The 71,802-nt window shown below is 42.5% G+C and overlaps 3 protein-coding genes across 3 annotated transcripts; all 3 read right to left on the bottom strand.

Moving 5' to 3' along the window:
- Positions 1-19,517: 19,517 nt before the first annotated feature.
- LOC139418959 (uncharacterized) lies at positions 19,518-30,743 on the bottom strand. Its single transcript, XM_071168753.1, has 3 exons — positions 30,323-30,743; positions 21,288-21,406; positions 19,518-21,102 (listed from the first exon to the last, which is right to left on the bottom strand). The coding sequence occupies exons 1-3, from the start codon at positions 30,570-30,572 to the stop codon at positions 20,014-20,016; spliced, it is 1,458 nt and encodes a 485-aa protein (XP_071024854.1). The 5' UTR covers positions 30,573-30,743; the 3' UTR covers positions 19,518-20,013.
- Positions 30,744-32,027: 1,284 nt separating this feature from the next.
- On the bottom strand, positions 32,028-44,111 carry LOC139418958 (uncharacterized). The gene is made up of 6 exons (XM_071168752.1): positions 43,658-44,111; positions 42,766-42,896; positions 42,391-42,558; positions 35,016-35,180; positions 34,301-34,412; positions 32,028-34,114 (listed from the first exon to the last, which is right to left on the bottom strand). The coding sequence occupies exons 1-6, from the start codon at positions 43,938-43,940 to the stop codon at positions 33,144-33,146; spliced, it is 1,830 nt and encodes a 609-aa protein (XP_071024853.1). The 5' UTR covers positions 43,941-44,111; the 3' UTR covers positions 32,028-33,143.
- A 7,318-nt stretch (positions 44,112-51,429) lies between these two features.
- Positions 51,430-63,856, bottom strand: LOC139419706 (uncharacterized). Its single transcript, XM_071169692.1, has 7 exons — positions 63,398-63,856; positions 63,050-63,180; positions 62,696-62,863; positions 59,215-59,373; positions 57,079-57,175; positions 56,755-56,876; positions 51,430-52,649 (listed from the first exon to the last, which is right to left on the bottom strand). The coding sequence occupies exons 1-7, from the start codon at positions 63,678-63,680 to the stop codon at positions 51,711-51,713; spliced, it is 1,899 nt and encodes a 632-aa protein (XP_071025793.1). The 5' UTR covers positions 63,681-63,856; the 3' UTR covers positions 51,430-51,710.
- Positions 63,857-71,802: the final 7,946 nt, after the last annotated feature.

The following is a 71,802-nucleotide window of genomic DNA, read 5'->3' as shown; positions in this document are numbered from 1 at the left end:
GTTGACACACTGTGCTTTCTCTATCATAGTCACTAAATTATGTAGACAACACCACGCACATTTACATATTCCTTATCTGTCACAAATTAAATAAAATTATATTTAAACTTACTCTGCCGGTTGACCACAGGAAAGTATTATTAAACCAACTTCAAAAAGTGGGTCTGTGTGTGGAAATCAATATGTTTTGCTTATGACCGAAGGCAGGTATACAAGATGGTACACACACGCGAACCATGCATACTAATAGAAGTCTTGCAGGTGTTTACATAGTTTTGCGCAGGTAATAAAAATGTCTACTTCAGTACTGGTTCTCTAACAAGTCAGGTAAACAATACTTTCCTGTGGATATTTTATCTTGAAGGACCAAAACTACGGGAAAATTGGCAGAGTAAGTTCAAAAATAATTTGAATCAACATTCCAGCTTGTAGAGGACCATTTCCAGAATCTAACACTGTCATGTTCCAGATGGTGTATTTTTTTATTCTGGTCCCCAAACATTCTCTTTCCCAACTTTTTTTATTTAATTTTTGTGGAATACAGACAACAGTGTGTGACTTGTGAGTCAATTATTGAGTGGCAATGTTTGCTAAAGCCATGGGAGATTTGTAACTATACACATAATCAGATATATTAAGAACAACTCCTACCAACTACCCAGTTTTTTATTATATTTGATTTATTTCACCTTTATTTAACCAGGTAGACCAGTTGAGAACAAGTTCTCATTTACAACTGCGACCTGGCCAAGATAAAGCAAAGCAGTGCGACAAAAACAACAACACAGAGTTACACATGGGATAAACAAACATACAGTCAATAACACAATATAAAAATCTATGTACAGTGTGTGCAAATGTAGAAGAGTAGGGTGGTAAGGCAATAAATAGGCCATAGAGGCAAAATAATTACAATTTAGCATTAACACTGGAGTGATAGATGTGCAGATGATGTACAAGTAGAGATACTGGGGTGCAAAAAGATAAATAACAATATGGGGAGGAGGTAGTTGAGTGTGCTATTTACAGATTGGCTGTGTACAGGTACAGTGATCGGTAAGCTGCTCTGACAGCTGATGCTTAAAATTATAGAGGGAGATATAAGTCTCCAGTCGTCCACAGTAGTGATGTTAGTCGGCCAGGCGGGTTTTACTAGCATTTAAAAGTAGTTGGAGGCCACGAAATTAGTCTTGTATTGCATTGAAGCTCGTTTGGAGGTTTGTTAACACAATGTCCGAAGAAGGGCCAGATGTATACAGAATTGTGTCGTATGTGTACAGGTGGATCAGAGAATCACCAGCAGCAAGAGCGGCATCATTGATATATACTGAGAAAAGAGTCGGCCCGAGAATTGAGCCCTGTGGCACCCCCATAGACTGCCAGAGGTTCGGATAACAGAGTGGGATGACCGCAGCAGCTTTCCAATCTTTGGGGATCTTAGACGATACGAAAGAGAGGTTGAACAGGCTAGTAATAGGGGTTGCAACAGTGCCATGGGAGTGCTATAGGGGAAAGGGCCACAGTAAAGAGTTGTTTTTCTTCCCCAATGAAAGCATGACCTCAGTGTCATCTCAGCAGAATTAGTTTGTTATAAAGTGTTACAAAAAAAGAGGGTGTATTTTATGAATATAACATAAGACAAAACAAATTCAGAGGGTATAGATTAGGTTTATATAGAGGTCTTCAAGTATCCACATGTACCCAAATACTCGAGACCTGATCAGGTATCAGAATGATTTTTTATTTTTTACCCCCTATTTTCTCCCCAATTTCGTGGTATCCAATTGGTAGTAGTTACAGTCTTATCTCATCGCTGCAACTCCCGTATGGACTCGGGAGAGGAAGGTCGAGAGCCATGCGTCCTCCGAAACACAACCCAACCAAGCCGCACTGCTTCTTGACACAATGCACATCCAACCCGGAAGCCAGCCGCACCAATGTGTCGGAGGAAACGCTGTACACCTGGCGACCTGGTCAGCGTGCACTGCGCCTGGGCCCGCCACAGGAGTCGCTAGTGCGCGATGAGACAAGGATATCCCTGAGCCAAACCCGGATGACGCTGGGCCAATTGTACGCCGCCGGCTGCTACAGAGCCTGGGCTCGAACCCAGAATCTCTGGTGGCACAGATACCACTGCGCCACCTGGGAAGCCCCAGGTATCCAGAATTCTAAATAATGTAAGGGGTCTGGCATGGATCTGATATGAACTTAAGGGGTCTGGGCATTCTGCACAAGTGGAACTCTCAGAAAGCTCTTGATAGCATGAGTGAGTGGGGGAAATATAATATACTGTTTATTACTTGTATGTGGTGATAGTATGATTATTTAGTGATGTAATTGTGATGTTATGCTAGTAACTTTACAACGCCAATTAACATGAGTGCCATGCCATTGTTCGCCACCAGGTGGGAAAAGAGCTATTAAATGAGGGCGTTTCTTGTTACTTTTCTGTGTCGATTCAGTGTCGACAGGTGCTACTACTACTGAACTTATTTTGAGTGCATTATGTTTAACCTGATTTTATAAAAGTATTCATATTGATTTTTATTTACTTTTATTTACAATCACAAAAAAAAGTTGGAGAATAGCTATTTCTCCACTTACCAGGTCAACTCCACAGGCATGTGGAAGACATGATTTAGAACTACCTCAACTCAGTGCATTTGAGCCAGTTTCACCTAGTCCTAGGAATGGGGATGTGTCTATGGATTTATTGCGGGCATTGTTAAGCAGATAGGTCACTCCATAGGTGAAAATATTGCCTCTTGTTTGGAATCAAATGCTATGGGAGATGGGGTGGGACTTCAGAAGGATGATCATGTTGGTGGTACCAAGGTTGGGGACAGCTTTAGTCTAAATGTACAGTCCTGGCCAAAAGTTTTGAGAATGACACAAATATGAATTTTCACGAAGTCTGCTGCCTCAGTGTCTTTAGATATTTTTGTCAGATGTTACTATGGAACACTGAAGTATAATTACACACATTTCAAGTGTAAAAGGCTTTTATTGACAATTACATGAAGTTGATGCAAAGAGTCAATATTTGCAGTGTTGACCCTTCTTTTTCAAGACCTTTGCAATCCGCCCTGGCATGCTGTCAATTAACTTCTGGGCCACATCCTGACTGATGGCAGCCCATTCTTGCATATTCAATGCTTGGAGTTTGTGTCAGAATTTGTGGGTTTTTGTTTGTCCACCCGCTTCTTGACAATTGAACCGCTCTCCTTGAAGTTTTTGATGATCCGATAAATGGTTGATTTAGGTGCAATCTTACTGGCAGCAACATCCTTGCCTGTGAAGCCCTTTTTGTGCAAAGCAATGATGACGCCATGTGTTTCCTTGCAGGTAACCATATTGACAGAGGATGAACAATGATTTCAAGCACCACCCTCCTTTTGAAGCTTCCAGTCTGTTATTCGAACTCAAGCAGCATGACAGAGTGATCTCCAGCCTTGTCCTCGTCAACACTCACACCTGTGTTAACAAAAGAATCACTGACATGATGTCAGCTGGTCCTTTTGTGGCAGGGCTGAAATGCAGTGGAAATGTTTTTGGGGGATTCTGTTCATTTGCATGGCAAAAAGGGACTTTGCAATTAATTGCAATTCACCTGATCACTCTTCATAACATTCCGGAGTATATGCAAATTGCCATCATACAAACTGAGGCAGCACACTTTGTGAAAATTTAATATTTGTGTTGTTACGGATACAGTTATCCTGTGTGTGTGTATCCTGTGTGTGTTTCTTTTCTCTCCTTCTCCCTTCACAGGTGAAAATCATCACTCCCCAATCAGTCAACAATCAACCCATCAATCAGAAGACACACCTCCTCCTGTTTCCTACCCTATCACAGTTCCTTCCCCATGGTTTAAAAACCCCATCATTTGTTTGCTCTAGAGCTCAATCTCTTTGTAATGCCATGTTGGTAGATCTCTGTTCTTCATAGATTTCAGTAGCTCAATCTCTTTGTAAATGCCATGTATGTAGATCTCGGTGTTTCACTCTCTCGTTGTGTCTTAAACCTCTCTTTTGTTTGAGCACCTCCAAATCACTTTGTCATCTCCTGTGAGTATTGTTTTTGCTTATGGTGTTTGCTGGTGGGAAAAGGGGAAACCAAGACAAGTCGCCCATGGGCATACACTACCCGTAGGTAAACTTTGTTAAAAACACTAGTTAGAACTGGGCGGACCACCCACTGTATTTTTGGTTAGTTAGTTAGCTGTTGTTAAAATAGGCTAGTCTAGCTTAGGGGTGTTTTTGCATATTTGTTTCTTTCCTTGGGTCCAGCTCAGCCCCTTTTCCTGCTCCCTCCATTACCGTGTGTTTATCAAATAAACCTTGAGTTTGACGGTAGATTTCAGTTGTCCTGGTTATTACGTTCACACTTTTACTTTGTCACAATTATAATTTGCATGAGTTATGTTACGCGTCTCATTACCATCCCCCCTAGACTGTCGGGCCAAAAGGGATTCGTAACAGTGTCATTCTCAAAACTTTTGGCCACGACTGTAGTGGTGAAAAATGTCAGGGAACCAGTGTGTTTCACGTGGGATGGTTCAGAGGAATGCACAGTGCATGAGTGTGAGGAGATCATGTTAGTGTACATGCAGAAGAAGGGCTATTGTGGGCAGGAGAGGTCAGATGAAGTTTTGGGCAAGCTGACGGGGCGGGCACGGGACGTGGTAAGGGTAAGCCTGCGCAATAACCCAGTTGACTTAAGCCAGGGCCCAAGACCGTTTTTTGACATTCTGAAGCGACAATCAACTCTGACATGCCCCTAGCTGATGTTTATTCTATGTTGCCAATGGAAGGGGAGACTCCATTTGACTACTGGATTAGACTGAACAGGGCCATAGAGGGGGGAGAGGACTGTTAGAAGATGCAGAACAAGGAGCTAGACAATCCAATCACGTGTTCTGACCCCATATTCATCAAGCACTGTCCAAACCCAGAGCTGTCATTGATATTCATGCGCAAACCATATTCATGGAGGTCCATGGCAGGCTGGAGGAGTACCAGAGGAAGTGCAAGGCTCCACGTACCTTGCGGCTACCCCCACTGGTCACCACACTGACGCAGGAAGTAAGTAGGCCAGTGTCGGCTGTTGCAAACTGCCCGGACCCCTTGCCGCAGCTCACAAATGGCTCATCCGAGGCATTGGATCGTGTGATTGCCATGCTTGAACGGGTCTTGGAGCAGAGGCCACAATAACCTGTAGGCGGCTATGATAACCGTTTCCAGAGGAGGCCCAGGAGAAGGGAGAACCCATCTTTGCAATGCAAAGTGTGTGGAGACGCAAATCACAGCACAATAGATAATTGTTATTCACACCACCTCTGCTTCCTCTGTTATGCAGCTGGGCACACACGTCAAGAATGTCCTCACGCTTCATCGGTAACTCCCGTCGCTCCATCAAACAGCAACACGGCACAGTGGCAGGAAGATTCACCCCCCTTGGCATTTTTCCTATTTTGTTGCATTACAACCTGTAATTTAAATGGATTTTTATTTGGATTTCATGTAATGGACATACACAAAATAGTCCAAATTGGTGAAGTGAAAAAAATGACTATATGTCATGACTACCCCCTTTGCTATGAAGCCCCTAAATAAGATCTGGTGCAACCAATTACCTTCAGAAGTCACATAATTAGTTAAATAGATTGCGCACAGGTGGACTAAGTGTCACATGATCTCAGTAATTATACACCTGTTCTGAAAGGCCCCAGTCTGCAACACTACTAAGCAAGGGGCACCACCAAGACCAAAGAGCTCTCCAAACAGGTCAGGGACAAAGTTGTGGAGAAGTACAGATAATGGTTGGGTTATAAAAAAATATCAGAAACTTTGAACATCCCACAGAGCACCATTAAATCCATTATTAAAACATGGAAAGAATATGGCACCACAACAAACCTGTCAAGAGAGGGCCACCCACCAAAACTCACAGACCAACTCACAAAGAGACCAAAGATAACCTTGAGGGAGCTGCAAAGCTCCACAGCGGAGATTGGAGTATCTGTCCATAGGACCACTTTAAGCCGTACACTCCACAGAGCTGGGCTTTACATAAGTGGACAGAAAAAAAGCCATTGCTTCAAGAAAAAAATAAGCAACCCCATTTGGTGTTCGCCAAAAGGCATGTGGGAGACTCCCCAAACATATGGAAGAAGGTACTCTGGTTAGATAAGATTACAATTTAGCTTTTTGGCCATCAAGGAAAACGCTATGTCTGGTGCAAACCCAACACCTCTCATCACCCTGAAAATACCATCCATGTTTTTCATCGGCAGGGACTGGGAAACTGGTCAGAATTGAATGAATGATGGATGGCAGTAAATACAAGGAAATTCTTGATGGAAACCTGTTTCAGTCTTCCATGAGATTTGAGACTGGGACGGAGGTTCACCTTCCAGCAGGACAATAACATAAGCATAATGCTAAAGCAACACTCAAGTGGTTTAAGGGGAAACATTTAAATGTCTTGGAATGGCCTTGTCAAAGCCCAGCCCTGAATCCAATTGAGAATCTGTGGTATGACTTGAAGATTTCTGTACACCAGCAGAACCCATCCTACTTGAAGGAGCTGGAGCAGTTTTACCTTGAAGAATGGGAAAAAATCCCAGTGGCTAGATGTGCCAAGCTTATAGAGACATATCTCAAGAGACTTGCAGCTGTAATTGCTGCAAAAGATGGCTCTACAAAGTATTGACTTTTTTTTTGGGGGGGGGGGCGTGAATAGTTATGCACGCTCAAGCTTTCTGCCAAGGGGGGTGAATACTTTCACAAGCCACGGTAGCTGGCCCGCACGGGGGGGAAGTGCTGGGCCGTGTGGGGTGCCCCAATCAGGTAGTGGAGTAGGTTTAGAGTCAATATATTCAAGTGTTTGTGATTAAATTAAGTCAAACGAAAAAGTCATTATGCAAAATACACAGAGTGCTCCACAACAATGAACTTCTCTATACTAGTGTGTTACTGGGGGGTGTTATTGAGGTGAGCACTATGATTGACAGCAGTTCTATGGCAGTCACATTGAGCTCAACGGTGGTGCCACACCTTGAGAAAGCAGGTGTGCTCAAGAGTGGCTCCCTCCGTCTGACCGAAGTGGTGTTGGTTGGCTGCGGGGGGTTGAAGACCAACACTGTAGGTGTGTGCGAATTGAATCGGTCTGTGTATGGCAGCAGCGTCTCTGTCCCTGTTCTAGTAGTGGATGACCAACGTGATGAGCTCATCCTAGGCAGCAACGTGATAAAACACCTCATCAGGGAGCTGAAGACAACCGGTGACTTCTGGGAGAAGATATCATCTTAACACTAGAGATGACAAACTGTTCCGTCTGCTGGCTAATGTAGAGAGATGGAAAGGAACCGAAGTGCCAGAAAGAGTGGCACGGTAAGGCTGAAGCTGGCAGTCATTGGAGCCTAGCAGGAGCATTTAGTCTGGGGTCGGCTGTGTATGCCTCAAAATGTATCCGCGGGCAGTGCTGTTGTTATTGAGCCTACGAGGGTACGCTCAAGACCAAAAAACATTCTAGTGGGGAGAACAGTAACGACATTGTGAAGCGATGGCTGGGTCTCAGTCAAAGTTATCAATCCCTCACCAAAGCCAGTAACAATGAGAAACAATTTGATTTTTTTAGCTTTATTTAACTAGGCAAGTCAGTTAAGAACAAATTCTTATTTTCAATGACAGCCTAGGAACAGTGGGTTAACTGCCTTGTTCAGGGGCAGAACGATAGATTTGTGCCTTGTCTGCTCGGGTATTCGATCTTGCAACCGTTCGGTTACTCTAACCACTAGGCTACACTGTCACCTCCAATCAATGCCAAGATAGCGTATGTTTTTCCTTGCATGGCATTAGAGGACTTTGACACTGACTATATAGATGGGCCCACTGTCCCACCAATGCCCCTGGTGCAGCAGGTACACAAAATGGATGACAATCCATACTTTGACAATGGTAGTGCAGATAGCTTGACCATTGACAGTGCCGTCAAACCGCACAGAGTGACAAGTGAGGTGTTGCACGAGTTAGGGCTAGGTGACATTGACATTGAGTCCACTCAGTTGTTGCAATAGTGTAAGGCCAAGCTAGTTCATCTTATCTTCTCCCGGCACAAACTAGATTGCAGAAAGGCTACTGGTTATGTCCATTGCATCAGACTCAGTGACACTAAGCCTTTTAGGCTACCTTACCGTAGGCTCTCCTCTAACCATTATGACAAGCTCAGGCAGGCCTTGGATGAGATGGAAGTGCAAGAGATAATCAGGAAATCCAGCAGTGAGTATGCCTCCCGCTTCTGCTGGTCTGGAAGAAGTCTGGTGATCTGAGACTGTGTACAGACTTCCGATGGCTCAATGCTCGCACCGTAAAGGACCCTCTACCTCACCAAGCTGATGCTCTGGCGGCCCTGGGTGTCAACGCCTTCTTCTCTACGATGGATTTGACCTCAGGCTACTACTATCTGGAGGTGCATGAAGACGACAAGACGTTTACAGCCTTCACTTCTCCTTTTGGTTCATATGAATATAACCGTCTTCCACAGGGACTTTGCAATAGTCCAGCTACATTCATGAGGATGATGTTGAGCATTTTTGGGGACACATTTTTTTCTAGCTTTCTCTGTTACATGGACGATGTGCTGGTTTTTGCTCCGACTGAAGAACTTGGATTGCAACACTTGGAGTCAGTTTTTGAGCGTCTCAAAGCCCATAATCTGAAATTGGCTCCAAAGAAATGCCATTTCATGAAAAGGTCAGTGCTTTTCTTGGGGCACGTCGTCAGTGAAGGAGGTGTGGCCACAGACCCAGAAAAAGTGAAGGCTATTGCAAGGATGACCGAGAAGGATCTCATGGAGGATAACACAGACGTGCTCTCCCAGGGGAAGATTTGGTCCTTCCTCGGAATGAAAGTCTATTACCAGCAGTTCCTTGAGGGGTGCTCCACCATCGCTAAGCCGCTGCATGGACTGACAGCTGGGATGAAGGCACCACGCCATGGAAAAGGCCACAAGAAAAGACGAATACATAGGAAACTCGCAGCAGACTGGACTGGTGAGTGCAAACAGGCCTTCAGTCAGTTGAAATAAGCTCTCCTCGATCAGGTCATGCAAGCCCACCCTGATTTTAGTAGACCTTTCTTGCTCTCTGTAGATGCATCAAGTAATAGCTTAGGTGCTGTCCTCCAGATGCCAGAGGATGAGTCTGCAGCCAGACCCATAGCATGTGCTAGAAAATCACTTACTTATGCACTTACTTATACTTTTTGCTTTACGCTGGGCCGTCTGTGAGACATTTAGTTATTGGCTAAGGGGCAAGCCTTTTACTGTATGGACAGACAACAACCCATTAATGTACATCCTGTCCAAGCCCAAATTGGATGCCTGTGAACAGAGATGGGTTGCTTAGCTCGCTCCATTCGAGTTTGACATCAAGTACATCCCCGGTCCCAAGAATATCATTGCTGATGCACTCAGTAGACAGCCATTTGTGCAGCCGAGCGCTCTCCACCGCATCACAAGGGTTTTATACAAGGCCTTGCTGGAAGAAGCTGCGGGAGTACATGCTGAGAAGGTGCAAGATGTGTTCCACTGGTCAAACCACTCATTTGACCTCGAGAGCTGCCTCAACTCACTCAGTTACTGGTGCCATCTGAGATGTCAGACGTGAGAGTGCTATCCCGTGACGACCTGATATCAAAGCAGCCACAGGATGACACACTGTCCAGAGTTGTCTTCTACGTGGACAGGGGCCGGAGACCTTCTGGGAGGGAACGTGGCCATGAACCACTCGAGGCCCTTCGGATTTTGAAGACCTGGGAGAAGCTCACTCTGAAAATGCGTGTACTATATCGCGTAACCAAAAGTTTGTTGTCAAAGAACAAGACGTACCAGTATGTAGTACCCACCTCCATGAGGGCGACAGTCTTGAAGGGTGTCCACGATGAAGTCGGTCATCAGGGGTGTTGGGGTTCGTTCTTTGTTCCTTGTCAATCATTGGATCATTGGTGAAATTAGCATTCAGACAATATCTTTAAGGAAATCAATCATTCATTTATTAATGCAATTGCAGACAGAAGTTCACAACAGGAACATAGCACGCATGTTTCCGAGTAAGTTCTGCAAAAGAGTAAAGGGTCCAAGTTATTTTATTAAGCCTGAAGTCCAGCCTTAGTGATGTCACTGCCTACCAAGCCCATGCATACACAACTATACAAACAATAGTTTCAGTGTTATCTAAAGGCTCAGCAGTAAATGTCCACTCCCAAAGTTGATTTATAGTGGAATGTCTGACTAGTCTCTTCTCTTTCACTCCCCTGCAGGGTTCTTTCTCACAGACATCCTGTTTTGACTGCCATAACTCACACATCTCTCGAACCGTTTCTTTACAAGAGGCAGAGACTAGAAAATAACTGTGGAACAATATTAAACTTTATAATGGATATATATTGTTAATCTGTAGTCTAGGACCCTATAAATGTAAAGAGGTAGAGGTATTATAACCCTTCCCTTTCTATTAATACAACATAAGCATAGTCAATTATTATAATATATCAAACATTTGGTACCGCCCCTATCATGAACCCAACAGGGGCAACAGCGGACGTTGTACTTGGCGAGACAGAGGTTCTTCTGGCATGGTCTGGAGTCTGATGTGAGAGAGTACGTCAAGACCTACAAGAGGTGTGTGTTCAGTAGACCCCCGAGCCAGAGGCCAGCGCTCCATTGGAGTACATCATCACGACTGAGCCCCTCGAGTGTGTCTGTGTGGACTTCAAGTCCTTGGGTGTTCTGGTCGTCACTGACCATTTTACTAAGATGGCCCATGCCTTCTTGTGTCCGAACCAATCAGCTAAAGCAGTGGCCCATTAGCTGTGGAACAACATCTTATGTGTGTATGGTTTTCCTCGTCGTAACTACTCCGACCAAAGGGCCAACTTTGAAAGTAAATTGATTGCTGAGTTGTTGAGTGCTGCAGCACTCCAGAAGTCGCACACGACTCCCTACTAGCCGATGGGGAACGGGGGAGTCGAAAGGTTCAACAGAAAGCTGGGAAACATGATCAGGACCTTACCTACGAGAGCGAAGCATAGGTGGCCCCAGAAGCTGAAGTTGTTGACCTTCGCCTAAAACTGTACAGTCCATGAAACCACAGGCCACGCCCCTTTCCAGTTGATGTTTGGGAGAACCCCACGTCTGCCTGTCGACATGATGTTTGGTACCGTGCTGCAAGACTCAGAGGTTGTAGACTATGACGAGTACATCAAGACCCTGATGAGAGAGCGAGAGCTGAGGGAGGCCATGGAGACGGTACAGGTGTCGGCAACCAAACAGCTGAAGAGGAAGATCAGAGGAGCTCTAGTGGAGGTCGGTGATCGGGTGCTGCTGGCGAATAAGGGTGAACGTGGAAAGAGGAAGCTGGCTGATCGTTGGGAGAACAACCTTTTATATTGTTACATCCACATCTTCAAGATACATAACATGTCAACTAGCCAGGAGAAAACAGTCCACCGTAATCTGATAATGCCTGTAAACTTCTTGCCTCTCCCTGACACTGCCTTGGAGACACCTAATACGGGAGACAGTGAGGAGATGGAGGTCTCATCCATGAACGATATACCAGAAATTGACATTGGTGAGAGGACTAGTGTGCGGATATCAGAACAGACCTGAGAGTAAACACAGTCAGAGCCCTCAGATGTGCTGGAAGATGGGCCACTGGCGAGGGACCCTCAGAACTCACCACATTCTGAGGGTGCCACAAGCGTGTCAGAGATAACCTTTGGAGAATAAATGTATTCTGAAGATGCTGCTGGTAGCAGAAGCTCCAGCAACAGTCACAGAACCCTTGACCTTGACTATCAAGGTGTACAGTGTACACCCACCAATGGTGGTTGTAGTTGAACAGGTTAACCATAATGATAAGGCCTGTCAGGTCAGGGGCTGGTCGGGTTAGGAAACGCCCAGTGAGACTCAGACTATGCAGACACAGAGGGGTTTTCATATAGAGTTCATTAGAATGCCTGTGTGGGTGTAGGATTAGAATCCAAGTTGGCCTGTAGATTTCCAGGTCTTTATTTATTTTACTTTCAAGTGGCCCCATGGAGGTAATGGGTCAGAGGCCCAGATTTTTCTGTCTGAGGTTCTTATTGTCACTGAGTGTACTGAACATGTAACAGGCATGTTTTCCTACAGGGTCTTTAAATTCCTCTAATTCTCTTGAGAGAATAGTCTTTGCACTGGAATATTTGGTGACATATACAGTGCCTTGCGAAAGTATTCAGCCCCCTTGAACTTTGTGACCTTTTGCCACATTTCAGGCTTCAAACATAAAGATATAAAACTGTATTTTTTTGTGAAGAATCAACAACAAGTGGGACACAATCATGAAGTGGAACGACATTTATTGGATATTTCAAACTTTTTTAACAAATCAAAAACTGAAAAATTGGGCGTGCAAAATTATTCAGCCCCCTTAAGTTAATACTTTTTAGCGCCACCTTTTGCTGCGATTACAGCTGTAAGTCGCTTGGGGTATGTCTCTATCAGTTTTGCACATCGAGAGACTGACATTTTTTCCCATTCCTCCTTGCAAAACAGCTCGAGCTCAGTGAGGTTGGATGGAGAGCATTTGTGAACAGCAGTTTTCGTTCTTTCCACAGATTCTCGATTGGATTCAGGTCTGGACTTTGACTTGGCCATTCTAACACCTGGATATGTTTATTTTTGAACCATTCCATTGTAGATTTTGCTCTATGTTTTGGATCATTGTCTTGTTGGAAGACAAATCTCCGTCCCAGTCTCAGGTCTTTTGCAGACTCCATCAGGTTTTCTTCCAGAATGGTCCTGTATTTGGCTCCATCCATCTTCCCATCAATTTTAACCATCTTCCCTGTCCCTGCTGAAGAAAAGCAGGCCCAAACCATGATGCTGCCACCACCATGTTTGACAGTGGGGATGGTGTGTTCAGCTGTGTTGCTTTTACGCCAAACATAACGTTTTGCATTGTTGCCAAAAAGTTCCATTTTGGTTTCATCTGACCAGAGCACCTTCTTTCACATGTTTGGTGTGTCTCCCAGGTGGCTTGTGGCAAACTTTAAACGGCACTTTTTATGGATATCTTTAAGAAATGGCTTTCTTCTTGCCACTCTTCCATAAAGGCCAGATTTGTGCAATATACGACTGATTGTTGTCCTATGGACAGAGTCTCCCACCTCAGCTGTAGATCTCTGCAGTTCATCCAGAGTGATCATGGGCCTCTTGGCTGCATCTCTGATCAGTCTTCTCCTTGTATGAGCTGAAAGTTTAGAGGGACGGCCAGGTCTTGGTAGATTTGCAGTGGTCTGATACTCCTTCCATTTCAATATGATCGCTTGCACAGTGCTCCTTGGGATGTTTAAAGCTTGGGAAATCTTTTTGTATCCAAATCCGGCTTTAAACTTCTTCACAACAGTATCTCGGACCTGCCTGGTGTGTTCCTTGTTCTTCATGATGCTCTCTGCGCTTTTAACGGACCTCTGAGACTATCACAGTGCAGGTGCATTTATACGGAGACTTGATTACACACAGGTGGATTGTATTTATCATCATTAGTCATTTAGGTCAACATTGGATCATTCAGAGATCCTCACTGAACTTCTGGAGAGAGTTTGCTGCACTGAAAGTAAAGGGGCTGAATAATTTTGCACGCCCAATTTTTCAGTTTTTGATTTGTTAAAAAAGTTTGAAATATCCAATAAATGTTGTTCCACTTCATGATTGTGTCCCACTTGTTGTTGATTCTTCACAAAAAAATACAGTTTTATATCTTTATGTTTGAAGCTTGAAATGTGGCAAAAGGGCTCAAAGTTCAAGGGGGCCGAATACTTTCGCAAGGCACTGTATATTGCAAATTATTGTATACCTTGGTTTGTTTCTTTAGAGTATACAAGTGTAATGCAGCAGGGGAGATTGTAACAGGGTTGGTTATGTTTCCACTTGGCTCTAAAGAAATGTGTATTTAATGTTCAAGCATTCTTATTGGTTGGTTCAATTCCGATGACAATAAGGCGTGTTGTTATTGGCCCCGCTTGCAGATAGGGGGAGATCGCGAACGTCAGGTCCCCCCAGGATGAAAATGTGATGCAAGGGGTAGGTCACGTTCTGAATACTGTTTTCTATTTTACAATGTGTACAAGTTTGCTGTCCATTGCTGATTTAAACGTGTGTGGGTATAGGGATTGAGGGGCTTTCTGGGCTGTGTTTTGGTATATGATTGCGGTATATAAGTGTTAGCCAGCAGCATACCACTGCTGGCTTGCTTCTAAAGCTAAGCAGAGTTGGTCCTGGTCAGGCCCTGGATGGGAGACCAGATGCTGCTGGAAGTGGTGTTGGAGGGCCAGTAGGAGGCACTCTTTCCTCTGGTTTAAAAAATATCCCAATGCCCCAGGGCTGTGATTGGGGACACTGCCCTGTGTAGGGTGTCGTCTTTCGGATGGGATGTTAAATGGGTGTCCTGACTCTCTGAGGTCATTTAAAGATCCCATGGCACTTATCCTAAGAGTAGGGGTGTTAACCCCGGTGTCCTGGCTAAATTCCCAAGCTGGCCCTCAAACCATCAAGGTCACCTAATAATCCCCAGTTTACAACTAGCTCATTCATCCCCCTCCTCTCCCCTGTAACTATTCCCCAGGTCGTTGCTGTAAATGAGAAGGTGTTCTCAGTCAACTTACCTGTTAAAATAATGGATAAATAAAATAATAAAAAATGCACTGATGTTATGGTCACATTAACACAGCTGTTTTCATGCTACAGATTTTACCATCAACATCATTAAGCCCTACACAACTAACATGCTGTTTGAGGTAATCATTAAGTAACTGAGGAAGGCCCTTCTATGAACCCAGTCACTACGCTTTAGACAAGACCCTAAACGAGAAGACATACTTGCTGATAGACTACCAACAGGAAGGTCTCTCACCACTCCCTCTGAAGGTTGAAGCCCAGGGTGACCTGCTCTGTTCACAATGGATACTGTGGTGTTTGTATCATAGGAACAGGAGGGTCTATCTCTATCAGCCCCAGGTCCTGCTCCATCACTGCACTGAGACTGTGAAGAGAAGGGTCTGGGCTGCAGACTGGATCCCTGACTGGAGCCTCTGTCTCTCTGATGACCACCAGGACTGAGGTTGTTCAGTCCACCTGTCCACTGGTTGTGTTCTGTGTGGTGGTGGAGTCTCTGTCCCTCGTGGTTGGGTCCTGGTTCTGACTCGGGAAGGAAGAGCGAAGGCTTCTCATCCAGGGTCCTGATCCGGAGCCAGGATTTGTGACCAGCCAACTCAGAGGTCCTGTCTCTCCCACCAGTAACACTGGATACCAGCAGGTCTTCATGGACTGCAGACAACAAGACACATTGTACAGAGGAGCATAAAAGGTTTATATAAGAAACAATACATTATGAAATGTAAACCACAGTCAAGCCCATCTAATACTGTGATTCAAGTACAATATAGAGCCATTGGAGTTCATTATAAAACAAGTCCATATGTGTTGATTCAAGAATTCGGTATAATGTTTCGACTGAGATAAGGGAAACTTAGTCCCTGCAGTGATACAAAAATAACCAAGTCAATCAGCAGAGTAAATGTTCTATTTAATTTCAACAAAATAGTCATACACTCACATAACTTTGAAGTACGGTACTTTTATTGCAAAAAAACTATATAGTAGAATAACTACTCACTATGGTAACGCTACCTTTTCTGTAAATTTGGTAACCTCGCTTTGATCAAATTAATTTGAGAATACTTTGGAAAAGGTTCAAGATTACATACATCTTCATGTCATGTAAACATGCATTAAGGCACTATCCTTAACTCACTATAAAACATCAATATCAACCTAAAGGGACTAAGTTTGTCACTCTTCATCAGTGAAGCATTTGTACAGACACCATCACACCAACCATCACCATATCATCTACTCTGCCTCATCATACTCATTCTTTCCTCAGTTCACCTCATCCAGTTCCCTACTACATCCCAAACCAACAGAATGAACTACAAACTAACTAGTACTACATTACATGTCACTGTACTCTATACATGGGCCGTGTGCATTTTCTGCTGGTGTGTCCTGAGGTAGCTCCTCTCTGAAAACCTCTTCCCGCAGTGCATACAGGTGAACAGCCTCTCTCCCGTGTGGACCTTCAGGTGCATCTTCAGCTGGTAATGGTGGGAGAAACTATTCTCACACTGGGGCAACGTCAGGATTTGTCCCCTGTGTGGACTCTACAGGCTGAAACAGTGTGCATCCCCTGGTGGAGCTCCACCTGTTTGGCGAAACTGAAGACTTTCCCACAGAATGAACACGGGAAACGCTTCTCTTTGCCACCAGATCTACTGATAACGTCACTTACTACTGTCATTTGTCAATGGACTTGTGTTGCCATTTAGTGTTGAGGCACTGGCATTGACTGAGGTCTGGTTGCACATTAGGAGAGTGTGAGGAGGATGAAGGCCAGGGAGTGTCTGTGTTGTCGCAGGATCCATGTTCCAGTTGATAGATCCAATAGAAGGCAGACTGAAGGCAGCACCTGTTAGGGGGTTAACCTGAGGCGCCATCAGTCTCTCTGAATCACAACTATAGCAGCAGAACGGAGCACCGCTAGTCGAGTCTGTGTCTGTTCTCTTCAGCCGCATACAGACACCTCCCTGCCCCCGCAGACCAAATCTACGCCTCGCTCTGGTCTCAGCCAGTCTGTTGTCATGGAGACTAAATTCAGTTGTTGTTTTGTGTTCTACTGTCTTTCTGGTTGTGGTTTAAAGTGTTGTTCCCCAACCCAGAGTTGTGGATGATGTCCCATCTATTGACCTCCACTGGTCCTGGCCTGCTCGGTCGTCCCCGGGCTCTTGGGTCTGGGAATCCAAGATGGCAGCTCAGTCTCCTCTGTTAGCCTCCAGCCAACCACCGTTACAAAATAGGCTTTACAGGCATTGTAGAGGGAATAAGTTTTAAATCAGTTACCTGGTCAAGTTCATACATTATAATGTGTGTTTTTATATTTTAACATATTGATATAATTTTATGAAGTTAGAAAAAAAACAAAAAAAACAACCAAGTGCATCACTATTGCCATTGAAGATCTATTACTGTATGTAGGCTATATGTATTTCTCCCTTACCTTGCTCCCCCATCTTTGGTCCATCTTCTATTGTCTCCTCTTTGACCAGAAGCATATCAGGCTTCCCATCCTCCATGTCTACTGACTGTAAGAGAGAATGTTGGATCGATCAAGAAATCTGATATGAGCACCCTGCTATGGAGCATCTTCTGATTGGGCAATGAGGGAGTGCTTTGAGTATTATGCAAACATGCTAGTTATTTTTCTCTCTGCATTGTTTGGAAGGACCCGTAAGTTAGCATTTCACTGTTAGTCTACATCTGTTGTTTACGAAGAGCGTGACAAATACAATTTGATTTGATTACTTGACACTTGAATGATTTGATCATTCAATGGCATGGTCCCACACTTAAGACAAAATGAATCAAGACCTGGATGGACTCACCTCAGTGACACTCTGGGTTCAGGAGGAGGTGTAGTCTGGTTGTCCTCCATGACCATGGTCCCCTCAGAGTTCCCCAGACCCTCCCCACACCCCTCTTTCTTCACCAGCAGCACCTCTGGACCCTCCCCTCCTGGAAGAGGGAGGTGATACAGATTACACAGACATACACTCCCTCAGGTACGTACACACACACATACATACAGATAATAAACACTCGTTCAACATTGAGTTTTTACCCATCCCCACTACGTCTGAGTCCTACACTGTAGTTACAGAATGACATCATCGTTTTTAAACCCATCATGGTGGACATAAATATAACGTTGTGGGTAAATATAAGTCAGCTATGTTAAGTAACCGTCAGACAAACCTGACTAAACTATTTTGACGTGTACAGTAGGTGTTTGTTAGTATGTGGGTCTAAAAGTCTTCAAATGTAAAGTCCCATTTTGGCCTCCCGAGTGGCGCAGTGCTAGAGGCGTCACTACAGACCCGGGTTCGATCCCGGGCTGTATCACAACCGGCCGTGATCGGGAGTCCTATAGGGTGGCGGACAATTGGCCCAGCGTCGTCCGGGTTAGAGAAGGATTTGGCCGGGGGGGGGGGGCTTTACTTGGCTCATCGTGCTCTAGCGACTCCTTGTGACGGGCCGGGCGCCTTCAGACTGATCTTGGTTGTCAGTTTAACGGTGTTTCCTCTGACACATTGGTGCAGCTAGCTTCCTGGTTAAGCGGGCCGGTGTTAAGAAGTGCAGTTTGGCGTGTCATGTTTCGGAGGATGCATGAATTGACCTTCGCCTCCCGAGCCCGTTGGGGAGCTGCAGCAATGAGACATGATCAAAATTGGGGAGAAAGATAAATAAATAAAAAGGTCCCATTTTGTGTATATTGGTTATAAAGCGCTGTTGGGTGTATACAGAATAGGGTGAGATCAAATTTGATGTACAGTGAGATCAAAGTATTGGGGCAGTGACAATTCTGTTACGGCTCTGTACTCCAGCACTTTGGATTTGAAATGATGAAATGACAATGAAAGTGCAGAGCGACAGATTTAATTTGAGGGTATTTTCATCCATATCGGGTGAACCGTTTCGAAATTACAGCACTTTTTGAAACATAGTCCTCCCATCTTAATGGACCAGATGTATTGGGACAAATTCACTTGTGTAATTTTTTTACATTTGTACCATAGTCCTAGCACGCAATGACTACATCCAGCCTGTGACTCTACAAACTTGTTGGATGCATTTGTTGTTTGTTTTGGTTGTTTTTCAAATTATTTTGTGCCCAGTAGAAATTAATGGTAAATAATTTGAGTCACTTTTATTGTAAATAAGAATATAATGTTTCTAAACACTTCTACATTAATGTGGATGCTACCATAATTACAGATAGTACTGAATGAATATTGAATAATGATGAGTGATAAAGTTAGACGCATAAAATCATCTGAAACCAAAACAAACAGCAAATGCATCCAATCATTTTGTAGAGTCACACGCTTGGTGTACTTAATTTACCTTTATTCAACTAGGCAAGTCAGTTAAGAACAAATTCTTATTTTCAATGATGGCCTAGGGGAACAGGGGGCTAACTACCTGTTCAGGGGCAGAACGACAGAGCTGACGACCTTTTCAGCTCGGGGAATTGAACTTGCAACCTTTCGGTTACTTGTCCAACGCTCTAACCCTTAGGCTACCCTGCCGCCCCAATCAATTGCGTGCTAAGAGTATGGGACCAAAAACAACATTTTTGACTACTTTAATACACTTAAGTGAATTTGACCCAATACTTTTGGTCCTTTAAAAAGGGGGGACTATGTACCAAAAGTGTTGTAATTTCTAAAAGGTTATATGGATGAAAATACATACGCTGAAATAAAAGCTGACAGTCTACATATTAACCTCAGTCATTTTCAAATCCAAAGTGCTGAAGTACAGGGCCAAAACGAGTCTCAATGAAAGTCTAAGAATGAAAAGGCCCATTTTGTATTTATTCAATAAACAAGTTTTAAATACACCATAAGAAAACCACACATACACTTGTCTAAACTAAAAATCTCCATGAATTTGATAAACCGCATAGATTTGACCATTAAAAGTATCTTTGGAAAGTAGATGAATGGAAGTAATGAGATCATCATATAGCCTACACAGTACAAACACAATATGTAACAGACATTTTAGGCTTATATATCACACAATGTCTGGATGAAATATTCTACCCAGGAATATTCTACACTGAAATCTGTTAATCTCTTTATTCCAAATGCATCTGTGGGTCTTTTCTGCTGACAACAATAAAAATACATCTTTGCTTTAATACAGGGTTTGAGCTAAACGTCAGAAGCTATCGAGTGTAATGGTTACTCTGCTGGTGTAGCTTGAGGTAGCTCCTCTCTGAAAACCTCTTCCTGCAGTGGGTACAGGCGAACGGCCTTTCTCCCGTGTGGACCTTCAGCTGCATTTTCACCTGGTTCTGGTGGGAGAACCTCTTCTCACACTGGGGGCAGCTGTAGGGTTGTGGACCCTATGGTGCCTCTTCAGACTGGATGAGTGGGAAAAGCGCATATGACACTGGGTACAGCTGAAGGGTTTCTCTCCTGTGTGGACCCTCTGGTGCCTCTTCAGGCTGCCAGCCTCAGCGAAGCGCATATCACACTGGGTACAGCTGTATGGTTTCTCTCCTGTGTGGACCCTCTGGTGGATCTCCACCTTCTGGGAGCAGCTGAAGCCTTTGTTACAGAACATGCAGAGGAACCGTTTCTCTTTACTATTGTCCGATGTTGCTCCCCCTCCCTGAGCCTGGGCCCTAGTCCTGTCGTTTGAGTTCAGCACCTGATCAAAAAGGACGCAGCCTTGTGAATCAGAAGGTCCCATCAACGCGGACACTGGGTCACGATCCCTGAACACATTTTGATTGGTCTCTAAGCTTTCCCTGTAGTCTAAGAAGTCACTAGTGTTGCCCTGCGACTGTCCTCCTAAATGAGTCTGATCTTCATTCCATGTCAGAGGAACGTCATCCTCCACTTTCACAGTCACCTCATCTACGACCAGACCCTCCCCTTTCTTATCTAGAGACCCTTCAGAGTATACACTACTACTGTACTGGTTCCAGTCCTCTCTCATTAGATTAGTCTGTGTATCTAAGCCCACAGGCATGTCAGCAGGTATCATCTCTGTCTCTGCTGCATATGAACAGGATGGATCATTGCCAGTCTGTAACGCATCACCTGAGTCCTGATGGGACAGAACCTTCCTCGGGCTCAGGTTCCCATGAAGTAAATTCTCTGAGCGAGGAGCAGGACAGTCCAGTCGCAATAGCCCCGTTAAAGTCTCTGTTTCTGTGTCTGTCTCTGACTTGAGGGCGGCGTTCGGCGTGCCACTGACCTCCATGATGCTGCATCGGGTCCTGGGGGGCGCTGGGGCGGTGGTGGGGTTCTCCGTGGCTACAGGGGGCGTTCCAGCTGCTCCAAGCTGGACGTCTCTGCTTTGCCCTGGGTCTCCCTCTCCTTCAGACCTCTCAAGCTTGACCCCAGGACCTGCAGCCTCTGCAGACTGACACAAAAAGAGAGGAGGTTATTACCGGTACATGAGTTCCATTGGATAACAATGTCCTAGGGAAGTCTCACAAGCTCCTCTATGGCAGATAAATTCAGATGTACTTGTAAGCAAGTGAATAGCTGAGAGGAGCCTTTCTGAAATAAACTGGCCACAGTTTGATGTAATACTATTACACTAACCTCTATCATGATAAAGGTTCCACTCCCCTCATCAACGGTGACTGGTTGGTCATGTCTCCATGTATTGTGTCCCGCTGGCTTCACAAAGATCCTGTGGCCTCCAGTGAGATGTCCTTCCCCTGAGAGAGTGATTGGGGGAAAAGAGGTGGTTAAGTTAGGTACTGCCAATGCTCAAAGCTATATTGTACACTATTGACAGTTTTGACACAGAGTACAGTTACATACACACAATAATACAATAATGTGATTATTGTGGATAGTCAGATTTATGGAAGTCCAAAGAGAACATATAAATAAATTAAATAGCTCCCTCAAGATCACGACATAAGTTATTTTGTCGAGATCACGAGATAATCAAAAGTACCACGCATTATCCATTCATTTGCTCAGATGCACAATAACCACTTCATCAAGAAGCCTTGTGGTTGCATTGATTGCAATGCGGGGCATTTAAGCCCTGAACAATGCCTGACAGGTGGCATTTAAGTCCTGAACAATGCCTGACAGGCAACACGGTCTCCCAGGCTGCATGTCACCCCCAAGACCACAGCCAATAGCATGCAAGGAACAATGCAGCTAATGTTTCTAGCCTTGGGAGCTAGCTAGTTAGCTAGCTACATAGTCTTGTTAGCAAGCTAGCTTGTTATCAACTCTGGTTGTTAGCTTGCATAACTGATATGTATATCATTATTTGCGGAAATAATGTTTTGTGGATAATATTTACATTTACAGTGGGTGAGCTCCATTCCTGACAGGCTGATCACATTCAATTTCAGCCTCAGAGGCTGATAAGTCAGGATGCTGCCTTGGAGGCGGTTTCATAGGTAAGGCTCCTTGCAGGCAGATTAGCTGTCATAGTGCTTTACGGGCAGATGCATATCTGATCCAAGGGTTGAGCTCTATTTCTGGCAGGCTGATCAGATTACATAACAGCCTCAGAGGCTGATAAATCAGGATACTGCCTTGAAGGCTGTTTGATATGTAAAGCTCCTTGCAGACAGCCTACTAGACAGCATCCTGTCTTATCAGTGTCTGAGGCGGCTAATGAATCTGATCAGCCCGCCAGGAATAGAGCCCACCCAGTCTTGATCATATATATAATGCACTGACTGCTAGTCTGCCTGCAAAAAGCATCAGCAATAAAACTGCCTACAAGGTAGAATCCTGACTTATCTGCCTCAGACTGCTATTGAATCTGATCAGCCTGTCAGGAATGGAGCTCACCCACTGTAAATGTAAATATTATCCATAAAACAGGAAGTGTCCCTTACAATTATAAACATCAGTTATGCATGCAAACAACCAGCATATACAGTACCAGTCAAAAGTTGATGTACCTACTCATTCCGGGGTTTTTCTTTATTTGTACTATTTTCTACATTGTAGAATAATATTGAAGACATCAACTATGAAATAACATGTATGGAATTATGTAGTAACCAAAAATCCAAATATATTTTATATTTGAGATTCTTCAAAGTAGCCACCATTTGCGCACTGCACTCTTGGTGTTCTCTCAACCAGGTAGTCACCTGAAATGTATTTTAATTAAGAGGTTGCCTTGTTTAAAGTTATGTGGAATTTCTTTCCTTCTTAATGCATTTGAGACAATCAGTTGTGTAGTGACAAGGTAGGGGAGGTATACAGAAGATAGCCCTATTTGGTAATATGGACCAAGTCCATACTATGGCAAGAACAGCTCAAATAAGAAAAGAGAAACGACAGGCCATTATTTCTTTAAGACATGAAGGTGTGTCAATCCGGAAAATGTCAAGAACTTTCTTCAAGTGCAGTCACAAAAACCATCAAGCGCCACCATAAAACTGGTTCTCATGTGGACCGCCACAGGAAAGGAAGACCAAGAGTTACCTCTGCTGCAGAGGATAAATTCATTAGAGTTAACTGCAATTGAGATTGCAGCCCAAATAAATACTTTAGAGTTCAAGTAACAGACACATCTCAACGTCAACTGTTCAGAGGAGACTTTGTGGATCAGGCCTTCATGGGTGAATTGCTGCAAAGAAACCCCTACTCAAGGACACCAATAAGAAGAGACTTGCTAGGGCCAAGAAACACGAGCAATATCTGGATATCTGTCCCTTGGTCTGATGAGTCAAAATCTGAGATTTTGGTTCCAACCGCTGTGTCTTTGTGAGACACAGAGTAGGTGAACGGATCTCGGCATGTGTGGTTCCCACCGTGAAGCATGGAGGAGGTGGTGTGTGCTTTTCTGGTGACACTGTCAGTGATTTATTTAGAATTCAAGGCACACTTAACCAGCATGGCTACCACAGCGATATGCCATCCCATCTTGTTTGTGCTTAGTGGGACTATAATTTTCTTTCAACAGGACAATGACCCAACACACCTCCAGGCTGTGTAAGTGTTATTTGAACAAGTAGGAGAGTGATGTAGTGCTGCTTCAGATGACCTGCCCTCCACAATCACCCGACTTCAACCCAATTGAGATGGTTTGGGATGAGTAGGACTGCAGAAGGAAGGAAAAGCAGCCAACAAGTGCTCAGCATATGTAGGAACTCCTTAGACCACATATGTCAGAGTCAAGGCCCGCGGGCCACATCCGGCCCGCAAGAAGGTTTTTTACGGCCCCTGGGATGATCTTGATTTATTATTAGAACCGGCCCGCAGCAAGCCGGCAGCCCGCAGATCTTTTACACGCACCAATACTACATTTCCCACAATGCAAAGGTGACGCACCGAGCAGTAGGCTGCTTCATTTCAATATTTATTGGCACAGCAGTCGTCAGCATCACAGTAAAATTAACTTTCAGATACCCATCAAAAATGGCAAAACGGAAGGTGGATACTGAGAACCGGGGGTTTCAAACAAGGTGGGAGTCGGAGTATATGTTCACGAAGGTAGCTGGAAAACCTGTGTGTCTTCTGTGTGGAGAAAGTGTGGCGATACTGAAAGAGTATAATCTGAGACGACATTATGAAACGAAACACGCGGACAAAAACAAGAATATGGACATGGAACAAAGGCTACAAAAGGCAGAGGAATTAAAACGAGGCCTCAAATCTCGACAGGCTCTGTTCAAAAAAGCCAAATCACAAGGCCAGGCTGCTGTCAAGGCCAGTTTTATTTTGGCAGAAGAGATCGCTAAATCAGCCCGGCCATTTACGGAGGGGGATTTCATCAAAAACTGCATGATTAAAGTTTGTGACGAAGTTTGCCCAGAAAAAAGGCAACTCTTTTTAAATGTGAGTCTGAGCAGAAACACCATTGCCGAGAGAGTAGACCAGTTGTCCATCAATCTAAAAGAGCAGCTTGTGAAAAAGGGAAAAGATTTTATTGCATATTCCTTGGCTGTGGATGAGAGCACCGACATTTCTGACATTGCCCAGTTGTCAATTTTCATCCGCGGAGTGGACTCCAACCTAAGCGTGACAGAGGAGTTTTTGGCTTTACGTCCTATGCATGGCACAACTACGGGGCATGATTTGTATGAAGAGGTGTCAAGATGTGTAAATGAGATGGAGCTGCCTTGGGAAAAACTCGTGGGTTTGACAACCGACGGAGCACCTGCGATGTGTGGACACAGGAGCGGACTGGTGGCGAAGATACGGGAAAAGATGCAAGAGGAAAACGCGACAGGTGAGCTGACAGCTTATCATTGTATCATACACCAGGAAGCGTTGTGCGGTAAAGCCTTGAAAATGGAGCATGTAATGAGCATCATCACACGCACAGTTAACTTTATCAGAGCCAAAGGTTTGAATCACCGCCAGTTCAAGGCATTTCTGACGGAGTTAGAAACGGAGCATGGTGATTTGCCTTATCACACAGAGGTGCGATGGCTAAGCCAGGGAAAGGTGCTTCAAAGATGTTTCGAGCTTCGTGAGGAGATTTGTCTGTTCTTGGACAGCAAAGGGAAAGACACAACACAACTCCGAGACGAAATGTTTCTGTGTGAAATGGCTTTTCTGTGTGACATTACGAGTCATCTGAATGCAATAAACTTGCAGCTGCAGGGTCGGGATCGTGTCATCTCTGATATGTACAGTACAGTGAAGGCATTTAAAACCAAACTGACTCTGTGGGAGACGCAGATGCGGAAAGAAAATTTGAGCCACTTTCCCAGCTGCCAGACCATGAAAGAGAAGCTCTCTACCAGTGCGTTCCCGAGCACACAGTTGGCTGATAAAATAGGTATGCTTGCCGCTGACTTTCGACGCCGATTTGCTGACTTTGAAGCACAAAAAAGCAGGTTGGAACTGCTCGGTAACCCATTTGCTGTTGACGTGGAAAGCTCACCACCAAACCTCCAAATGGAGTTGATTGACCTCCAATGCAATGATGCACTGAGGGCAAAATATGCGGCAGTGGGTGCTGCGGAGTTCGCCCGTTTCCTCCCCGGCACAATGCCCCAGCTGCGCATCCAGGCTGCTCAAACGTTGTCTATGTTTGGCAGCACATACCTGTGTGAACAACTGTTTTCTTTGATGAACCTGAACAAAACATCACACAGAAGTCGACTTACTGCTGAACACCTCCACTCAATTCTGAGGATTTCTTCAGCTCAGAGCCTTACCCCGAACATTGATGAACTTGTGGAAAAGATGGGACACCACCAAGTATCACCCTCAACCTCAAACAAGTGAACATTACTGTGCAATCACATATTTAGAGTTTTTACTCAGTTCAAGTTTAAAAGTTAAAATTTAATATTTGTTTTCACTGCATGTTACTTCTCCTTAAACAAAGTGTTGTTTTTGATTAATAGATTTTTGCACTTTATTTTTTTGTATTTCAATCCAATTATATTTTAAAAATATTTCAGTTGAGTGGATGATAGAAAATTGCTATTATTGTTTTTTCTTTGAAGTAAATTTAGCCCACTTTTGCTAAAATAGAAAATATAGTCTACTGATGGTGCCTTGAATACCGGTTTCTTTCATTTAATGTTCATGTTATGGGGATATTTATATAAAGGAAATTTGTCTTTTGTGTCTGTTGAAAATTAAAGATTACTGACAGAGCCATAAGAAAATATTGCTTTATTTATCTGATCATATTGTAATATATTTGTTAGGTTTTCAGTAGGTTCAATTAGGTTCACTAGACTATATGCGTAATTTAAAAATTTTTCAATGAACATTCGAACAGTCCGGCCCTCGTCTTGTAGCTGATTTTTTTATTTGGCCCTCCGTCCATTTGACTTTGACACCCCTGCCTTAGACTGTTGGAAAAGCATTCCAGGTGAAGCTGGTTGAGAAAATGCCAAGACTATGCAAAGCTATCAGAGGCAAAGGGTGGCTACTTTGAATTCTAACATTAAATATATTTTGATTTGTTTAACACTTTCTTTGGTTACTACATGATTTCATGTGTTATTTCATAATTTGTCTTCGCTATTATTCTACAATGTAGAAAATAGTAAAAAATAAAGAAAATGAGGAATGAGTATGTGTCCAAATGTTTGACTGTTACTGTATAACAAGCTGTCTACCTAGCTAACAAGACTAGACAAGTTACGCTGCCTTCAAAGTATTCACACCCCTTGACTTTTCTACATTTTGTTGTTACAGCCTGAATTTGAAATGGATTAAAATGTAGATATTTTTTGTCACCGGCCTACACATAATATCCCATAATGTCAAAGTGGAAGTGTTTTTCTAAAATATTTACTCATTAACAAAAATTGAAAAGCTGAAATCTCTTTGGTCATTAAGTATTCAACACCTTTGTTATGGCAAGCCTAAAAGAGTTCAGGAGTACAAAATTGCTTAACTTCTTAAGGCTGGGGGCAGTATTGAGTAGCTTGGATGAATAAGGTGCCCAGAGTAAACTGCCTGCTACTCATGCCCAGTTGCTAATATATGCATATTATTAGTAGATTTGGATAAAAAAAACACTCTGAAGTTTCTAAAAGTGTTTGAATGATGTCTGTGAGTATAACAGGACTCATATGGCAGGCAAAAACCTGAGAAAAAATCCAACCAGGAAGTGGGAAATCTGAGGTCTGTAGGTTTAACTCATTGCCTATCAAAGATAGTGGGATATTGGTCATATTGCACTTCCTAAGGCTTCCACTAGATGTCAACAGTCTTTAGAACCTTGTTTGGTGCATCTACTGTGAAGGGGGGGGGGTGAGGGCTCTTTGAGTCAGGGGTCTGCCAGAGTGCCACGAGCTGGTCACGTGCACTCACGTGAGAGTTAGACCTGCGTTCCTTCACATTTCTACAGACAAAGGAATTCTCTGGTCAGAACATTATTGAAGATTTATGTTAAAACCATCCTAAAGATTGATTCTATACTTCATTTGACATGTTTCTACGAACTGTAATATGACTTTTCGTCTGAACTTTCGCATGGACTTGTCCGCACGTCGAGAGTTTGGATTGTGTACTGAACACGAAAACAAAAAGGACATCAATGATGGACTTTATGGAACAAATCAAACATTTATTGTGGAACTGGGATTCATGGGAGTGCATTCTGATGAAGATCATCAAAGATAAGTGAATATTTATAATGCTATTCTGACAGCTGTTGACTCCACAACATGGTGGATATCTTTATGGCTTGTTTGGGCTCTGAGCACTGTACTCAGATTGTAGCATGGTGTGCTTTTTCTGTAAAGTTTTTTTGAAATCTGACAGTGGTTGCATTAAGGAGAAGTTGATCTAAAGTTCCATGCATAATTTGTATTTTCATCAACATTTATGATGAGTATTTCTGTAAATTGATGTGGCTCTCTGCAAAATCACTGGATGTTTTGGAAGTGAAACATTACTGAACGTAACGTGCCAATGTAAACTGAGATTTTTGGATATAAATATGAACTTTATCGAACAAAACATACATGTATTGTGTAACACGAAGTCCTATGAGTGTCATCTGATGAAGATCATCAAAGGTTAGTGATTCATTTTCTCTTTCTGCTTTTTGTGACTCCTCTCTTTGGCTGGAAAAATGGCTGTGTTTTTCTGTGAATAGGTGCAGACCTAACATAATCGTTTAGTGTGCTTTCGTTTGAAATCGAACACTGTGGTGGGATTAACAACAGGTTTATCTTTAAAATGGTGTAAAATACTTGTATGTCTGAGGAATTTTAATTCTGAGATTTCTGTTGTTTTGAATTTGGCGCCCTGCACTTTCACAGGCTGTTGTCATATCGATCCTGTTAACGGGATCGCAGCCATAAGAAGTTTAACAAGTTTTTTTAACATGATTTTTCAATGACTACCTCCTCTCTGTACCCCACACATACAGATAATTGTAAGGTCCCTCAGTCGAGCAGTGAATTTCAAACACAGATTCAACCACAAAGACCAGGGAGGTTTTCCAATGCATTACAAAGAAGGGCACCTATTGGTAGATAAAATGAAATGAAAAAAGCAGACATTGAATATCCCTTTGATCATGGTGAAGTTATTAATTACACTTTGGATGATGTATCAATACACCCAGTCACGACAAAGATACAGGCGTCCTTCCTAACTCAGTTGCTGGAGAGGAAGGAAACTGCTCATGGATTTCTGAAGGCTCTGTAGCTGTGTCGTTGCTTGCATGCGATTGACTGTGGTCTTGGGGGTGGAAAACAGCCTGGGGGAATGAGCTCTTTCAGGGCTTAAATGCCCCACAAGGGTTTAGATGCCCCAAGAGCTCTTAGCTCAAGGTAAGGGACATTTAGCTTGCTAACATTCTAACTTATAAACTGATAATGAGCTCCAAACACAAATGAAAGCATGATGTTAGCATGAAATGTACCATCCCTTAGTGTAGCAATCAACAAAAACATATGCGCTGATCCACCATATGCGCTGCTCAGCCATACTGTCAATCTGTCATCAATGCGTCCACTCCTATTTATTGTTTCTCGTGATCTCTACAAAGCAACTTTGAGATAAATAAATTGTGATCGACATAGCGAGGGAATTATTTATTTATACGTCCAATCTGGACTACAGTACAGATTAATAGAAGAGTTTGATTAAACATTTACATGTTTTGCAAGAACAACGATTTCCCTAATAATCCTCTATATATGGACACATCTGAAATCAGGCTAAATGATGAATGCAGAAAATTGCCAATCAAAATAAAACGTTCTACCACAGGACCATGTTCTTTTTGGGAAGGATCTTTGATTCAGAGTTCGGCCATGAAAAGTTTGTAACATGAAAACTACATTCCGTTGTTCAGAACTCACGCCTCCATTACACAGACATTGCCATCGCGTTTTGGGACAACAGAAGTACATTCACTCCTACTGGAACGCAGCGTTTGCCCTCACAGCATTGCTGTTGCAGTGTTCTGTGTGGTGCATACATTGGATATCTTCAACACATGCATCATATTGTATGCATAGACTTGACAGAACTAGTAGGAAAAGGTGAATGATGAACTTTTGTTGCACACATATCCAGGAAATTTTTTGGGATTGCATAATGAATACGTTTGAAAGCAGAATTAAGGAAATTGATGCAATGACGTTGTCGGTCAGGCTTCACTTCACTTGCGTAAAAGAGGGAGGCTCTCTCGGCTGGTGCTAGCACATGGCAGATCAAATACAAAACTGAAACGCAGATTTAGGTGTTTATATGCTCTAATAATATAAAAGATTGCTAAAAAAAACCCAGGTTATTTTAATTGCCGTATGATTCATTCGATTTTGACATTATGCTGATTAAAATAAACAGTGTGTTTACATGATTATTGAATAATCCGCCAACTGACATAATCAGTTTAATATCGTATTATTACTGTGCTTGTCAACGTACTCACTGTCTTGGATTGGCAAGGATGAAACACTAAGCATCACTTTTTGATGTACTATTTATAGATCGATTGGTTATGTTCCATGTCTCATAATGGTAAATGCAGCAAATAATCTGGTTGGAATATGATGGTGTCTTTGCAAAATAGCTAAATAAATCAGTGGAATTATAGCATACTATCCAAAAATGGACCAAGACCCAATTCTGGTTAACACATCTGAATTCACACATGCGCAGACGGGAAGGGGTCGATAGGCCCCGCAGCCTCAGCTTCCTGTAACATGTACCTCTTGCAATTCCTCTGTATCGGTCGAGGATCTTGACATTACTGGGAAGGACACGCTCCTGTGCCACCTTCAGTTCCAATAGTTGTAGTTTCCTCCGCAATGTCCTGTTTTCTTTCTGGCTTTGAGTTACTTCCAAACGAAGCACTGCATAGTCGTCATCTACGAGTTTACAAATCTCTGCCACGGCTGCATTCGCTAGCACCTCCATAATGGAGGCTATTTGAGTGTGAAACACCATACAATTAGCCATTGTTAGCAACTATCTAGCGTTACCTAGATAACATATCAACCAAGTCCCATCTCCAACGCGAATTATGGGGTAAGTATATTATGCTGTGCAGTGAAATGGTGTTAATAAACGTCTAAATAATAACACAAAACGCTGACGTGGATAATGTTCTCGGTCACTGTTCTCTTCTTTGGTATTACGGCGGTTTGTAAACAGTTGTTAGAGGTACATACCGCCACCTACTGTACAGGGTGGTAACCCATAGGAAAAAATATACATTTTAGGAAAGGGGGGAACTACATAATACAAAAACACAAAAATAAACCCATAAAAAAATACGTAATGTTGTTTTGCATGCAGATCACTGACAACCTGAAATGGTCAATCCACACACAGTGTGGTGTTGCACCTCTTCAACCTCATGAGGCAGGCCCTTAAGATGCACCATTGAGAGCATCCTGTCAGGTTCTATCTCCGCCTGGTATGGCAATTGCACTGTCCGCAACCGCAGGGCTCTCTAGAGGGTGGTGCGGTTAGCCCCTCGCATCACCAGGGGCACACTGCCTGCCCTCCAGAACATCTACAGCACACGGTGTCACAGGAAGGCCAATAAGATCATCAAGGACCTCAGCCACCCAAGCCACGGCCTGTTCACCAGCTACCATCTAAACGGTGGAGACAGTACAGATGCATCAAAGCTGGGACCGAGAGACTGAAAAACAGCTTCAATCTCCAGGCCATCCGACTGTTAAATAGTCACCAAAGGGTGTGGTTAAATGAAAAAGGTATGCGCACTGTTCTTTGAAACAGGGTAGTGCTTATTACATTACACATTAAAACTCCTATGAAAAGTATCTTTAAAGCTGAGAGCAGACTAGTTTAGAAAGAACAGTGTTAGCAAGAATAGAGTAGAAAACAATAGAATTACTTTATTCCATCTACATCACCTCCAGTAAGGTAAATATTAAACTGGATCCCTGACTGGAGCCTCTGTCTCTCTGATGACCACCAGGACTGAGGTTGTTCAGTCCACCTGTCCACTGGTTGTGTTCTGTGTGGTGGTGGGGTTTTTGTCCCTCGTGGTTTGGTCCTGGTTCCAACTCGGGAAGGAAGAGTGAAGGCTCCTGATCCGGAGCCAGGGTTTGTGACCAGCCGCTTCAGAGGTCCAGTCTCTACCGCCAGCAACACCAGATATCAGCAGGTCCTCATTGACTGCAAACACTAATTTTACAGAAGAGCATATAAAGGTTAATATAAGAAACTCTTTGCTGTACACACAGAAACAAAATGTTTTTAATCACAGTCAAGCCCATCTCTAACACTGTGATTCAAGTAACTAATAATACGAAGCCATTGAAGTTGAAAAAAAATGTCCATAACTGTTTATTCAATAATTTAAGTATAATGTGTTGGTTTGGTTGAGATAAGGGAAACGCAGACCCTGCAACGATACAAAAATAACCAAGTCAGTCAGCACAGAGTAAATGTTGTATTTAATTTCAACAAAATGGTCATACACATGCATAGCGTGAAGTACAGTGCTTTTACTGCACAAAACAATACATGAAGAGTTGAATAACTTTTCTCAATATGATAACACTTTACTTTTTCAGTAACCAAGTGGCTGCGTTTCCAGATTTTCTGGAACCCAACTTGCTGTTGCTAAAAATACAGAGATTTCTGCGCATGCGGGGATCTACTAGCCTTCTCATTTCAGTTGCTGCTCAGTGCTGAGTCATTCTGTGACTCCACTGCCGCTTGTACACAAAACAGTTAGGACTATCAGTTATTTGTCTTTAACAGTTGTCTAGCAATGTTCTTCTTTCATCATCATTAACAAACAATGGCTAAACAGGAGGCAGACTAGCATGACTATAAAGATTATAGCATCACATCAAACGCAAATTGTTTTGTCCCAATGCAATGTGTAGACTGTCTTGTCTGAGACTATTGCTACGGCAATATCCATTACACCAGACAGAGAAGGTTGTAGCCTTCATACATATTTTTGGAAAGTTCATTCAAATCGCAGCTGTTCAGACATATGAGGCAAAGACCGGCTAGATTATCATATCGCTCAAATTGGTTTCGGGTCCAGAAGAGGGTGACCTAAATAGAGAAACGTGAACATGAGTAAATAACACATGCGCAGAATGTAATTTGGATCCTTAGATTTGAGAAAGACCATTCCAGAGGGGTGAAGCGGGGATGAAAACTCCATATTCGTAGCCTCTGCCTTCCTGTACATTTGGTACCCTCGCTTTGAAAACATACTTCGGAAAAGGTTCAACATTACATTACTCATCTTCATGTCAAGTAAACATGAATTAAGGCACTATCATTTCATTATAACAGGACAAGGTTGTCACCTTTCATCAGATAAGCATTTTTACAGACGCCATCACACCAACCATGCCTCATCATACTCATTCTTTCCTCAGTTCACCTCATCCAGTTCCCTACTACATCCATAACCAACAGAATTAACTACAAGCAAACTATCTAGTACTACATAACATGTAAGTATACTCTATACATGGGCAATGTGCATTTTCTGCTGGTCTTTCCTGAGATAGCTCCTATCTGAGAAACTCATTGCGTACAGGTGATTGGCCCCTCTACCGTGTGGACCTTCAAGTGCATCTTCAGATGGTGCTGGTGGGAGAACCTTTTGTCACACTGGGGGCAGCTATTTGGTTTCTCCCCTGTGTGGACCCTCTGGTGCCTCTTCAAGCTGGACGAGTGGGAGAAATTGACCCGGCACAGGTGGCAGCTGAAAGGTTTCTCCCCTGTGTGGACCCTCTGGTGCCTCTTCAGGTGACAAGCTTCAGCAAAGCGCATCTGACAATGGGTACAGCCAAATGGTTTCTCCCCTGTGTGCATCCTCTTATGGATCTCCACCTGTTTGGGGAAACTGAAGGCTTTCCCACAGAATGAACAAGAGAAGCGCTTATCTTTGCCATTAGATCTGCTGATAGCGCTACTACTGTCATTTGTTAATGGGATTGTATAGCCATTTGTTGTTGAGGGACTGACATTGTCTGAAGTCTGGTTTAACATAAGGAGAGGAGGACGAAGGTCAGGCAGTGTCTGTGCTGTTGCAGGGTCCATGTTCCAGTTGATAGATCCTATAGAAGGCAGGCTGAAGGCAGCAACTGTTAGGGGGTTAACCTGAGGCACCATCAGTCTCTCTGAATCACAACTATAGGAGCAGGACGGAGCATAGCTAGCCAAATCTGTGTCTGTTCTCTCCCGCTCCATATGGACACCTCCCCGTCCCTGTAGATCAAATCTACGCCTTGCCCTGGTCTCTGCCAGTCTGTTGTCATGGAGACTTTGTTCGGTCATTGTTCTGTGTTCGACTGTCTGTTTCTGGTTGTGGTTAACAGTGTTGTTCCCCAGCCCAGAGTTGAAGACGCTGTCCCATCCACTAACCTCCACTATGTCACCAGTAATCCTGGCCTGCTCAGTGATATCCTCCCCCAGGCCCTTGGCTGCACCCGTCTGGGTATGGGAATCAAAGATGGCCACCCAGTCTCCTCTGTTAGCCTCCAGCCAACCACCTGCAGGAAGAGGTTAGAAAATAGACTTTAAAAACATGTAGTTGTCGTCAATTACCTGGTCAAGTTCATACATTAATGTGTGTTTTTGTATGTAAACATAAGTTGCATGGATTTCATTTAATGAATGAAGAAAATTCCTGTTGAAGATCTATTACTGTATGTAGGCTATATGTATTTCTCCCTTACTTGGCGCCCCCATCTTTAGTCCACTAAGCAGATCAATGCTCTCTGGTCTGTCTTGTATGGTCTCTTTTTTGACTAGCAGCAGACCAGGCTTCCCATCCTCCATGTCTACTGACTGTAAGAGATACAGAGTGAGAGGATGTTGGATAAAGACATCTGATATGAGCACCCTGCTATGGAGCATCTTCTGATTAGGCAATGAGGGATTGCTATGTGTATTATGCAAACTTGTTGGTTGATGTGATACTATGCAAATGATGTGTTAGTTGATTTGAGTACTTGACACTTTAATGGTGTGATAATTGAAAGGCATGGTCCCATACTTAAAGCAAAAATAATCAAGACCAGGGCCAGTATCCAGAGTATAAGTGCTGATCAAGGATCAGTTCCCTACCGGTCTATATAGTCTTATTCATTATGATCTAAAAGGCAAAACCGATTCTAGATCAGCATTGCTGCTTTTTGAAAACAGGCCCTGACCTAGGCCCTGACCTAATACTATTCAGCGCCGACAGAGATGGCCGCCTCGCTTCGCGTTCCTAGGAAACTATGCAGTTTTTTGTTTTTTTACGTGTTGGAATTGTTAGTTAGATTACTTGTTATTACTGCATTGTCGGAACTAGAAGCAGAAGCATTTCGCTACACTCGCATTAACATCTGCTAACCATGTGTATGTGACAAATAAAATTTGATTTGATTTAGTTCACAGTGGGCTAACCTCAGTGAGACTGTGTGTGGTCCTGTGCTGCTCAGCTGGTTGCTCTGTGGGTTCAGGAGGTGGTGTAGTCTGGTTGTCCTCTACGACCATGGTCCCCTCAGGGTTCCCCAGACCCTCCTCACACCCCTCCTCCTTCACCAGCAGCACCTCTGGACCCTCCTCCTCCTGGAAGAGAGAGGTGATGCAGATTACACAGACATACGCTCCCTCAGGTACGTACACACAGAGAAACACACTTTCAACATCCCCCCTACATTTGAGTCCTATACTGCAGTTATAGAATTACTTCATTATTTTTTAAACCCATCATGTTGTGGGTAAAAAGAAATCAGCTGAAGCCTGGTAAAGATCCATCCAGTCCTGCTAGTTATAGACCTATTGCACTTACATAAAATCTCTGCAAACTAATGGAAACGTTGATTGTGGGTAGATTGTTGTGTTATCTGGAACATAGGGATCTAAGTCCATCTCAAAGTGGATTCAGAAAAATAAGGACTATCCTTCATGTATTGGTTACAATTAGTACTGCAGTGACCAAAGCTTTGGCAATGAAGGAAGTGATGTCTATTGTATATTTTGACATAGAAAAAACATTTGATACAATGTGGAGGGAAGGGCTACTGGTTAAATTGAATGTGTGTATAGGTGAGAGAATGTACAACTGGATTATGGATTTGCTTGATCGAACCTTCCAGGTCAGGTTGGGATCGGAGTTATCAAGAGAATATGAGGTGGAAAATGGAACTCCACAGGGTAGCACCATTAGTCCCACCTTATTCACGGTGATACAGGGTATAGGAGCGGCCTTATATGCAGATAATGGTGCCATTGTAATAGATAAAAGGCAACGAGCTGTTTTAGCAGTAGAGGAATGATCCTTATCATGGGGTTTGAAGTTATCTGTATTCAAATCTTGTTTGCTAACAAAAAGACAAAGGAAGATGTCAGTGTTCGATTATATGGACAATAATTGAAAAGGGTAACATAATTTAAGTATTTGGGGCTATGGTTTGATGAAAAGCTTACTTGGAGAGAGACGTCATATTACATGTATTGAGACTAAATGTAAGAAAGTATTCAATCTTATGAGGACAATAGTTGTGCATGACTGGGGGGCAGATAGGCAATCTTTTGGCCCAGAGATTGGGAAAATGGTTGATGAATATGGACTCAGGGACCTTGTTATTGGGCCATCTGTGGCAATAAGAAATGTGCCACTGTGGTTTTATACAAGAACATACAGTATGTTGATCTTAGCCTAATCCAATGGTTCCCAAACTCGGTCCTCTGGACCCCAAAGAGTGCACATTTTGGTTTTTGCTGTAGCACTACACTAAGCCTACTGGATGACAAATTGTTTTTTAAACAAGACAGAATAAATCACTTTTTCCTACATAACATAGGTACAGCATATACCATTATTGGATGTGACACTTAAATGTGCCTTAAGAGGCCATGCGATTCAACAAAAACATTTTAGGTCAAGAGTTCATCTGAAAAAGGAAATAGAGGAACTAACAGTAGAGATAGATAGCTATAAAAACAGTACCATAGAGGCTCAGAGTAAGTTAGAGGAAAAACAAAAAGAAATGGAGGAACGTATTCAAGAAAGACCAAGTGTAATAAATTATAAAAATAAACTGAACTGGATGGAATATCGGGAAAAATGCACCAAATAAGATTATCTTCCGACATTGAAATGCTACCAAAAATGTTTTATAGAAACTTGTTACAAATAACGTCCTCAATGACTCACCAACAATATTTTAAGAGGAAGTAAAGTACTTAAAGCATATGTTTCCATTTGAGTCTCCTCCATTTCCACTAAAGGAAGTTAATTGTAAGATTTGTTTTCTATTAATAGTATAAAATTAACAGTTATACAGAAAGACTAATGTGAAGGCCTAATTAGAGCAGGAAATTCTAGATGCAATTAAAGTCTCAAGTCTGGGAAAACTCCATGGCTGGATGACTTACCCGTTGAAGTATATCCCCCCCAAAAATTGATTTACTCCAAGGTCCGTTATTAACATGTTTTGACCACTCCTATAAAGACTACCAGAAACTCTGCAAGAAGGTCTTATTTGACTATTACCGAAACAGGACCCAGATGGTGAATATAAAGATTGAGTCCACCTAAAAAACTGGAGACACCTTACACTCGAGTGTTGTGATGAGAAAATCCTAGAAAATGCATAGCGCATAGAATTAAAAAAGGTATTGGAGGATATTATTCAGCCTAATTAGACAGGTGTTTTACATGGACAATACAATGGAAATAATATACAGTGCATTTGGAATGTATTCAGACCATGACTTTCTCCACATTGTGTTACTTTATAGCCTTTTTCTAAAATGGATTAAAATGAGTTTTTCCCCCTGATCAATCTACACACAATAACAAAGCAAAAACGGGTTTTTAGAAAAAAAACTGGAAAAAAACGTATCACATTTACATAAGTATTCAGACCCTTTTTGCTTTGTTGAATCACCGATTACAGATTACAGCCTCGAGTCTTCCTGGTTATGACACTACAAGCCTTGCACACCTGTATTTGGGGAGTTTCTCCCATTCTTCTCTGCAGATCCTCTCAAGTTGTCAGGTTGTATGCATCGCTGCACAGCTATTTTCAGGTCTCTCCAGAGAATGATCGGGTTGAAGTCCGGATTCTGGCTGGGCCACTCAAGGACATTCAAAGACTTGTCCCGAAGCCACTCCTGTATGGTCTTGGCTGTGTGCTTCGGGTTGTTGTCCTGTTGGAAGGTGAACTTTCGCCCAAGTCTGGAGCAGGTTTTTTTCATCAAGGAGCTCTCTTTACTCTGCTCCGTTCAGCTCTCCCCTCAATCCTGACTAGTCTCCCAGTCCCTGCCTCTGGAAAACATGGTGAAGCTGCCACCACCATGCTTCACTGTGGGGATGTGCAAGGTTTCCTCCAGATGTGACGCTTGACATTGAGGCCAAAGAGTTCAATCTTGGTTTCATCAGACCAGAGAATCTTGTTTCTCATGGTCCGAGAGTCCTTAGGTGCCTTTTGGCAAATTCCAAGTGGGCTGTCATGTGCCTTTTAATGAGGAGTGGCTTCCGTCTGGCCACTCTACCATAAAGGCCTGATTTGGTGGAGTGCTGCAGAGATGGTTGTCCTTCTGGAAGATTCTCCCATCTCCACAAAGGAACTCTAGAGCTCTGTCAGTGACCATCGGGTTCTTGGTCAACACCCTGACCAAGGCCTTTCTCCCCCGATTGCTCAGTTTTGCCGGGAAGCCAGCTCTAGGAAGAGTCTTGGTGGTTCTAAACTTCTTTCATTTAAGAATAATGGAGGCCACTGTGTTCTTGGACCGTCAATGCTGCAGACATTTTTTGGTACCTTTCCCCAGATCTGTGCCTTGACAAAATCCTGTCTCGGAGCTCTACGGACAATTCCTTCGACCTCAGTGCATGTCAGAGCAAAAACCAAGCCATATCAACTGTGGGACCTTATATAGACAGGTGTGTGCCGTTCCAAATCATGTCCAATCAATTGAATTTACCACAGGTGGACTCCAATCCAGTTGTAGAAACATCAAGGATGATCAATGGAAACAGGATACACCTGATCTCAATTGAGTCTCATAGCAAAGGGTCTGAATACTTATGTAAATAAGGTATCGGTTTTACATTTTTAATATATGTGCAAAAACATCTAAAAACCTGTTTCGCTTTGTCATTATGGGGTATTGTGTGTAGGTTGATGGGAAAAAAAACAATTTAATCAATTTTAGAATAAGGCTGTAACGTAACAAAATGTGAAAAAAAATCAAGGGGTCTGAATACTTTCCAAATGCACTGCAAGACAAGTACTGGAAACAATAGAACCCTATGAAAAATCGTGGGAAAAGCCTTTGATAAAGTACGACTGGAATTTATATATAAATGCCTGAACTATTTTAATTTAGGAGAATCTCTTATAAAATGGGTTAAAGCCAGTCAAGTTCTTCCACATCGATCTCAACAAATTATTGATGTATGCACCTCGCATTGTGCACGCGGGCATTGTCATGCTGAAACAGGAAAGAGTCTTCCCCAAATTGTTGCCACAAAGTTGGAAGCAAAGAATCATCTACAATGTCAATGTATGCTGTGGCGTTAAGATTTCCCTACACTGGAACTAATAGGCCTCGCTGGAACCATGGTAAACAGCCCCAGAGCATTATTCCTCCTCCTAACTTCACAGTTGGCACTATACATTGGGGCAAGTAGCGTTCTCCTGGCATCCACCAAACCCAGATTCATCCATCGAACTGTCAGATGGTGAAGTGTGATTCATCACTCCAGAGAACGCGTTTCCACTGCTCCAGAGTCCAATGGCGGCAAGTTTAACACCACGTGACACAATAACTGTGAGATCTCTGAAACATGATAACAAAGATGCATTTATTGACCAATTGAGTAAAGTTAACTGGGACCCGGTACTTACATGTCTAGATATGGATTATAAAATGAGAAACTCAAATAAACATTTGTGGTTTTGTTAAAAATAAACAGGATAGAACTATTTGAACAAATGTTTCTTAAGCATTGTGGATACTTTGCCTCCATGGAAAACTGTTAGAATTAAAGAACTGAACCTTGAATGAATCAGGAAATCATTAAGGCCATTAAATGAAGAAATACTTATTTTCAAGAATATAACAGTCCCGAAGATGAAGAGGCTCTCAATAGACACACAACCCTAAGGAACAAATCTAGTCAGATGAGGTCAAATTTGTGAAAATAGGAAGTTGTGGCAGTCACTAAACATAGCGACAGGGAAGAATGCAAATTGTAAAAGCATTGGTTTGGAGGTCAATGGGGAAATACAATTTGACAAGGAAGTGGTAGCTGATAGTTTCAATACCTTTTTCACAACAGTTGCCACACATTTGGTTGAGAAGCTACCTGATTGTACTGGAGTGTCTGGTTATGGTCAGATTTGGACACTACAGACGTTTTTGTGAGAAAACCGATTTGAGAGATGTCTCATGGTCTAACAAACACCGCTGTAGCTCGGCCACCTTCCACCGCAGATACGAAAGGCTGCTATTGGCGGATGCGGTGGATTGCGACGCAGCCCATACACAAAAAATATAATGTCTCTAACTTAAACAGATTTTGATGGGGATATTTTTGAATGCTAATTTAATTTCCACGCGGGCATCAACTCTAGGGGGTCGAGCATTTTATGCTGCTTGGCTGGCTATCCGTTGGGAACAAAAAGAGTACTATTAATTCAACTTAGTCTGGTCTACAACATTATCCCAGACTCAGCCCCCAGGACCCTATCCAACTAGCCAGATAATAATATTCCTTGTTAACATTCTACCTGGTAAGAACACATTTGTATATACTGGCGCTGTTGAATGGAACTAACTACCACAGCAACTCAGCCATACCAATCATAACCACCTTTTTAAAAAAATGTCAAAAGCTGGCTAATGAGTAACTCTTTTTTTTGTCTGTATCTCTGTAATGTGTTGGTATGTGTTATTGTATTATATATGTATATGTATGTTTTTTTCATATTTTTTAAATGAGTTTATAATGCAAATAAGTCCCAGACTTGATTTTGCAATCCCAGTAACATTGAAAAACATATATTTGTACTGTGTGTATATATGCATTATTTTTTTTACCGACAAATCAAATCAATCGGAGTTGAGGATAAGGCAATACATAAAAGACCGTAAATACACAACCGCATACAGTATTTAGCCATGGAGCATGTTCTCATTGGCCAAGTGAGGGGTCAAACCTTGACACTCCTACAACTTATGTATTCATCAAAACTCAAAAAAAGCCCTTTTGCGCCACCACTAGCTACTGCAACCACAATTATCACTGTGAAAATAGCAAAGATTTTTTTAGACACAACCCTGGACCTATTGCGTTGCCGCCAGGGCTAAGATTTATCATTGCATTAGGTTTGTTATTATAGAGTCTTTAGAATGAAGTCCCATTTTGTTTTTATTAAACATAAGTGTTTAGTGTTTAATACGCCATTTGAAAAACACACGTACACGCCTCAACAAAAAAAGTCAGCATGAACTTGATAAACTGCATTCATTTTCTCATAAAAGGTGTCTTGGGAAATTTTGTGAACATCATATATCCTACACAGTATATACACAATATGTAACAGACTTTTTAGGCTTATATATCACACAATGTCTGGATGCAGTATTCTACCCAGGAATATTCAACACTGAAATCTGTTACTCTGGTTATTCCAAAATGCACCTGGGAATCTTTTCTGCTGAAAACAATAAATTCATTTTTGTCTTTAATGCAGGGGTTGATCTAAATGTGAGAAGCTATCGAGCGGAATGGTTACTTTCGATGTTATCCAATGGAATGTTTTTTTCTGCTGGTGTATTCTGAGCCATCTCCTTTCTGAGAGCCTCTTCCCGCAGTACGTACAGGCGAACGGCCTCTCTCCTGTGTGGACCTTCAGGTGCATCTTCAGGTGGTCCTGGCGGGAGAACCTCTTCTCACATTGTGGGCAGCTGTAGGATTTCTCCCCTGTGTGGACCCTCTGGTGCCTCTTCAGGTCACCAGCCTGGACAAAGCGCATGTTACACTGGGTACAGCTGAAGGGTTTCACCCCTGTGTGGACCCTCTGGTGGATCTCCACCTTCTGGGGGCTGTTGAAGCCTTTGTTACAGAACATGCAGATTAACCGTTTCTCTTTACTACTGTCTAATGTTGCTCCCCCTCCCTGAGCCTGGGCTCTAGCACTGTCGTTTGAGTTCAATACCAGATCGAAAAGGACGCTGCCCTGTAAATCGGAAAACCCCATCGACGTAGACACTGGGTCGCGATCCCTGAACGCATGTAAAGAGGAGTGGGTGGCAATATTTAGATTTGTCTCTAATCTTCCCCTGTAATCTAATAAATCTCTGCCCTGTGAGTTTCTGTCTCCTAGGTGACTTTCTGCATTCCATGTGGGAGGAACGTCGCCCTCCCCTTTTACAGTTACCTCATCTACAACAATAATCTCCCCTTTCTTATCTAGGCACCCTTCAGAGGATACACTACTACTGTACGGGTTCCAGTCCCCTCTAGACAGATCAGTCTGGGTCTCTTAACCCAAGGGCATGTGGCCCGGGTCCATCTCTGTAGCGTAAGAACAATAGGGATCATTACCGCATCACTATAGCCACCCTCACGGGTCTGGACCATCCTTTGGCTCTGATGAAATACCGGTAAATACTCCAAGCCGGGAGCAGGAGCACAGCCCAGTCTCCCCAAGCCCAGTATCTCTGGGTCTGATCAGTGGTCAGATCCTGTGTGTAAAAGCCTGTGTGTTAAAGTCTCTGTGTCTGTCTCTGACTTGAGGACAGTGTTCGGATTTCAACTGACCTCCGTGATGCTGCGTTGGGTCCTGGGAGGTGCTGGGGCGGTGACCTCCGTGGCTACAGATGGCTCTCCTGCCACTCCAGTCTGGATGTCTCTGCTGTGCCGTGGGTCCACCTCTCCTTCAGACCTCTCCTGCTTGACCCCAGGACCCGCAGCTTCTCCATCTGCAGACTGACACAAGAAGAGAGGAGGATATTATCAGTACATGTGTTGAATTGGATAACAATGTCGTAGGGAATTCTCACAAGCTCACCTATGGCAGATATATTAGGATGTAAATGTAAGCAAGTGAATAGCTGAGGAGAGCCTTTCTGTTATAAACCGTCCATGTTTGATTTACAAAGTAACTCATTTTTAATGCAACACTATTGCACTAACTTCTATCACGATAACGTGCTGGGTTGAGGTTCCAGTCCCCTCATCAACAGTGATTGGTTGGTCATCTCTCCATGTATTGTGTCCCGCTGGCTTCACAAAGCTCCTGTGGCCTCCAGTGACATGTCCTTCACCTGAGAGAGTGATTGGGGGTGAAAGAGGTGGTTAGGTTAGCTACAGTCAATGCAACGGTATATTGTACACTATAGACACTGTCTCGAATTTGCAAGGATGTAAGGTAACACTTCTCATAACTTATTGATATACTATTTATAGATTGATGTATTATGTTCCATGCATCACAGTAAGTAAATAATTTAATTCATAATAAGAAATGCAGTAAATCAAGAATCTGGTTAGAATTTTGTTGTGGGTCATCTTTTATATGATGCGTAGGTTACAATGAGGCCACAACAAGGAATACTCTGGTTGATGCTGTTTATTACCTTCCTCAAGTAAGATATTCACACTGTGCTGTGTGAGTTTAGTAGCAACTAGCTAAGGGTATACCGGTTCGTTAGTATGTGTTAGAATGCTTAGCTTTGGCACAAGATAAACAGTGCTTCAATCCCGTTTCGTTAACCATCAAGCAAATGAAGACAATCACCAGACGCATGCCCACTATATATGAAATAACCATGAACAATAGTAGCCAATAGGATTACAGGGGGCGTGTAATCTCTATGGTTTGAGTTGCAATGACTGTACAATACCTACACTATGATTTTGGCTCTTCTTTGCACAAGATAGCTAAGTAAATCAGGAGAATTATTGCATACAAAAACTGACCAAGACCCACATCTGGGTAACACCTCAACATTCGCAGAGGCGAACGGGTCTACAGGCACTGAGAAGAACCGCGACAGGCCGTGCCGCATCGGCCTGCAAAATGTACCTCTTGCCATTATTCTGTATCTGTCGACGATCTTGACACTACTGGGACGACTGGTGAGGACGCGATCTCGCATTGTCCTCTCTGCGCGCTCCCGTGACACCTTCAGTTCCAGTAGCTGTAGTTTCCTCCGCAATACCCTGTTTTCTTTCTGGCTTTGAGTTACTTCTAAACGAAACACTGCATAGTCGTCGTCTACGAGTTTACAGATCTCAACTACAGCTGTATTCGCTAGCACCTCCATAATGGAGGCTATTTGAGTGTGAAAACCCACACAGTTAGCCATTGTTAGCAGCTAGCTAGTTTTACCTAGATAACATATATCAACCAAGTCTTGTCTCCAGCGTGAATTACAGACTACATGGTTTAAGTATGTGTTATTGAACGTCTAAATAACAATTTAAAAAAGCTGACGTGGAAATGGTTCTTGGACTTCTTCGTTATCACGGCGTTCCACATTTTGTTTGTGCATACCGCCACCTACTGTACGGGAGTGTGTGGTCGACCACGTTATATTTTGTGATACAAAATGCACCACCAACTAGCATTACACCTATATATTATTTAATGAATAAACACCACCCCATTTCACTACTTTGACCCCAACTGATCCTACAACAGGCCAACGGCCTGGGGAGGACATGACTCCCACAAAAGCTCTCACGGGACAACTGACATGTCCTAACATGACTTTATCGGGTAAAGACGGCTTCAAACTCAAAAGGACAGACCGTGTCTTCTCAGTTTCACCACGCTCGCCACCGGGTATGCGTCGCACCAAACGGCGGGCATCACAGACATAGGCAATCTTCCATTTCAGTTGCTCCACCTCAACGCCACCCCAGTAATCACTCCTTTCAAGTCACAGGTCTTGTCCCGAGGCCTGTGACGTGAAGCACCTGCTCCCTCTGGGCAGAAGAAAAACTGAAAATCATCACAAGTCTACTTCGAGCTACCTTCACCAATTTAACAGTACCCAAATCATTTCCCCCCCAGCTTGAGACTACATATGGGTCAGCCAAAAGGCAGGGATCCACTTTCTCCAAAAATGTCACTCCCACTGGGACCGAATCATCCTTCGCATGACCATCGGGGCGAGGTTTGGACTTGGAGGTCTTCATCACACCTGCCACCAGAGGTACTTCAACTTCACTCTTGTCAGGTTCAATTTCTGAGCCATCAGAAACAGCAGAGTACGGTTTGTACTTGGCAGCATTCTTCCTCAACACACATCTTCCCTACACTAGGCTCTTCTTCCTCCCTGTCCATAACCACATCTTTCCGTTCACCATGCTCATGCCGCGCCTTCACCCACTGTATTGTTTGCAGAACCCGCACTGATGGCCTTTCTCCAATACACAACATCTGTTCCTTAGTTCAATTTATTCGTCTGGCTTTCTCTGGCCTCTCCTTGCTCGCAAAATGTGGGCTACTCTGCATCTGAGAGCAGGTCTGTAAGCATTCCGGTTTCCCAGATGTGACCGGAAAATTACTGTTCTGTGACTTACTGCCTTGCTTCAATGTTCTCGGTCAATGTTCACTTCTGTTTACAAAGGATCTTACTGGTTTGCATCATAGCTCAAAGGGTGTCGTCGAATGAAAAAGGTATGCACACTGTTCTTTGAAGTGTGCATACTTGAAGTGTCTCCTATTCATGATCACTATCTTTCAAGCTTGGGGCGGCAGGCAGCCTAGTGGTTAGAGTATTGGACTAGTAACCGGAAGGTTGCAAGATCAAATACCTGAGCTGACAAGATAAAAAAATCTGTCGTTCTGCCCCTGAACAAGGCAGTTAATCCACTGTTCCTAGGCTGTCATTGAAAATAAGAATTTGATCTTAAATTACTTGCCTAGTAAAATAAATAAAAGCTCAGACCAGACTAGTTTAGAAAGAACAGTGTGTTAGCTAGAGTAGAAAATAATATAATTACTTTATTCCAGCTACATCACATCAGAAAGGTAAATATTAATCTGTCCTTGTTCTAACCTAGGTTTACGGTCTTTAAAAAAACAGACAAGCCTGTTTCAAATGACAAGTTAACAAAGGGTTAATGAGGGGGTATGTGGTTAATTACCCTCCTGATCAGAAGTTAAAAGGATGTACACTCCCTAGTTTTCAATCTGGAATATCAAGTACAGGTGTACTTTAGTTCATGTTTAATATTTCACCTGTCATCACAAGACCTGAAGCTTTCAGGCCATTTACTACAAACAGCTTGAGGTCAAGGACTGTTTGTAAAGATCCCATACCACAGATGATAGATAAGCATTTGAGCTCTGGGGTTTTAATAAGAGAAACAGTTGAGGGACTTGACTTGAGCATGTTTTGGTGATTGTTGCATTGATAATAGAGAAATTATCAGTGACGTACATCAGTATAAATAAAGCCAACTTTGAGTGTGTGACTGAGAAAGTCAATTACTGAGGGTCAATGTTTGCTACAGCCATTGGGATTTTCATAACCACAATACACATAATAACAGATATGGAAGATTAAAGTGGATACAGGGGAGGACGAAAAAATATCTTTAGCTACTACATAGTGCCATGGGAGGGCTATAGGGGAAAGGCCACAGTAAGGGTTGTTTTTGGACTTGTTCCCCAAATGAAAGCAAGACCTCAGGTTTACATCTCAGCAGACTTGGCTTGTTATAAAGGTGTTATAAAAAAACATGGTATATTTTATGAATAGAACATAAGAAAAAACAAATTCAGAAGGTAAATATACTGAACAAAAATATAAACGCAACATGTAAAGTTCTGGTCACATTTTTCATGAGCTGAAATAGCAGATCCCACAAATTTTCCACATGCACAAAATGCTTATTTCACTCAAATTTTGTGCACATATTTGTTTACGTCCTGTTAGTGAGCATTTCTCCTTTGCCAAGATAATCTATCCACCTGAGAGGTGTGGCATATCAAGAAGCTGATTAAACAGAATGATCATTACAAAGGTGCACCTTGAGCTGGGGACAATAAAAGGCCACTCTAAAATGTGCAGTTTTGTCACACAACACAATGCCACAGATGTCTCAAGTTTTGAGTGAGCGTGCAATTGACATGCTGACTGCAGGAATGTCCACCGGAGCTGTTGCCAGATAATTTTTTATTTAACCTTTATTTAACTTGGCAAGTCAGTTAAGAACAAATTCTTATTTACAATGACGGCCTACCCCAGCCAAACCCTAACGACCCTGGGCCAATTGTGCAACGCCCTATGGGACTCCCAATCACGGCCGGTTGTGATACAGCCTGGAATTGAACCAGGGTCTGTAGTGACGTCTCCAGCACTGAGATGCAGTGCCTTAGACCGCTGCGCCACTCAGGAGCCCGATTGTTAATTTCTCTATTATAAGCCGCCTCCAATGTCATTTGAAAGATTTTGCCAGTATGTCCAACCGGCCTCACAACCGCAGATCAGGTGTGACCACACCAGCCCAGGACCTCCACATCCGGCTTCTTCATCGGCGGTATCATCTGAGACCAACCACCCGGACAGCTGATGAAACTGAGGAGTATTTCTGTCTGTAATAAAGCCATTTTGTGGGGAAAAACTCATTCTGATTGGCTGGGGCTGGCTCCCCAGTGGGTGGACCTGGCTCACAAGTGGGTGGGCCTATGCCCTCCCAGGCCCAATCATGGCTGCACCCCTGTCTAGTCATGTGAAATCCCTAGATTAGGGCCTAATACATTTATTTCAATTGACTGATTTCCTTATATGAACTGTAACTTAGTAAAAATGTTGAAATTGTTGCGTGTTTATATTTTTGTTCAGTATATGTTCGTATGTAATGTTGGAAACTGCCAGGGACCTCTCAATACTATACTAAAACGATAATTAGGTGCCGAAACGATATGTATTGCAATTCTCACGCTTCTATATGTATTGGGATTCAATACTGTAACTTTATTGCAATTCGATGTTCCAAACATATTGCTCAACATATGTCTGCTGCATTGGGACAAGAGAGACATTACAAAACTAGTTTTAATCAGTCATGAAAATAAGTGCTGAAAATATCTTGGATCCATCTTGAAAAATAAGATGGAGAACAAGCTATGAAGGAAAAATACTGGAGTTTTGGTGCAGGTACAGCCGACTAACGCAAAAATAATACAATATATTGTAAAAAATAATATCCTGATATGTAAATGTATCGATGCCCACCCCCAATCATTAGTAAATAGTGTTAAACTTTAATAAAATGACAGTGTTTTGGCTATGCCAGAACATCAAACAACAAGTCAGTATCATGTGACAATGTGAGCGTACCCAGATGCTCAACTGAGGGACTTAGTAATAATAATTTTAAAAACTCTTACCCCAGTACACTTCACATGATGACTATAATATGTCAGCTAAAGAGAATTGTTCTCAACTGGTTTTGCCTCGGGACCCAAATTGAACCAGATTGTCTGTCGCGACCCAATATTCGCATCACGAAAAAGAACCGCAAAAAATACAATCTGGAAAACTATTTTTAATTCCATATTGATATTAAATGTAGCAATTATATGACAATGGAACAACATTCCCACCTCTTTCATTGTCAATAAATACTCACTGGTTTGAGAACACAACATTTATCAAAAATGGCACTGCTAATAACTCTATATTAAAATACTGTGATTAAAAAAATCTTCAAAGTAATTTATTCTCTGAAAAATGTAAGTTCATTATCATTTCGTCGTTTAAGTTGAGGCTAGTATTTTTGTAAAAATAAAGAAGAAAAATATACAGTATATATGTATTATATATATTTACACATATATACAGTTGAAGTCGGAAGTTTACATACACTTAGGTTGGAGTCATTAAAACTCGATTTTCAACCACTCCACAAATTTCTTGTGAACAAACTATAGTTTTGGCAAGTAGGTTAGGACATCTACTTTGTGCATGACACAGTTGTTTACAGATAGATTATTTCACTTATCATTCACTGTATCACAATTCCAGTGGGTCAGAAGTTTACATACACTAAGTTGACTGTGCCTTTAAACAGCTTGTAAAATTCCAGAAAATGATGTCATGGCTTTAGAAGCTTCTGATAGGCTAATTTACATAATTTGAGTCATTTGGAGGTCTACCTGTGGATGTATTTCAAGGCCCACCTTCAAACTCAGTGCCTCTTTGCTTGACGTCATGGGAAAATCAAAATAAATCAGCCAAGACCTCAGAAGAAAATTTGGAGACCTCCACAAATCTGGTTCATACTTAGGAGCAATTGCCAAACGCCTAAATGTACCACATTCATCTGTACAAACAATAGTACGCGAGAATAAACACCATGGGACCATGCAGCCATCATACCGCTCAGGAAGGAGACGCGTTCTGTCTCCTAGAGATTAACATACTTTGTTGCGAAAAGTGCAAATCACTCCCAGAACAACAGCAAAGGACCTTGTGAAGATGCTGGAGGAAACAGGTACTACAAATCTACACTGCTCAAAAAAATAAAGGGAACACTTAAACAACACAATGTAACTCCAAGTCAATCCCACTTCTGTGAAATCAAACTGTCCACTTAGGAAGCAACACTGATTGACAATAAATTTCACATGCTGTTGTGCAAATGGAATAGACAACAGGTGGAAATTAAAGGCACTTAGCAAGACACCCCCAATAAAGGAGTGGTTCTGCAGGTGGGGACCACAGACCACTTCTCAGTTCCTATGCTTCCTGGCTGATGTTTTGGTCACTTTGGAATGCTGGCGGTGCTTTCACTCTAGTGGTAGCATGAGACGGAGTCTACAACCCACACAAGTGGCTCAGGTAGTGCAGCTCATCCAGGATGGCACATCAATGCGAGCTGTGGCAAGAAGGTTTGCTGTGTCTGTCAGCGTAGTGTTCAGAGCATGGAGGCGCTACCAGGAGACAGGCCAGTACATCAGGAGACTTGGAGGAGGCCGTAGGAGGGCAACAACCCAGCAGCAGGACTGCTACTTCCGCCTTTGTGCAAGGAGGATCAGGAGGAGCACTGCCAGAGCCTTGCAAAATGACCTCCAGCAGGCCACAAATGTGCATGTGTCTGCTCAAACGGTTAGAAAAAGACTCCATGAGGTATGAGGGCCCGACGTCCACAGGTGGGGGTTGTGCTTACAGCCCAGCACCGTGCAGGATGTTTTTCATTTGCCAGAGAACACCAAGATTGGCAAATTCGCCACTGGCGCCCTGTGCTCTTCACAGATGAAAGCAGGTTCACACTGAGCACATGTGACAGACTGGAGACGCCGTGGAGAACGTTCTGCTGCCTGCAACATCCTCCAGCGTGACCGGTTTGGCGGTGGGTCAGTCATGGTGTGGGGTGGCATTTCTTTGGGGCCGCACAGCCCTCCATGTGCTCGCCAGAGGCAGCCTGACTGCCATTAGGTACCAAGATGAGATCCTCAGACCCCTTGTGAGACCATATGCTGGTGCGGTTGGCCCTGGGTTCCTCCTAATGCAAGACAATGCTAAACCTCATGTGGCTGGAGTGTGTCAGCAGTCCCTGCAAGAGGAAGGCATTGATGCTATGGACTGGCCCGCCCGTTCCCCAGACCTGAATCCAATTGAGCACATCTGGGACATCATGTCTCGCTCCATCCACCAACGCCACGTTGCACCACAAACTGTCCAGGAGTTGGCGGATGCTTTAGTCCAGGTCTGGGAGGAGATCCCTCAGGAGACCATCCGCCACCTCATCAGGAGCATGCCCAGGTGTTGTAGGGAGGTCATACAGGCACGTGGAGGCCACACACACTACTGAGCCTCATTTTGACTTGTTTTAAAGACATTACATTAAAGTTGGATCAGCCTGTAGTGTGGTTTTCCACTTTAATTTTGAGTGTGACTCCAAATCCAGACCTCCATGGGTTGATAAATTTGATTTCCATTGATAATTTTTGTGTGATTTTGTTGTCAGCACATTCAACTATGTAAAGAAAAAAGTATTTAATAAGAATATTTCATTCATTCAGATCTAGGATGTGTTATTTTAGTGTTCCCTTTATTTTTTTGAGCAGTGTATATCCACAGTAAAAGTCCTATATCGACATAACCTGAAAGGCTCCAAAAGCGCCATAAAAAAGCCGGTTTGCAACTGCACAAGGGGACAAATATCGTACTTTTTGGAGAAATGTCCTCTGGTCTGATGAAACAAAAATAGAACTGTTTGGCCATAATGACCATCGTTATGTTTGGAGGAAAAAGGGGGAGGCTTGCAAGCCGAAGAATACCATCCCAACCGTGAAGAGCTGGGGTTGCAGCATCATGTTGTAGGGGTGCTTTGCTGCAGGAGGGACTGGTGCACTTCACAAAATAGATGGCATCATGAGGAAGGAAAATTGTGTGTATATATTGAAGCAACATCTCAAGACATTAGTTAGGAAGTTAAAGCTTGGTCGCAAATGGATCTTCCAAATGGACAATGACCCCAAGCATATTTCCAAAGTTGTGGCAAAATGGCTTAAGGACAACAAAGTCAAGGTATTGGAGTGGCCATCACAAAGCCCTGACCTCAATCCTATAGAAAATGTGTGGTCAGAACTGAAAAAGCGTGTGCGAGCAAGAAGGCCTACAAACCTGACTCAGTTACACCAGCTCTGTCAGGAGGAATGGGCCAAAATTCACCCAACTTATTGTGGGAAGCTTGTGGAAGGCTATCCAAAACTTTTGGCCCAGTTAAGCAATTTGAAGGCAATGCTACCAAATACTAGTTGAGTGCATGGAAACTTCTGACCCACTGGGAATGTGATGAAAGAAATAAAAGCTGAAATAAATCATTCTCTCTACTATTAATCTGACATTTCACATTCTTAAAATAAAGTGGTGATCCTAACTGACCTAAGACAGGGAATTTTTAATAGGATTAAATGTCAGGAATTGTGAAAAACTGAGTTTAAATGTACTTGGCTAAGGTGTATGTAAACTTCCAACTTCAACTGTATATATAAGCATTTTTACTTAGACACCCGTCACCCATTCCAAACCTTCCTGCGACCCACCAGTTGAGAATTGCTAAGCTAAATAATGGTTTCCAGATATCCCCTGTGTACATCTCAAGCCACACTGCTACAATTTTTCCACGTTGTGGATACTCCTATGTCTGATAAGGCTACTTAGGAAGGAAAAGCTCTTGTAACATCGTTTGCACTTGAAGGGCCTCTCCTTGGTGTGAACGGTCTGGTGCCTCTTCACATAGTTCGCCTCAGTGAAGCGCTTCCCACATGTGGGGCAGGTGTATGGCTTGTCGGCGTCCGTCCTAATGCTCGGCCTCCCACGTTGTGTCCCAATGACACCAGAGGAGGTAGAAGCAGGAGCAACCACCCTCAGGTGGTTAGTATTTGAGCTCCCTCCTTGACCTCTAGCCATTGTTTGGGTGTGGTTAGGATTATGTGCTATGTTACAGGATAAGTACTTATTGTGGTGAACGCCCATCCTGACCCTGTCTGTATTGGTGGGGAAACCATGCGGTAACTGAGGAAGGCTAGACCCAGGCCCAGGCTTTCTATGAACCCAGTCACCAGGCATTAGACGAGACCCTGAAGGAGAAGACAGACTTCCTGTTAGACTCCCACCAGGGGGGTCTCCCACCACTCTCTGTGAAGGCTGAAGCCCAATGTGACCTGCTCTGTTCATCATGGATACTGTGGTGTTTGTATCATAGGAACAGGAGGGTCTATCTCTATCAGCCCCAGGCCCTGCTTCATCCCTGCACTGAGACTGTGAAGAGAAGGGTCTGGGCTGCAGACTGGATCCCTGACTGGAGCCTCTGTCTCTCTGATGACCACCAGGACTGTTGTTCAGTCCACCTGTCCACTGGTTGTGTTCTGTGTGGTGGTGGGGTCTCTGTTCTTCGCGTTTGGGTCCTGGTTCTGACTCGCGAAGGAAGAGCGACGGCTCCTGATCCAGTGTCCTGATCCGGGGCCAGGGTTTGAGACCAGCCGCTTCAGAGGTCCAGTCTCTCCCGCCAGCAACACCAGATATCAGCACGTCCTCATGGACTGCAGACTGTAAATACAAATTGATACATTTTTATATAAGAAACACCTTGCTGTACACACAGAAACATGACATTATAAAATGCTAACCACAGTCAACTACCTACCCATATGGAAACATTGGAGTTTATTTTTTTTAAAGAAAATCCCTGTGTTGATTCAAGAATGAAGTATGTTTTGGTTGGGCTGAGATATAGGAAACTTAGTCCCTGCAATGATACAAAAATAACCAAGTCCGTCAGCACAGATTCAATTTTGTATTTGATTTCAACAAGATGGTCATACACTCCATATGGGACAGTGACGTTTTCAACGAAAATCACAGAAGTGTGGTACTGAACCAATCTTTCCCATTGAAAGCACTTAAGCCAAGCCTGAATTCAAGCAATAATGACACAGATATATATATTTTTAACTAACTAGATTATAGCTTCCGTCCAAATGTTGTGAATTATATATATATATTCATGTCAGTCATTAGTCAACTCCACTACACTTAAGTTACTTCAGACAGTGAATGCTAACGATGGCTAACTATGCTAACTATTCTACCAGCCTGTTTGTTAGCATGCTAATAGCACACCCTGCACCCGAAAATATATATTATTAGGGGTATGCAGTGGGTTGATAAAGATAACAACAAAGTATGGGACATTTCAAACACAAATCTCAGCTAATGAGAAAACAGTCATAGTATTTAAAGTAAGAGAATTAAAAAGTTTTAACAAGACAACCTTGGTTCTAATTTGTATGGGCTCCAATGGCTGATTTTGAGCGATTTTTACATCCATCCCCCAGTAGAGGGGGGATGTGAAGATGCTGGAGGAAACAGATACAAAAGTATCTATATCCACAGTAAAACAAGTCCTATATCGACATGACATAACCTGAAAGGCTGCTCAGCAAGGAAAAAGCCACTGCTCCAAAACCGCCATAATTAAGCCAGGCTACGGTTTGCAACTGCACATGGGGACAAAGATTGTACTTTTTGGAGAAATGTCCTCTGGTCTGATGAAACAAAAATAGAACTGTTAGGCCATAATGACCATCGTTATGTTTTGAGGAAAAAGGGGGAGGCTTGCAAGCCGAAGAACACAATCCCAAACGTGAAGCACGGGGGTGGCAGCATCATGTTGTGGGGGTGCTTTGCTGCAGGAGGGACTGGTGCACTTCACAAAATAGATGGCAACATGACATGGGAAAATAATGTGGATATATTGAAGCAACACCTCAAGACATTAGTTAAAGCTTGGTCGCAAATGGGTCTTGCAAATGGACAATGACCCCAAGCATACTTCCAAAGTTGTTGCAAAATGGCCTAAGGACAACAAAGTCAAGGTATTGGAGTGGCCGTCACAAAGCCCTGACCTCAATCCTATAGAAAGTTTGTGGGCAGAACTGAAAAAGCGTGTGCGAGCAAGGAGGCCTACAAACCTGACTCAGTTACAATAGCTTTGTCAGGAGGAATGGGCCAAAATTCACCCAACTTATTGTGGGAAGCTTGTGGAAGGCTTCCCGAAACGTTTGTCCCAAGTTAAACAATTTAAAGGCAATGCTACCAAATACTAATTGAGTGCATGTAAACTTCTGACCCACTGGGAATGTGATGAAAGAAATAAAAGCCGAAATAAATCTCTCTCTACTATTCACATTCTTAAAATAAAGTGGTGATCCTAACTGACCTAAGACGGAGAATTTTTACGAGGATTAAATGCCAGGAATTGCAAAAAACTGAGTTGAAATATATTTGGCTAAGGTGTATGTAAACTTCCGACTGCAACTGTAATTTTCTTCTCCGCAATGAGTCTGGATCTGAGTACCTCCCCGACCCTTCACCAATGCGAACGCATCTGGGCCCGACTGATTGGTCCAGAAACCGATGGGTTGGGCCAGAGCCAGAACACACATGGGTAAAGCGGAGGTTTGAAAATTCGTCATTGGCTTTGATACTCTAAACCCCAAACTTCAACTAAATCTGGGGAGAAGTCTGTCCATAATAAAGTGCTGCTCTGCCTTCTTAACAACACTATCAATAAGGCAGGTTCTACAGGCCCTAGTTTTGGCGCACAAATATGGACTTAGGAAAATTACAATTGGCTCAGAACCGGTGCAGCACGGCTGGCCCTTAAATGTACACGGAGTGCTAACATTAATAATATGCATGTCAATCTCTCATGGTTCAAAGTAGAGGAGAGATTGACTTCATCACTTGTTTTGTAAGTGCTGTTAAAATGTTGAATGCACCGAGCTGTCTGTTGAAACTACTAGCAAACAGCTCGGACACCCATGCATACCCCACAAGACATGCCACCAGAGGTCTATTCACAGATCCAAAGTTCAGAACAGACTATGGGAGGACCACAGTACTACATAGAGCCATGACTACATGGAACTCTATTCCAGATTAGGTAACTGATGCAAGCAGTATAATCAGATTTAAAGAACAGATAAATACACCTTATGGAACAGCGGGGACTATGAAGAGACACACACACATAGGAACAGACACACACATACACATGCTAACACACACACTCTACACACACGTACACATGGATTTTGTGTTGTAAATAAGATGTTGTGGAGTAGTGGCCTGAGGGCACATACTTAAGGTGTTGTGAAAAGTGCAAATGTAATGTCATGTAATATTTGTATATATACTAGCTGCCTTAAAGGCAAGGTTCACCCATTTTGAATGTTATATTGTTTTTGTGCATCTCTGAGTGATGTTCTATCGATTCCCTGGGCTATTTCATGTTTTCATGCGTATCTGAGTTACTGGCGTTCAAGCAGGCAGAAATGCGTCCGGTATGATGTAGCACCGCGTTAAGTATCTCACTACTCTGGAAGTTAATAGGAATATTACTTTAGATCGTGAAAACATCTATCATACATCTCAGATTTCAATACTGTCCAATGTCATAACTCAGGGAGGATGTCTTCTCTCCAATGAGCCTTGGAACATATTTTGGCGATATTCCTACCTCAAGAAATGTGTAATTTAACAGAGGGTCTTGCACATTTTTCCTATTTGTCTGCCTCTTTAATCCGGGGTGCATATCATAGTGCCGTTGACAAAGATGTTACAGAAAGGAGATAGGAATCCAATGAATGAAGCAACGTTTAAAGCCCCACCCAGCAGACTGTCGACCAATCGCATTCATGTTGTCATACTGCGTCACGCAGTTTCTAAGCTAATCATCACGCAATCCCTTCTCAAAGTCAGTGTATATGTCGAGAAACATGCCTATTTTCCTCTAAAGTACATAATGTCACGATTCCAAAGCTATATGATATTACAGTTAGTTATTTAAAATCTCTGAAAATATTTGTAATGTTGTACTTCTTCTTGACAAACATTGCGCTAATGTTGAGTTTTTGAATTGCTCAGAATGCACCATGCTGGCATCTCCTCAAAAGTATATTTGCTGTTGCCAATGTTAGACTCCATTGTGAGGCACATCAATCTGCAGGTTGAACATGGTGAGATTGATATTGCAGGTTGTTTAGGCGATTTAACAGCTAAATAGCTACGTCACATGCTGATATTATATTTGGTATTATTGTTTGTAGCTGTGTTTGCTAGCTTGCTACATAGCTAGCCAGCCAGCCAATAGAAAGAGCATTGCATTGTGTAGCCGACTTGAGCTTCAACAGATTTCCACAACGATATCCTTCATAAATACAAATACTCTGACTGGTTAGAGACGATACAATCGCTGATGACTTTGTTTTGTACAACGCCCCTCATCACCACAAACGACTTCAATGATGGCAGTCTCAGAGTAAAGTGTGAAGCTAAATAAGAAGATAAATAATTTGGTGTGAGTCATCAGGCTAATCGAAGGCAGGCTAAAGGTAATACCTGTTCGGGGGTTAACCTGATGTGCCATCAGTCTCTGTGAATCACAACTATAGGAGCATCACTAGCCGTGTCTGTTCTTTCCCACCACATACGGACACCCCGTCCCCGTAGACCAAATCTACACCTCGCCCTAGTCTCAGCCAGTCTGAGGTCATGGAGATGTTGTTTTGTGTTCGACTGTCTGTTTCTGGTTGTGGTTAACAGTGTTGTTGCCCAGCCCAGAGCTGAGGACACTTTCCCATCCACTGACCTCCACTATGTCGCCTCCGGTCCTGGCCTGCTCGGTGACGTCGTCCACAGGAACCTTGGCTGCACCGGTCTGGGAATCCAAGATGACTGCCCAGTCTCCTCTGTTAGCTTCGAGCCAACCACCTGCAGGAAGAGGTTACATGGCAGAAAACTCAACATATGGAGTTTGAGTCAATTACCTGGTCAAGTTCAAACATTATAATGTTTGTTTGAGTAGATAAACACAAGTTGTATTTATTTCATGTTACGTAGGTGCATCTCTATTCCTATTGATGTATATATACACATAGTATATATATGTTCTCGATATGTATTTCTCCCTTACCTTCATCCCAGATCTTTAGTCCACTCTCTGGTCTGTTCTCTATTGTCTCCTCTTTGACCAGCTGCAGATCAGGCATCCCATCCTCTTTGTCTACTGACTGTAAGAGATAGAGGGAGAGGATCAAGAAATCTGATATGATTTGATTGGGCAATGAGGGATTGCCATGGATACTATGCAAACATTGTCATTTATTTGATTACTTGGCACTCTTTAAAAGGATAGTTTGGGATTTTGGCAACTGGCTGTGCTAACAAGCTTAGTGCAAAGAATGGAAGTCTTCGTTTACACCTAATCCAGTTTTTGTGCTAAGCAAGTTAGCACTGGCTCGTGAAATTCCCTCTAACTTCCTGGATATTGGACGCAGAGATGAAAAATGGTATCCACCAGTTCATCTGACTTACCCCTTTAATGGTTTGATCATTCAAAGGCATGGTCCCAGACTTAACCTTTTTGGGATAGGGGGCAGCATTTTCACTTTTGGATGAATAGCGTGCCCAGAGTGAACTGCCTCCTACTCTGTCCCAGATGCTAATATATGCATATTATTATTAGTATTGGATAGAAAACACTCTGAAGTTTCTAAAACTGTTTAAATGATGTCTGTGAGTATAGCAGAACTCATATGGCAGGTGAAAACCTGAGAAGAAACCAACCAGGAAGTGGGAAATCTGAGGTTTGTAGTTTTTCAAAGCTTGGCCTACCGAATACAGTGTCTATGGGGTCAAGTTGCACTTCCTAAGGCTTCCACTAGATGTCAACCGTCTTTAGAAACTTTTTTCAGGCATCTGCTATAAAGGAGGGGGGAATGGGAGCTGAATGAGTCATGGGTCTGGCAGAGTGTCGCAGGCTCGTGACGTGCGCTCCCGACAGAGTTAGCTCTCGTTCCAGTGCTTTTCTTCAGACATAGGAATTCTCCGGTTGGAACCTTATTGATGATTTATGTTAAAAACATCCTAAAGATTGATTCCATACATCGTTTGACTTGTTTCTACGACCTGTAATGGAACTTTGAGTTTTTTTCTGGACGTAGTGCTCGCGCATCATGAAGATGAATTACTGGGCTGAACACGTTAACAACAAGTGGCTATTTGGACATAAATTATGACTTTATGGAACTTTATGGAACAAATCAGTAATTTATAGTCAAACTGGGATTCCTGGGAGTCCATTATGATGAAGATCATCAAAGGTAAGGGAATATTTATAATGTTATTTCTAACTTCTGTTGACTCCAACATGGCGGATATTTCTTTGGCTGGATTGGGCTCTGAGCGCTGTACTCAGATTATGCTTTTTCCGTAAAGTAAAAAAAAAATCTGACACAGCGGTTGCATTAAGGAGAAGTCGATCTTTAATTCTGTGAATAACACTTGTATCTTTTATCAATGTTTATGATGAGTATTTCTGCAAAATCACCAGATGTTTTGGAATCAAAACATTACTACACGTAACGCGCCAATGCAAACTAAGATTTTTGGATAGAAATATGCACATTATCGAACAAAACATACATGTATTGTGTAACATGATGTCCTATGAGTGTCATCTGATGAAGATTAGTTAGTGATTAAGTTAGTGATTCATTTTATCTATATTTCTGCTTTTTGTGACTCCTATCTTTGGCTGGAAAAATTGCAGTTTTTTTGACTTGGCTAACACCTAACATAAAATTATATGTTGTGCTTTCGCTGTAAAGCCTTTTTGAAATCGGACACGATGGGTAGATTAACAAGAAGTTTATCTTTCATTTGCTCTATTGGGCTTGTTAATGTGAGAAAGTTACATATTTCCAAAAAATATTTTTGAATTTTGTGCGCTGCCTTTTCAGCTGAATGTTGTCGAGAGGTTCCGCTAGCGAAACGCCTGCCCGAGAAAGGTTAAGACTAAATTAATCAAGACCTGGGCCCGTATCCACAAAGTGTCTTGGTGTAGGAGTGCTGATATAGGATTTGTCCATACAATCATATTTATTATGAACAGCGATCAGCACTCCTACTCTGAGATACCCTGAGTAGAAGTGTTGATTGAGAATCAGGTCTTATTCATTACGATCTAAAAAGGCAAAACTGATCCTAGATCAGCACTCCTACTCTGAGAGACTAATACCATTCAGACAGTAGTTCACAGTGAACTCACCTCACTGAGACTGTGTGTGGTCCTGTGCTGCTCAGCCGGGTCCTCTGTGGGTTCTGGAGGTGTAGTCTGGTTGTCCTCCATGACCATGGTACCCCCAGGGTTCCCCAGACCCTCCTCACACCCCTCCTCCTTCACCAGCAGCACCTCTGGACCCTCCTCCTGGAAGAGAGAGGTGATACAAACTACAGACATATACTCCCTCAGGTAACTACACACAGATAAACACACTTTCAACATGGAGTGTTTACCCATCCCCACTACACTTGAGTCCTATACTGTAGTTACAGAATAACTTAATTGTTGTTAAACCCATCATGGTGGACATAAATATGTTGTTGTGGATAAATAAGTTAGCTATCATATGTCAAGTCATACAACCCTGACTAGACTATTTTGAAGTGTACAGTAGGTGTTTGTTAGTGTCTGGGTATGTGTAAGTATATTTAGTAAGTGTATATTGGTTATAAAGCGCTGTTGTGTGTATGAATAGTGTGAGATCAGATCTGATGTGCAGTTCATTCGGACCCCTTGACTTTTTCCACATTTTGTTATGTTACAGCTTTATTCTAAAATTGATTAAATCCTTATTTCCCTTTCATCAATCTACACACAATACCCTATAATGACAAAGCAAAAACAGACATTTTTGCACATTTATTAAACATAAACAGATATATTACATTTACATAAGGATTCAGACCCTTTACTCAGTACTTTGTTGAAGCACCTTAGGCAGTGTCGAGACTTCTTGGGTATGACGCTACAAGCTTGGCACACCTGTATTTGGGGAGTTTCTCCCATTCTTCCCTGCAGATCCTCTCAAGCTCTTTCAGGTTGGATGGGGAGCATCGCTGCACAGCTATTTTCAGGTCTCTCCAGAGATGTTAGATTGGGTTGAAGTCTGGGCTCTGGCTGGACCACTCAAGGACATTTGGAGACTTGTCCTGAAGCAACTCCCGTGTTGTCTTGGCTGTGTGCTTCGGGTCATTGTCCTGTTGGAAGGTGAACCTTGGCCCCAGGATAAGGTCCGGAGCAGGTTTTCATCAAGGATCTCTCTTTACTTTGCTCCGTTCATCTTTCCCTCGATCCCGATTTGTCTCCCAGTATCTGCCTATGAAAAACATCCCCACAGCATGATGCTGCCACCACCATGCAACACTGTAGGGATGGTGCCAGGTTTCTGCCAAACTTGACGCTTGGCATTCAGGCCAAGAGTTCAATATTGGTTTCATCAGACCAAAGAATCTTGTTTGAAGATTTTATGTGCATTTTGGCAAACTCCAAGCGGGCTGTCATGTGGCTTTTACTGAGGAGTGGCTTCCGTCTGGCCACTCTACCATAAAGGCATGATTGGTGGAGAACTGCAGAGATGTTTGTCCTTCAGAGAGGTTCTCCCATCTCCACAGAGCAACTCTGGAGCTCTGTCAGAGTGACCATCGGGTTCTTGGTCACCTCCCCGACCAAGGCCCTTCTCCCTCGATTGCTCAGTTTGGCTGGGCGGCCAGCTGTAGGAAGAGTCTTGGTGGTTCCAAACTTCTTCTATTTAAAATGATGGAGGCCACTGTGTTCTTGGGGACCTTCAATGCTGCAGAAATGTTTTGGTACCCTTCCCCAGATCTGTGCCTCGACACAATCTTGTCTCTGCGCTTTAAGGACAATTCCTTCAAACTCATGACATGGTTTTGCTCTGACATGCACTATCAAATATGGGACCTTATATAGACAGGTGTGTGCCTTTCCAAATCATGTCCAATAAATTAAATTTACCACAGGTGGACTCCAATTAAGCTGTTGAAACATCTCAAGGATGATCAATGGAAACAGGATTCACCTGAGCTCAATTTCGTGTCTCATAGCAAAAGGTCTGAATACTTATGTAAATTAGGTTTTTTTTCTCTAAAAACCTGTTTTCACTTTTTCCTTATGGGGTATTGTGTGTAGATTGAGGGGAAAAAATAATTTAAACTTTACAGCCTTATTCTAAAATGTAACAAATGTGGAAATAGTCAAGGGGTCTGAATATGTTCTTAAAGCACAGTATATTAAAAGGAAATTTCAATGAAAGTCAGAATGAAATATCTATTTTGTGTTTATTAAACAAACATGTTTTAAATACACCATATGAAAACCACACATACAAATGTCTCAAATAAACATTTGCAAAAAGAGTCTTTGAGAAAAAATTAAGTAGTTGAACAGAAGTAATGAAATAGTCATTTGTGAACATCATATAGCCTACACGGTACAAACACTATGTAACAGACTTTTTCAGCTCACACATTTCCATATATCACACAATGTCTGGATGCAATATTCTACCCAGGAATATTAAACACTGAAATCTGTTACTCTCGTTATTACAAATGCATCTGTGGGTCTTTTCTGCAGACAACAAAGACATTTTTTTTCTTCTTTAATGCAGGGTTTGATTTAAACGTCAGAAGCTGTGTTATAGAGTGGAATGTTTTTTCTGCTGGTGTATTCTGCTGGTGAACCTCTACCAGCTGTGCATTCAGACAAACGGCCTCTCTCCTGTGTGGACCTTCAAGTGCATCTTCAAATGGTGGTGGCGGGAGAACCTCTTCTCACACTGGGGGCAGCTGTAAGGTTTCTCCCCTGTGTGGACCCTCTGATGCCTCTTCAGGTCACCAGCCTGGGTGAAACGCATGTGACACTGGGTACAGCTGTAGGGTTTCTCCCCCGTGTGGACCCTCTGGTGGATCTCCACCTTCTGGGAGCAGCTGAAGCCTTTGCTACAGAACATGCAGAGGAACCGTTTTTCTTTACTACCGCCTGATATTCCTCCCCCTCCCCGAGCCTGGACTCTAGCCCTGTCATTTGAGTTCCATGCCTGATCGAAAAGGACACGGCTGTGTGAATCGGAAGGTGCCATTGACGTAGACACTGGGTCGCGATTCGTGAACACGTGTAAAGGGGAGTGGGTCGTAACATTTGGATTTGTCTCTAAGCTTTCCCTGTAGTCTAAGAAGTCACTGGTGTTGCCCTGTGAGTGTCCTTCCCCTAAGTGAGTCTTGTCTACATTCCATGGAAGAGGGGTGTCGCCCTCCACTTTCACAGTCACGTCATCCACGACTATAACCCCCTCTTTCTTATCTAGGCACCCTTCAGAGTATACACTACTACTATACCGGTTCCATTCCCCTCTAAACATATCAGTCTGTCTCTCTAAACCCAAGGATATGTTGCCAGGGTCCATCTCTGTAGTGTAAGAACAAGACGGATCATCATCACCACCAGTGTCTAACGTGTCACCATCCCCACAAGAATGAACAGGCCTCTGGCTCTGGTGAAATACCGGTAAGTACTCTGAGCCGGGTGCAGGAGGACAGCCCAGTGGCCCCTGCCCCAGTCTCTCTGGGTCTGATATTTGTTCAGATCCTGTGTCTAAGAGCCTGTGTGTTACAGTTAAAGTCTTGGTGTCTGTCTCTGAATTGAGGACGGCATCCGGCCTTCCACTGACCTCCATGATGCTGCTTCGGGTCCTGGGCTGGGATGCGGCAGCAGCAGTGGTGGGGTCCTCCGTGGCTTCATAGGGTCCATTCTCGATGTCTCTGCTGTGCCGTGGGTTCTCCTCTCCTTCAGATCTCTCCTGCTTGACCCCAGGGCCTGCAGCCTCTGCATCTGCAGACTGACAAAAAGAGGGGAGGTTTTTACCAGTACATGAGTGGAAATGGATAACAATGCTGTGGGGAAGTCTCCCCTATGGCAGATACATTTGGATGCACATGTAAGCAAGTGAATAGCTGAGGGAAGCCTTTCTGAAACTTGTCACATTTGATGTACTGTAATTTTAATGGACCACTGTTGCACATACCTCTATTACGATAACGTGCTGGGTTGAGGTTCCACTCCCTTCATCTACAGCTATGGGTTCGTCATTTCTCCATGTATTGTGGCCCGCTGGCTTCACAAAGTTCCTGTGGCTTCCAGTGAGTTGTCCTTCACCTGAGAGAGTGATTGGGTGAAAAGAGGTAGTTAGGTTAGGTGCTGTCAATGCTCAATGCTTTTTTGACCATTGTACACTATTGAGTTTTGACGCAGTCTATAATTGGCAAGGATGTAAGTAACACTTCTCATAACTTCTTGCAAGATAAAGTAATCACTGGAATTATTTCATACTATCCAAACACATGTGGTCAGAAGGGAACGGGGCAAAATGTACCTCTTGCCATTCCTCTGTATCGGTCGACGATCTTGGCACTACTGGGACGACTGGCGACGACGCGCTCTCGTATTGTCTTCTCTGCGCGCTCCCGTGCCACCTTCAGTTCCAGTAGTTGTAATTTCCTCCGCAAACCCCGGTTTTCTTTCTGGCTTTGAGTTATTTCCAAACGAAACACTGCGTAGTCATCGTCTACGAGTTTACAGATCTCTGCCACGGCTGCATTCGCTAGCACCTCCATAATGGAGGCTATTTGAGTGTGAAAAACCATACAGTCAGCCATTGTTAGCAGCTAGTTAGCGTCACCTAGATAACATCTATCAACCAAGTCCTGTCTCCAACGCGAATTAAAGACTACTTGGGGTAAGTATGTGATGCTTAGCAGTTAAATTAGTCATATTTTTAGTTCCATTAGGTTAATAAATGTCTAAAAAATAACAATAAAAACGCTAACGTTTAAATTGTTATCGGTCACTGTTTACTTCCTTTTTAGACTGAAGAGAAAGGATTTGATTGGTTGGCGTCATGGGGCGTGATTAAATGGAACAAGGAGTGCTCTGAGCTGCTCTTTGAAATGCTATTGCTTGCTGCATTATAAATTCATCAAAAAAATTCACAGCCATAGTGTATCCACCACTGAAATATACATAAATACAAATTAACAATCACAACTTTTCATGATCAGTATCCATGACACTCAGAGCAGACTGTTTAGAAAGAACAGGGTGTTATCTATAATATATATCGATGTATACACAGTACCAGTCAAAAGTTGACACACCTACTCATTCCAGGTTTTTCTTTATTTTTACTATTTTCTATATTGTAGAATAATAGTGTACACATCAAAACTATGAAATAACACATGGAATCACGTAGTAACCAAAAAAAGTGTTAAACAAATCAAAATATATTTGATATTCTTCAAAGTGGCCACCATTTGCCTTGATGACAGCTTTGCACACTCTTGGCATTCTCTCAACCAGCTTCATGAGGAATGTTTTTCCAACAGCCTTGAAGGAGTTCCCATATATGCTGAGCACTGCTTTTCCTTCACTCTGTGGTCCAACTAATCCCAAACCATCTCAAGTGCAAACTATGTTACAAGAGCTTCTCCTTCTAGAATAACCTTATCAGACATAGGAGTGTCCACAACGGGGAGAAACGTAACAGTGGGGCTTGAGATATGCACAGGGGAGATCTGGGAACCATTCTTTAGCTGACATAGTATAGTTATCATGTGAAGTGTCTTGGGGTAAAAAGGGTAATTAACCACATACCCCTCAATAACCATTTGGTAACTTGTCATTTGAAAGAGGCTTGCGTAAATATGTTTTTAGAGAGACAGTAAACCTAGCCTAGAACAAGGACATTGAATATTTACCTGACTGAGTAGATGGAATAAAGTCATTTTATTATGCTCTAATCTATTCTTGCTAACATGCTGTTCTTTCTAAACAAGTCTGCTCTCTGCTTAAAAGATACTGATCATAGGAAATTTGATGTGTAATGTGATAAGCAGTACCATATTTCAAAAAACAGCTTGCATACTTTTAAAAATGTAACCACATTTAATTTTGAGCTATGACGCCAACAAATAAGATCCTTTATTTTCAGTGTAAACGGAAGTGGCTGGGTCCCAGGTAGTCAAAAGGACTATAAAAACAAGATGCAATTTATATTCATGCTCCACGAGGTGAGGCCAAAGGTAAGATTAGAGCAATTATGATAGATGTGTGGTAGAAGAGGTGGGACTCAGAACCTGGCATATAAATGCCGGCCATAGAAAGGTCGGTGGACCAAGATTCAAATTAGGAAGGAAGAGGTGGTGTTTGCGTTTAGGACATTGTACATTGAACTCGTCCTTATATTTGGTTGGCAAGCATGCAAATGGTTGGTGTACAGAGTGTATGGTTGAAGAAACAGTGATGCATGTGTTGATGTAAGTACAGGGCTCTTTTAATTTTCTCAGTAATACAGGATTAGATAGGAGGGTTTATTTTTTATGTTTGTTTCTTTATTTATTTAGTCTATTCATTTAGCTGTGATTCACTACACACTCCAGTACAGTATGTGGCGGAATGTAACTAACGTTTGAGGACCGCCATAATATTATAGAAGAAGAAGTAAACGGAAGTCAACAGTGGTCAAAAACAAATTTCACGTTAGTGTTTTTATTGTTTAGACGTTTAACACCATATAACTCAATATGACTAATTGAACTACACCGCATTACATACATGCCTCAGGTAGTGTTTGCGTTTGCGTTGGAGACGGTACTTGGTTGATTTATGTTATCTAGGTAACGCTAGCTAGCTGCTTAGCTAACAATGGCTAATTGTATGGTTTTTCACACTCAAGTAGCCTCTGTCCTGGAGGTGCTGGCAAATGCAGCCGTGGCAGACATCTGTAAGCTCGTAGACGACGACTATGCAGTGTTTCGTTTGGAAATAACTGAAAGCCAGAAAGAAATTGGGATTGCGGAGGAAACTACAGCTTCTGGAAGTGAAGGTGTAGAGTCCATGTCCTGACAAATTGAGGCTGTTCTGAGGGCAAAAGTGGTGCAACTCAATATTAGGAAGGTGTTCCTTATATTTTGTGCACTCAATGTACAAGGCATATATAAACCTAAAAAGTATGTTTCATATTGTGTTTATACTGTGTAGGATATGATCGCAACATTTCCCAAAACACTTTTAATGAGAAAATGAATGCAGTTGATCAAGTTCTTGCAGATTTTTTTGTTGATGTGTGGTTTTCATATGGTATATTTAACTTGTTTATGTTTAACCACTTCAACTCGTGGAAATTGGTCAACATGGATAGGGCCACATTTAACAGAAATTATAAAAAGCGTATACAGCGTTACAATGGTAGAAATTGAAAGAGAACACTTTAGAGTTGATGGGGAAATGTTTTGACCAAAGGTGAAAACACCACAGCTCACCTGACAAGACTGAATCCAAACATTACACTGTTGATTATGTGCATTTGGCATTTACTGTTCTTTTCATGGCATGTGTCAATAAATCTGAATCTCTGTAAACATCATATGAATATTCATTTACATTTTGGAGTGGGGGCAAGATAAGTAAAAATGGTTTGAGTGAGGTCTGACTGGTGTCTAAGTGGCCACACACCTGTCCAAAGTGTGCACTGTTCCTAAGTCATTTCAATGCACTTATGACTCAAGGAAAGAGCCTTCTACTATAAGGTGTTTTTTATTTATTTTTAGCTCTGCTAGCCATGCCATTGAGGAACTGAAGCAAGCACACTTGCAGTTTTTTGTTTGGAACACAGCCCTGCGTCCCCACCATCACACAAAATCAAGACCATGGGACTACATTTGAAGTCAGAAGTTTACATACACCTTAGCCAAATACATTTCAACTCAAGTTCACAATTCCTGACATTTAATCCTAGTAAAAAATCCCTGTCTTAGGTCTGTTAGGATCACCACTTTATTTTAAGAATGTGAAATGTCAGAATAATAGTAGAGTGATTTATTTCAGCTTTTAGTTATTTCACCACATTCCCAGTGGGTCAGAAGTTTGCATACATTCAATTAGTATTGGTAGCATTGCCTTTTAAATTGTTTAACTTAGGTCAAAAGTTTTGGGTAGCCTTCCACAAGCTTCCCACAATAAGTTGGGTGAATTTTGGCCCATTCCTCGTGACAGAGCTGGTGTAACTGAGTCAGGTTTGTAGGCCTTCTTGCTCGCACATGCTTTTTCAGTTCCGCCCACACGTTTTCTGTAGGATTGAGGTCAAGGCTTTGTGATGGCCATTCCAATACCTTGACTTTGTTGTCCTTAAGCCATTTTGCCACAACTTTGGAAGTATGCTTGGGGTCATTGTCCATTTGGAAGAACCATTTTTGACCAAGCTTTAACTTCTGTTGCTTCAATACATCCACATAATTTCCCTCATGATGTCATCTATTTTGTGAAGTGCACCAGTCCCTCCTGCAGCAAAGCACTCCCACAACATGATGCTGCCACCCCTGTGCTTCACGTTTGGGATGGTGCTCTTCGGCTTGCAAGCCTCCCCATTTTTCCTCCAAACATAACGATGGTCATTATGGTCATCAGACCAGAGGACATTTCTCCAAAAATTACGAACTTTGTCCCCATGTGCAGTTGCAAACCGTAGTCAGGCTTTTTTATGGCGGCTTTGGAGCAGTGGCTTCTTCCTTGCTGAGCTGCCTTTCAGGTTATGTCGATATAGGACTCGTTTTACTGTGGATATAGATACTTTTGTACCGGTATGACGGCTGTGTGGTCCCATGGTGTTTATACTTGCGTACTATTGTTTGTACAGATGAATATGGTACCTTCAGTCGTTTGGAAATTGCTCCCAAGGATGAACCAGACTTGTGGAAGTCTACACTTTTTTTCCAAGCTGTTTAAAGACAGTCAACTTAGTGTATGTGAACTTCTGACCCACTAGAATGAATCTGTCTGTAAACAATTGTTGGAAAAATTACTTGTGTCATGCACAAAGTAGATGTCCTAACCGACTTGCCAAAACTATAGTTTGTTAAGAAGAAATTTGTGGAGTGGTTGAAAAACAAGTTTTAATGACTTCAATTTAAGTGTATGTAAACTTCTGACTTTAACTTTATAAGGTTCACACATTTTGGTCAAATGTATTATTCACATAGGTGCTCTTTCACGTGTGATGTGATTTCTTTGAAAAATTATATCTGCGCAAACACCTTTGAACTTGGTGCTATAAGGTTCTATCTGCAATCCAATCACACAACAATGTGTCGTCAATAAAAAAATATTGTATGTATGATGAATGACACCACAAAACAGTTCTGAGATCTGGTACTTGAAAAATACTCTTATAGGGCCAAGTCCTTGATTAGTCATATTATAGGTTCTGATCCTCTTTTGGAATTACTTACTTAGGCTTTTTCAGAAGAACGGCCATAATTTAAGCTCTTTACAAATAAATACAGGTGCTTTAGAGCATGTTTAAGGCCCATTAGAGAGGCATTGCTGTTTTTCAAAACAAAAACCTCCATGGAAGGGGTATTTCACAAAAATGAAAAAACTTACTAAATGCTATTGATAACTAGCAAGTATTTTATTGACTGGGGGTGTCAGAGACCAAATAACTTAAGTTTACTCATTCAGAGCTAATCTTTAGCTGTTGCTCGTTCTCCATGGGATATGTTGTATTTGTCACTTTAGTAAACTACCGCTTTAACAAATGTGTGATGAACATGAATTAATATATTTGATGTGATTAGAAAAAAAGGATATTCTCTTACTTTACTCATTAAGTGTCTGTACTTTTCAATTTAAATAATAGTAACATTCTATGCCTGAGAATCTTAGGCTCTGAAATGTCAATCTGGGTTCAGCCATATCTGTGAATGCACCACCCCCAAAAATGTTTTTTTTTTGGAAATGTCTCAAGATTTTTATACTCTGCACTTCATGTACTTTTAAAGTGAGGACCTTTATTGGTTTATGAAAGAATTCATTACAAAACAGTTCTCAGTTCTGGGATGTGAACTTTGATGCTCACTGTCTCTCAACTATAAGTTGCGCAGATAGAACTTTATACTCCCAAGGACACGAAGTACTGTTGCTGTTTATCTAAACTAAAATGTTTCCATTCTAAATCGCAATCTGGGTCAGGCCTCATTTGACAGCTTAGTCTATTGCCGACATGACTAGCTAATAAAGTGTTAGGCTTTCAAAAGGCACTTCAGACAAACGGATTGTAATTTTGGTGCACATAGAATTCATGAGTGCATTCAAGTAAGTGAGTGTTATGCGGCTAAGTTTCTTCACAATACGAAAAACGCAGGCTCATTGTGTTCAGGACAACCCAGGGTATAACGCATGTCATCTTTAAACAAACATAGCGATAAACGTTGACACTGTAAATTACATGAGTTTTCAAATATGGAAATGTGAAGTGCACATTTGGACTCACAGGTGTTGTTTGCTTGTATGATGACATCAGTGGTATTTATTATAATCCTCAACGTCTCATCTTTCTGAACACGTGAACTCAATTTCCAGCATTCTCCTCACTCAGACAACAACAAATGTGCTAAAGTAACCCAATTAACAGGAGGGATATCTTGTTGCGCAGTGCTCAAGTTTATAACGGATGTCAGTCAAATCCCATACAGTGTTGGGAAGCGGAGCTCTGACGTCATGTATAGCATGTTACTGTGACAATCTTGTATTTTCAACCCGTATACGGAATGATGGGCTGCGGGGAAAGGGTTAATAAACACAAAATGGGACTTTTCATTCTAAGACTTTCAGTGAAACTCGCTTTAGTATACATCACATCTGATCTCACCCTATTCTGCATACACCAGACAGCACTTTATAACCTATATACACTTACTAAATATACCTACACACAAACACCTACTGTACACAAGTTGTTTAGTCAGGTTTGTCTGATGAAGATTTTTTGATTTATCATAGCTGACTTGTTTTTACCCAGGTCATATTTATGTCCACCATGATGGGTTTAACAACAATGAAGTCATTCTGTAACTACAGTGGGGATAGGTAAACACACCATGTTGAAAGTCCATCATTATCAAACCATCAATGGTGCATTATGTAAAAAAAATTGGGCGACCCCATCAAATTCACTTAAATGTCAGTTATAGATCTATCATTCTCATTGAAAGCAAGTCTAAGAAGCGGTAGATACAGTGCCTTGCGAAAGTACTCGGCCCCCTTGAACTTTGCGACCTTTTGACACATTTCAGGCTTCAAACATAAAGATATAAAACTGTATTTTTTTGTGAAGAAACAACAACAAGTGGGACACAATCATGAAGTGGAACGACATTTATTGGATATTTCAAACTTTTTTAACAAATCAAAAACTGAAAAATTGGGCGTGCAAAATTATTCAGCCCCTTTACTTCCAGTACAGCAAACTCTCTCCAGAAGTTCAGTGAGGATCTCTGAATGATCCAATGTTGACCTAAATGACTAATGATGATAAATACAATCCACCTGTGTGTAATCAAGTCTCCGTATAAATGCACCTGCACTGTGATAGTCTCAGAGGTCCGTTAAAAGCGCAGAGAGCATCATGAAGAACAAGGAACACACCAGGCAGGTCCGAGATACTGTTGTGAAGAAGTTTAAAGCCGGATTTGGATACAAAAAGATTTCCCAAGCTTTAAACATCCCAAGGAGCACTGTGCAAGCGATAATATTGAAATGGAAGGAGTATCAGACCACTGCAAATCTACCAAGACCTGGCCGTCCCTCTAAACTTTCAGCTCATACAAGGAGAAGACTGATCAGAGATGCAGCCAAGAGGCCCATGATCACTCTGGATGAACTGCAGAGATCTACAGCTGAGGTGGGAGACTCTGTCCATAGGACAACAATCAGTCGTATATTGCACAAATCTGGCCTTTATGGAAGAGTGGCAAGAAAGCCATTTCTTAAAGATATCCATAAAAAGTGTTGTTTAAAGTTTGCCACAAGCCACCTGGGAGACACACCAAACATGTGGAAGAAGGTGCTCTGGTCAGATGAAACCAAAATTGAACTTTCTGGCAACAATGCAAAACGTTATGTTTAGCGTAAAAGCAACACAGCTCATCACCCTGAACACACCATGCCCACTGTCAAACATGGTGGTGGCAGCATCATGGTTTGGGCCTGCTTTTCTTCAGCAGGGACAGGGAAGATGGTTAAAATTGATGGGAAGATGGATGGAGCCAAAACTTAGGACCATTCTGGAAGAACCTGATGGAGTCTGCAAAAGACCTGAGACTGGGACGGAGATTTGTCTTCCAACAAGACAATGATCCAAAACATAAAGCAAAATCTACAATGGAATAGTTAAAAAATAAACATATCCAGGTGTTAGAATGGCCAAGTCAAAGTCCAGACCTGAATCCAATCGAGAATCTGTGGAAAGAACTGAAAACTGCTGTTCACAAATGCTCTCCATCCAACCTCACTGAGCTTGAGCTGTTTTGCAAGGAGGAATGGGAAAAAATTTCAGTCTCTCGATGTGCAAAACTGATAGAGACATACCCCAAGCGACTTACAGCTGTAATCGCAGCAAAAGGTGGCGCTACAAAGTATTAACTTAAGGGGGCTGAATAATTTTGCACGCCCAATTTTTCAGTTTTTGATTTGTTAAAAAAGTTTGAAATATCCAATAAATGTCGTTCCACTTCATGATTGTGTCCCACTTGTTGTTGATTCTTCACAAAAAAATACAGTTTTATATCTTTATGTTTGAAGCCTGAAATGTGGCAAAAGGTCGCAAAGTTCAAGGGGGCCGAATACTTTCGCAAGGCACTGTATATACTGTACTCTATACCATCTACTGCATCTTGCCTATGCCGTTCGGGCCATCACTCATTCATATATTTTTATGTACAT

This window comes from Oncorhynchus clarkii, chromosome 10 (genome assembly GCF_045791955.1).
Source record: "Oncorhynchus clarkii lewisi isolate Uvic-CL-2024 chromosome 10, UVic_Ocla_1.0, whole genome shotgun sequence".
In the NCBI taxonomy this organism is placed as follows: domain Eukaryota; kingdom Metazoa; phylum Chordata; class Actinopteri; order Salmoniformes; family Salmonidae; genus Oncorhynchus; species Oncorhynchus clarkii.
This window is presented reverse-complemented; position numbering and strand designations above follow the sequence as displayed.

What these genes read in the sequence shown, in the direction of transcription:
- LOC139418958 (XM_071168752.1), bottom strand. Translation starts at nt 43,940, where the DNA reads ATGGCTAACTGTGTGGGTTTTCACACTCAAATAGCCTCCATTATGGAG. An exon ending in ATACAGAATAATGGCAAGAG is followed by an intron (nt 42,897 to 43,657) that starts GTACATTTTGCA and finishes TCACTCTCTCAG; the next exon opens with GTGAAGGACATGTCACTGGA. An exon ending in CCCAACGCAGCATCACGGAG is followed by an intron (nt 35,181 to 42,390) that starts GTCAGTTGAAAT and finishes TCTCTCTTCCAG; the next exon opens with GAGGAGGAGGGTCCAGAGGT.
- LOC139419706 (XM_071169692.1), bottom strand. Translation starts at nt 63,680, where the DNA reads ATGGCTGACTGTATGGTTTTTCACACTCAAATAGCCTCCATTATGGAG. An exon ending in AGCACGTTATCGTAATAGAG is followed by an intron (nt 62,864 to 63,049) that starts GTATGTGCAACA and finishes TCTTTTTGTCAG; the next exon opens with TCTGCAGATGCAGAGGCTGC. An exon ending in CCCGAAGCAGCATCATGGAG is followed by an intron (nt 59,374 to 62,695) that starts GTCAGTGGAAGG and finishes TCTCTCTTCCAG; the next exon opens with GAGGAGGGTCCAGAGGTGCT.
- LOC139418959 (XM_071168753.1), bottom strand. Translation starts at nt 30,572, where the DNA reads ATGGCTAATTGTATGGTGTTTCACACTCAAATAGCCTCCATTATGGAG. An exon ending in ATACAGAGGAATTGCAAGAG is followed by an intron (nt 21,407 to 30,322) that starts GTACATGTTACA and finishes TCACTCTCTCAG; the next exon opens with GGGAAGGACATCTCACTGGA. An exon ending in GAACCTTTATCATGATAGAG is followed by an intron (nt 21,103 to 21,287) that starts GTTAGTGTAATA and finishes TTTTTGTGTCAG; the next exon opens with TCTGCAGAGGCTGCAGGTCC.